The sequence below is a fragment of the Aphis gossypii genome, unplaced genomic scaffold (genome assembly GCF_020184175.1).
Source record: "Aphis gossypii isolate Hap1 unplaced genomic scaffold, ASM2018417v2 Contig00334_ERROPOS140289, whole genome shotgun sequence".
NCBI classification, from domain to species: domain Eukaryota; kingdom Metazoa; phylum Arthropoda; class Insecta; order Hemiptera; family Aphididae; genus Aphis; species Aphis gossypii.
Window position 1 is genome coordinate 1 of NW_026083071.1, and position 67,533 is coordinate 67,533.

Consider the following 67,533-nt stretch of genomic DNA (forward strand, 5'->3'; position numbering starts at 1 on the left):
TCTAGCTTTTAAGGAATATCTAAATATTATGTATGTATAGAGTATGTTATTAATTTCATTTTTTTTGTACTTCCTCTATTATGTTGAATTAATTGTCGAATGTCGATTTAATCAATTTGCTGCTGTAATTAGTAATTAATATATGTATATAATCTAAGTTGTAACATGTAACTCTCTACTACCAACTCAAGCTCTGCTTAAAGGTAGTAGATATAACAATGTTTTTTGTTTTATTTAATAAAAAAAAAAAAAAAAAAAAATTGTTTCAAACGATGAAGATCAATATGAGATAATGTTATATAATTATCATTAGAATATAAAACTATAGTTGATTGGTTTACATTAACAGAGTAGAAAAAATTATCAGCTATCTTAACACGTTTACAACGAGTATGCAAATTTTTGATAATTGTATTAAAATTGTTTTCGCACATTAACTTACACCACTGATCAAGATCTAACGTTACAACTTTTTTAGTTAATTTACATTCTAATAATATAATAATTGAAATTTGCTTATTAACTAGAAGTCCAACGGTTACACTTTTCTTACTAAAAGGACGAATATCGAACATAGATTTTGATACAACGATTGATGGATTCATATTGATAAAATAAAAAAAACAGTAAACAGTATTTTTTTTCTAGAAATATGAATATGATCACTAGACAGCTTAGCTCAAACTAACAAGTTTTGTTTATCCATACATGTTATATACTAAACAAATGTAAGGTTACAAAAGAAAAAAAAGAAAAAAAAATGTGAACGTATAGTGTCTAGTTGGATAAACAGTAAAGAGTTATTATACTTACCTACCTAATTCGATAGAACCTGAAACATTTTTTAAAAATCATTAACATATTAAATTTAAATTAGACGCGTTATCCCACTAGGCTATACGTTCACGAGGTATTAAATAAGTTATTAACACATTTAAGCTTATTAAATTCAGATTTTTTTTATTGAAATATAGAAAGTTAAATGAACTAAACAACAGTATCATATGACCTGATCCACAATCACAATCACAAATATCGATAATCTTACCATATTTTTTACTACATTTTCAACAAACTGATTTCCTTTTGATAATAATACAAAAACACATTTCGGATTCCATCTTGAATGTTCAATCCATGGATTATCTTCTTTTTCCCAACGATGCAATATAATACCGCAGCAAAAACATTCAACAATATCTTTTTTCCCTGAATATATAAAACCGGTTTCAGCTAATGAGTATTTATCTTGAGATGAAGTCAACGGAAATAAATTGAATGTTTTCAATCTTGATATAAATGTAGTGAATTCTGGATATGTAGGATATGCATTGTTTCGTACTAACGAAACAAGTGAACAAAAACTGTTGTTAATTTGTTGAAAATTCATTTTTTATAAAAAAAAAAAAAATAAAAAAAACTTAAATGAATTAAACTTGATTAAAACTAACAGAACCTGATTGAACGATGGTTGAATATTAACTGAACTGTCTGAACTGAAATTAATTCAATAAAACGACTTTTATCTATAATTTATTAAAAAAAAAAAATGAAATTATTGTGTAACCTGAATGTTTAACTTACAAGGGAAATAAATAGTGTTGAAGTGTGTATACACTGTTTAAACTTTATGTGTAACAGGGGAAAAAATAATTGGTTAAAGGCGGAAACTATATCTTAAATTTTAAAAATCTCCGCAGTCAAAAGTGCGCAGAACATAAATTATGGTTTTTGAGAATCAGTGTTTTTTACTAGTACAGCGGAGAAAAAAAAGTTTGAGGGGGAAAATCCCCCTTAAAATTTTACAATCTCCGCAGTCAAAAGTGCGCAGAACATACATTATGGTTTTTGAAAATCAGTGTTTTTTTACTGGTACAGCGGAGAAAAAAAAGTTTGAGGGGGAAAATCCACCTAAAAATTTTAAAATCACCGCAGTCTGGTAGAGCGGAGAAAAAAAAGTTTGAGGGGAAAAATCCCCCTTAAAAATTTGCAATCTCCGCAGTCAAAAGTGCGCAGAACATACAAATGTATACTACTTCCGATAATCACAAAATTGTAATTAGAGCTGATAAAACACCTGCAGGTCAACATACAAGACGTTTTAATGCACCAACTATTGATGAAGTTGCTATCGTTGTAGTTGGAGAAAACTTGGAATCCCGTGATATTGTTTTACGTCGTCGGAATGATCAATTACAACGTATAAAGGAAACACACCGCTCATATGATGCACTGCAATATCCCATTATATTTTGGCAAGGTGAAGATGGCTACGATTTCTCAATAAAAATGATAAATCCCATTGCAGGTAACTAAAATATTAGTTTAGCTATGGCGATAATATCTCAGTCATTATATTATGTATTTTAATTTTATATTTGAATGTTATTAAAACAAAATCTATTTACAGGTTCTGAAACCAACAAAAAAGTCAGTTCAATGAACTATTATTCATACCGCCTAATGATTCGGGAAAATGAAGATAATCACATATTGAAATGTCGGCGATTATATCACAAATATGTTGTTGACATGTATGTTAAAATTGAAACGGAAAGATTAACATTCATCAGGTTGAATCAAACCAAACTCCGATCTGAAGAGTATATTCACCTTCGAGATGCGATTAATACTGATGGAAATGCACAGAATGTCGGTCGGATGACTATTCTTCCAGCAACATACATCGGAAGCCCTCGGCATATGCACGAATATGCTCAAGATGCCATGTCGTATGTTCGTCATTATGGTACAGCAGATTTGTTCATCACATTTACATGCAATCCGCAATGGATAGAAATCAATCAGGAGTTATTCTCTGGGCAATCACCCATTGATCGTCATGATATTACAGCCCGAGTCTTTAGACAAAAGTTGAAATCTTTAATGGATTTCATCGTAAAACATAATGTGTTTGGTGAGACACGCTGCTGGATGTATTCTGTGGAGTGGCAGAAACGAGGATTGCCACATGCACACATTTTGATTTGGTTGGTTGAAAATATAAGGCCAAATGAAGTTGATGCAGTGATATCCCTAATTTACAAGTAGATCCTGGATTGCATGAGGTAGTTATCAAAAACATGATACATGGTCCCTGTGGAACTCTTAATCAAAATTCACCGTGTATGATGGATGGTAAATGTTCAAAACGATATCCACGGACATTAATATCGGAAACAATTACTGGTAATGACGGTTATCCATTGTATCGTCGCAGATCGACAGCAGACAATGGAAAATCAACAATTGTCAAATTAAATCAACAAGATATTGAAATAGATAATCGTTGGATTGTTCCATATTCACCCATTTTATCAAAGACATTCAAAGCACACATCAACGTTGAATCTTGCCATTCAGTGAAATCTATTAAATACATTTGCAAATATGTAACCAAAGGGAGTGATATGGCTGTGATTGGAATTGGTGCAGAAAATTGCAATGATGAAGTTACCCAATACCAAATGGGCCGCTATGTCAGTAGTAATGAAGCAGTTTGGCGAATATTTTCTTTTCCTATTCATGAGAGACACCCTTCTGTTGTTCACTTAGCTGTGCATTTAGAAAATGGACAAAGAGTGTATTTTACAGCACAGAACGCAGTACAAAGAGCTGCTCAGCCACCATCTACTACATTAACCAGTTTTTTTGAGACATGCCAAAACGATGATTTCGCACAAACATTGCTATATTCTGAAATGCCAAAATATTATACCTGGAATCAATCCTCAAGGAGATTTATACGACGGAAACAAGGAAAACCAGTTCCAGGATATACAGATGTATATTCCACCGATGCGATTGGCCGGATTTATTCAGTACATCCAAGCAATGATGAATGTTTTTACTTACGACTGCTATTAGTCAATGTACGTGGCCCAACATCATTCCAACAGTTACGAACTGTTGATGGTGAATTGTGTGTATCCTACAGAGAAGCCTGTCAACGTTTGCAATTGCTTGAAAATGACGCTCATTGGGATCAAACTCTCAATGATGCTGTAATATCATCACACGCTCATCAAATACGAACATTGTTTTCTATAATCATATCTACATGCTTCCCATCAAACCCAATTGATTTGTGGATCAAGTACAAAGATTATATGTGTGATGATATTTTGTATCAAATACAGAATAGAATGGGAAATCCAAATATACAAATCAGTGAAGAAATTTACAATGAAGCATTGATTTCAATTGAGGACATGTGCTTGATAATGTCAAACAAACTATTAATTCAATTAGGCCTGACCGCGCCCAATCGTCCAATGCATGACGCTTTTAACCAAGAGTTGCATCGAGAAAGACTGTATGATCTCAACGATTTGAAAGAATTAATTCAAACAAATCTTCCACTGTTAAATGAACAACAGAAGTATGTATTTGAAACTCTTATGAAAGTAACAAATGATGAAACTGGAGGGATTTACTTCTTAGATGCACCTGGTGGTACAGGAAAAACTTTTTTGATTTCATTAATATTAGCAACAATTCGCTCACAAAATAAAATTGCACTTGCACTCGCTTCGTCGGGAATCGCAGCAACTTTGCTTGAAGGTGGTCGAACAGCCCATTCAGCACTAAAATTGCCATTAAATATGCATAGCAATGAAACTCCAACCTGCAACGTTTCGAAGAACTCTGCAATGGCAAAGGTTTTGCAGCAATGTAAATTGATTGTTTGGGATGAATGCACGATGGCACATAAAAAATCTTTGGAGGCTTTGGACAGAACCTTAAAAGATCTACGGAGCAATAATAACCGATTTGGTGGTGCAATGATTTTATTAGCAGGAGATTTTCGTCAAACATTGCCGGTGATTCCACGATCAACGCCAGCTGATGAACTCAATGCATGTCTAAAGTCCTCCAGTTTGTGGAAACATGTCAAAGTACTTCATTTAAGCAAGAATATGCGTGTCGAGTTGCAAAATGACCAATCTGGAAACATATTCTCTAAACAACTCATTGACATTGGTAATGGCAAATTTCCTATAGACATGTTGACTGGCTGCATTAACTTTCCTCTAAGTTTTTGTCAGTTAACTCGAACAAAAGATGAACTTATTCAGAAGGTGTTTCCAGATGTTTCTCAAAATTACAGAAACCATGATTGGTTGAGCGAACGAGCTATACTGGCTGCAAAAAACATAGATGTAAATGAATTAAATTTCAAAATTCAAGAACAAATTACAGGCGAATTGAGAATATATAAATCAGTTGATTCGGCTACTAATCAAGATGATGTAGTCAACTATCCACCGGAATTTTTAAACTCGCTGGATTTGCCAGGATTGCCACCTCACAATCTTCAATTAAAGGTTGGATCGGTGGTTATAATGTTGCGAAATATCAACCAACCGCGTCTTTGCAACGGTACACGGTTAGCGATAAAAAAATTACTAAACAATGTGATAGAAGCAACTATACTCAAAGGAAAGTATAAAGGAGAAGATGTTCTCATACCGCGCATCCCAATGATTCCGACTGATGTGCCATTTGAGTTTAAACGACTACAGTTTCCAGTGCGTCTTGCTTTTGCTATGACTATAAACAAGTCCCAGGGGCAATCATTAAGTGTTTATGGTATTAATCTAGAAAACCCATGTTTCTCACATGGTCAATTGTATGTTGCCTGTTCCCGTGTTGGAAAACCATCAGATTTGTTTATCTATGCGCCAGGTAATCAAACAAAAAACATCGTATACCACAAAGCACTACAATGATAATAATAATGATTATGATTCACATGATTAACAATAAAGCGATTACTTACTTTTAAATCATTATATATGTTTTATTTAATTATTTTTTATTCACAACGCCCTATCACCAGGGTGACGGTTCTGTTCAGGAGAATTTTTTAAAATACGTAGGCACAAAAACTGCCACATTACAAATCTTTCGTCGTGAATTCGACGTAATATTAGCACTATCAATAAGATTAAATTAAAAATTAAAACACGGCATATGAAAATGCAAAAAAAAAAAATAACACACGGGCAACGCCGTGTCGGGTCAGCTAGTATTATTATATTAACGAGATCTATTGATTATTTTTTTTATATTTGTTAAAACTTATTTTATTATATGTACTTAGTATACAAACCTTATATCATTATACAAAACTAAACATGAAAATGTTAAAATTCCTTACTGATTTATTTTTATTATATTTTTAAGATAATATAAATACAATATGGACGGGGAAATGTCTTACGGGGAAGTGGTTACGGGGAAATGTCTGACGGGGAAGTGTCCATGAATCTTAGCCGGCTAGTATGGCAGCCGACAAATATTACAACCGACAGTATTTTAGCCGACAACTAGAATTTGACAGTTGGTAACATTGATTATAATCAATGGTTGGTATAACTACTCCGACCATTCGAAAATTTACATTTTTTGTTGATTCGTAAATCGTATTGCCTATATTAGCCTTTTAAAATAAAATATTTCATTGAATTTTTATTTTTTTGTAGGTTATGTAATTAATATGTATCGAATATTGATGTTAAACAAATAACAATATTAAAAGTATAGTTTATGTATGAAATAAAACAAAATCCGATGAATATACAATTTTGTAATATTATTATAATAACCTAAGTCCTAATTATTAGTAAAAAAATAATAAGAAGTATAAAATAATCTATGCGTAAAATCATACAAGATTTATTTACACTTTTCAATCTGACCTATTTTTTTTCGATTTGCTGATGCTAAAGCATCTCTAACATTTTTTATTATGTATATTTAATATTTATAAAGTATTAAAATAATTATTTCATACTTAAATTATTGTAAAATAAATACAAATAATGGTTTAAAAGGGTTTGAAGGCTAAAATCACATAATAGATAAAATTTTAAATTTCCGTCGGCGAAACGGCGGCGGCGAGATGTCCGTCGGCGAAATGGTTGGCGGCGAGTCGGGTGGCGGCGAGAATGCTCAGCGGCGAAACGGTGGCGGCGAGAAGAGCGGGTTCGGGCTAAAATATTACAAAACAAACTAGGGTCAGCAGAATTTATTCTTATTCTATGCATATGGGAACCAATTTTGGGATCACTTAAAATAGTATCTATAACTTTTTAGTCTGTTCATCTTAACTTAAACAAAGATTCAATACAGTTGTACAGTTGTAAAAGGCTACTGAAAGTATAGAAAAAATGAGACAAGAGTACGACAAAACAATTGATAACACAAGAAAATTGTGTGAAACATGGAATATACCATTTAAATTTGATAAAAATCGTCAAAGATTTGTTGTAAGGCATTTTGACGAAGTAGATGGTGATTATCGACTTACAGTAATGGAAGATAATTTTAAGATAAATGTTTTTTACCCAGTAATCAATACAACATTGATTCCGTTTAAAGAAAGGTTTAAAGGAATGCAAATGGTTTGTGAAGATTTTAGTACACTTATGTCTCAAAAATTAGTAGAAATGTCTGAAGAACTTTTAATAAAATCAGCGTATGACTTTATCATTAAATACCAAGATGATATAAGTTCAGATTTTACAAGACAAATTATTTTTTAAAAGCATATTTATCATCAACTTATCAAGAAAACTCTCTTCAAAAAATAACTGTTCAAAATTTAGGAGAAATCATTATTAAAGATGACTTTACTTCCATATTTCCAGATGTTTTTACTGGTATAATCATTTTTATGACTTTCTGCTTCAGCAGAAAGACAATTCTCGAAGTTGAAACTTATCAAAAACTATTTGCGCAACTCTATAGTCAAGACCAGTTATTTAACATCGCTATTCTGAACATCGAAAGACTTCAAGTAGAAAATATTAATGTGGACAAAATCATTGAAGACTTTGCAAATTTAAAAGCAAGAAAAAATAATTTTCTTCGATAGCTTATAATTTAGTTTTGAAAATTATATACTTGTAACATTTTTAATCATTATTATTATTTTATTCAATCACCTACATTTATGATGTTCAAATTTTAAAATATTTTTTATGACTACCTACCAAAGAGTTGTAATTCTATTATATATTTACCCACATTTATATTTAAAACTATTTCATTTGTATGCTGTTTCCTAAACTACAAGTTATACTTATTGTTAAAAAAATGTCTTATTAGGAAAATAAATATGGAGATTTTCAAATGAGTAAATTTTTTAGGATCTAAAAACACAATGTTTTAGATTTACATAATAGCTTTTGCTGTTAAAAAGAGGCCCAAAAAAGTTTTCACACACGGGCCCAATCAAATCTAGTTACGGCACTGGTTATTTACCATGGGCAGAGCCGTATAATGAAATAATTTCCCAATTAATACCATTGTTACAGACCACGTACTGTCCGTATACTGGTATTACATATATGGTGTGATGACACATTTTAACATATGATTTTAATAACAGGAATGCGAGAAGAAGAGCGTGTGGAATATCTTATTAGTAAAATAATTAAATATTTAAAGTAGAAACACACGTCTCTTTGCTAATAGTCACGAAATAGAAACTTATAGTCGAATTTCCTGTTTACCATGACACGTACGTATATTTTGGGGACTACGCCCAAAATAGTTTAATATAAAAGGGGTTGTGGAAGTATTAAGATTTAGACATAGTTAAGCCTCACTTACGCAGAGACCGATGACGTTGTTCTATACTTAACAACACATCGGGCTGGCTTTTATTATATACATTGTCTCAGTGAATAGATAACTTTTAATTCAAACTTATAAACGAGTTGTTTATTGACTTCAAATTTCCTACGCTCTCTGAAGAAGACATACGACAAAGTGAATTTCGTCGTTAAATCGTGTTGAGCCATCTACACCAAGACCGGCTCACTACAAATTTGGTGTCGGGTGTGGTGTCTTCACATCAAACGAAACATATTTTGCCGTTCTCAACCAGAGAACACATCCAAATCAGTAGTTTGAAACCCTTGGACGAATCACTGTTCCAAATCGACTTCAAGAGCATTCAATCAGCATTCAACGAGCATTCTAAGAGCATTCAACCAGCATTCAAAGAGCATTCAACCAGCATTCAAAAAGCATTCAAAACTCATTCAACCAGCAATTCAAAGAGCAACTGCCCAACGACATCTCAGACAATATGGAAAAATTGTAAGTTATTTAAATAATTATTACCGTGTCTATCTGAGAGCCTAAGAGAACTTTTTATAAATGACCAGTAGATGACTACTAGGAAAGGTACACAGTACGGAGGATTAGACGAATCAGAAGGTTCAAATTTAGGTACGTCCGTCGCTACTAACGATACGGGGGAAACCACTAATACGGACGATACTACTTATACAGGGGAAACCACTAATACAGACGAAACTACCTATACAGGGAGAAACGATAGCGACTTAATCGATTTAAATCAAACCTTTCGTACTACTGAATTACTAGAAGAAATCAAAATGGCAACAAACTTAATTTCGGGGATGCTATGAAAGCAATACCTAGTTTTGGAGGGGGATCCGAAAGTCTCCTCACCAGTTATTCTAATCGATGCGAATTTGTACTAGGGCATGTAGATGAAAAAATAAAACCTATGATACTCGACGCAATAGTTTCTCAGTTAACTGATAAAGGAAGTGACGCAGTTAGATATCGGGAAATAACGTCATGGGAGGAACTAAAAGCACATCTAACTACTATTTTTGGTAAAACCCATACCTTACAATTTTTACAAAAACAATTTAACCAAATTAAGCAATATGAAAAAGAGTGGTACAACAATACGCGTATAGAGTAGAATAAATTTCGCACAAATTAACCACCGCCCTAACTTTAAATAAAACGACAGCGGAAGCTAAAGTTCTTTCAGAAACAATCCAAACTCAAAAATTAGCCATATTTATTGCGGGCATTCAGTAAGATATCCGTCTAATTTTGAAAGCCACAAAGGTACCCACTTTTGAGCTTCCGTATTTTTGGCAGTAGAAGAAGAAAATTTTAATGGAGAAATCGTATATAAAACGGATAATCGGAATAAACACTTAAAAAAATCTAACGATAAAAGTGAAATTCAATGTCACCGTTGTAGTAAATACGGGCACTATAGTAACGAATGTAGAACTAGTGAACATAAGATAACAAGTTTAAAAAACCAGACCGAAAACAAAATTTTCAAAAATTCAGCAAATTAAGTTAAAGTTTGTCATTATTGTAAAAAAGAGAATGACGTCATTAGTGAATGTCGTAAACGAATATATAACGAGAAAAAGAAAAAAGGGCAGGGCGAACTTTCGACTAGTAAAACCAACAATGTAAATCGTACCGTAGGCGAAATCGAAAATCATGTCCGAACCATTACATATTATATGGAAAGAGAACACGTTAGATGTACTTCAGCCAGTTTTAAACCTACCACAATAAAATTATTTGTGTATACGGAAGCCGATATGAGCCTCATTAAAATATCCGCGTTAAAAAAAGAAATAGTAATAAATGAGAGTGAAAAACGCACAATTATTGGTATTACGGCTAATCCAGTAACCACCTTTGGAACACTTAAAACAATTATTAACATAGAAGGGGCGGATTTTTACGTCAAATTCGATGTTGTAGCTACCAATTTCTAAGTACTCGAATCAGGTATTATAGGCAGAGATTTTATCAAGGACAACCACATAGTGTTAGATTTTAGCCGGAACATGTTTATGATGCCGCAATGTAAACCGCCTACAGCGCAACCCATAATTATACCACTGCGTAGCAATTCTGTGTTAGCTATCTCCACGGACGAATTTATTGACCATAAATTAGTGACTATTAAAAACCATGAATTAAATCAAAACGTTCTAATCGCTAATAGCTTGAGCCCAGTATTAGACAACAAGATTATAAGTAATATAATCAATATTTCCGAAGAACCTTAAATAATCGAAGAATTAAATACTAGTAATCTAAAATGGGAACCATACCAGGAACAAGTATTAAATATTACCAATAACCAGGGGACTAGTGGGCGAGACCGCATTAGAACACTTACTGAACTTATTAAAACCGACCATTTAAACGCTGAAGAGCGTGAACAGTTAGTAAATTTATGCTTAGAATATTCTGACATATTTTTCTTAGAAGGAGATCAATTGACTGCTACCGATGTAGTTACTCATTCGATTAAAACACCTCGCTGTATCAAACCAATTAATAATCGACCTCTTACGTTTTCCCTGGGCTTATCAACAAGAAATCGAAAAACAAATTACCGAAATGAAAGACAATACAATTATACAAAATTCGGTATCATCATTTAATTTTCCGTTGGTTGTAGTGAAAAAGAAAAATTTAGACAAGAATATGTGTGGATTTTAGGAAACTTAACGAAGTAACAGAAAACGAAGCTTATGGCTTACCCAATTTAGTTGAAATCCTTGACTCTTTAGGATCTTCAAATTGCTTCTCGACACTTGATTTAGCAAGTGGATATCATCAGATCTATATTGACCCGCAGGATACACATAAAACGGCATTTTTTAGTAAATCCGGACATTTTGAATTTCTTAGGATGCCTTTTAGCCTAAGTTCAGCACCTGCAACGTTCACGCGAGCAATTCGAGCTGTACTAACAGGTTTAGAGGAAACGTGTACGGCGTATCTCGACGATATTGTAGTGCATGGATCCAGCCTGCAGGACTACCAAGAAAAACTAAAACAAGTTTTTAATCGTTTACGTTTACATAAGCTAAAATTACAGCCTAATAAATGTTCTTTCCTAAGAAAAGAAGTATTGTACCTAGGACATGTAATTAACGAGACCGGGATTTCACCTGATCCGAGCAAAATCGAATGTATCAAAAGTTTTAGGAATATTCATATAGTAATTTAAATTATTTATAGAATATTTTTTGGGTATTTAAAGTTAAATAATATATGAATAACTCATAATTATTCGTATAAATTATTACCAAAATATTACTCGATGATGAATATCATATTCTATTAATTATTAAACATATATCCATTGGTTGTGAATATATTAATTTATTTTAGATTACATAGATATACCTATAATATATATATATGGACTAGCTTATTGTAACTATATATATATGTATAAAATATATGTAACTAATTGCAAAATTATAATTGATTTATTAATCAAAAACTATCAACTGTGAATCAAATGTTTAAGAATATAAATAAATTTTATAAAATCATCGTCACCAATAATTGATAATGTTAAAACGTGTTAATGATAACTTTCATACTTAAATAAACTAAGAAAAAAATATCACCATGAATTTTTAATGTTAATAATAGTAGTCACAATCCCTAAAATTGTGTCTAGTGTGAAATTTGAAAGGTTGTTAAAATTTCTATATCACAATTTTTTTATAATAAACCTTCAAGTTTGTTAAAATAGAGGTTCTAATTTTTTAAATTTTAAAAAATGCAATTTGGATTTGATCTAAAAATCTTTTATTGATGTACAATAATAACATTAAAGAAATTAATTGTAAATGTATATTATTAATTGATACTATACATGTTTTTTTTAGATTCTGAACGAAGTGATGAATGTATTGATTTTACAATGATGTGTGTTTTTTTTTTTTGTGTCTGTGTACAACATAACTAGTCGAAATAATGCTCCAATTTCAAACTATGGGGGTGGTTTCCGATGTTAAAGTGAATATCCTTGGTGCATTATAGAGGTAAAAGTTAAAATTTTCCAACAGTTTTCAAAAAAATCGAGAAAAACAAAAAAAAAAATGACGGAAAACAGCAATTTTTACGCAAAACCAGTTTTCGACCAAATCGATTTTTTTTTATGGCTGTAATTCAAAAACTAATCACTGAAAATACTTGAAATTTTCACCAAATGTTAATGTCAGTGGTATCTGTATATAGTTAAATTTTCAAAAAATTTTGACTTTTTTTGAGTTTTTTCTAAGACCACTGAAATTTTCGATTTTTTTGAGAAATTTTTTTTAAAGTGTCGATAAAAAATTGTTGGATAACCAAAAAGTTTTGAAAATTTAGTACAAGGTTCTCCATACATTTTTCTTCAAATATCTGTAAATAAAACTACCGGATTCAGACAAAAAATTTTTATGAGTGTTTGAAATTTAAATTTTTACAAAACCACGTTAAATAACGGTTTAGCCTCAAACGATATTTGATATGTGTTACAATTCAAAAAGTATAAGTCGTAGATACTTGAAAATTTTACCAGTTATTAAGATTGGCATTTTATTAACTTGATTTAATTTTCAAAATATTTTGAGTTTTTTTGAGCTATTTATAGACAACTGAAATTTTCAATTTTTCTGAAAAATTTTTTTTGAAGGGTCGATAAAATTTTTTTGGCCCTATCAAAATACTTGAAAATTTTATACAAAGTTCCTCATATGTTATTCTTATAGTGATTAAAAAATTATAAGAATACATAGGCACAATTTTTTTTTATTAGCATTTGAAGTTCAAATTTTGACGAAAATTCGTCAAAATTATGAATATTTGCAAATTATTTTGTAGGTATAATTCATAAAAATGTTTGTATAGGTAGCTAAGAGTAGACAATTTAATACAAGATTTTTCATAAGTTTAGCTTACAATAATTATAAAAGAACTTAAATTTTGGTGTATTCAGGCCATAAACATAAACCACCTTTTTCACCAACCACTGGAAATTATATCCTAGGCTGACAAATCATCTTCGTTCAGAATCGTTTTTCGTATACAATGATACCTATCATTGCATTCAAGTTTAACCTACCCTAGTTCGAGGTCAACCCCACCCTCTAATGTACAGCAGAACGGTACCCACTTGCCCGCTTTTTTATAGTAACTTCAACTAATTCTTATAAAAATATTGTTGCAATTATAGTTATTAATATTGTACTATTAATATATAAATAAATCAATAATAATTTAATTTTGTTCAGAGTAATAAAATAATATATTTATACATATTATTATTTAATTTATATTATGTGTTATTAGTTGAAGAAGTATAATTGGTGCTAGTTTTTATAGCATTTATTTCTTATATAGATTAATTTGATTTAAAACTATTTGTGTAGAATGAACATTTGGATATTTTAAGGGCTGCAGAGTAGTAATCAATGAAATTACAAATTAAATTGAATTATGTATTTTGAAAATAAGTAAACAAATAATATACATTAAAAAATCATATTTACTTGTGAGTAATGATGCCAAAATAGTTTTATTAAATGGTTGTTTATTGTTCTTAAACTCGGTATAGCTAAATGATTTAACGTAATTATCAGTAATCAATTTTCTTAAAATGCGCCTGACAGACTCTTTGAAAGATGATCTTCCAATCAATGCTAAAGTTTTAGCCTAAATATTTAATGAATCATATTTTAAAGATATTTGATATGATACTTACTGAATTGTAATACTAAGCTTTACAAGTATAACATATATATATATATTGACATAACTTATAATTTGATCATAGAGTGAAGAATTATTATTCAAGTCATTAGTTATTTCGTTTAGTAAATTTTCATCAGTTACAGGAAATTTGGAAAAAACATTCTCTACTTCATGACGGCCATTTATTGATGTTTCATCTAGAGGATTTGTATGTTTTAATTCATCTTTGAGGTTATTTATCATAACTATAATAACATCGAGATACTTTGTATGTTCCTCAGATCTAGCGTTCAGAGAAACAAGTTGTCTCATGGCTTGCCTTTGGAAGTTTGTTAGGATTTAATAATATTAAAAAATTGTTTAATATCAATACTTAATATATAGTTAAAAATGAGTTAGGTGTTATTATATATTAATATCAACAAATGTCCCCTGAACAATTTATTATAAAAACAATTATACCTAGTGGTTATTTACTTAAGAAAAAAACTATGAAATATATACATGTTTTAAAATGAAAAAATAAGACATGTATAAACATTTTATTAAACAATGAAAAATACTAAAGAATCCAAGTGAGTGTTAAATAATGAACCATTAAAAACCAGGATTATATAATGTGAGCATTATTTATTAATAGTATGCTGTTAATAAGCTTGACAATATGATAATAAAGGTTCTTTTTAATTATGCACACAATAATTAGAATTAATAGTATTTTACCTATATTGAAACTAAACAAAATATACATTTGACATAGGTAAGTCCAAAAACTTTGCATTGAAGTATTTTAAACAAATTATATGTTACCTGAATCACTACAGTTATTTGTAGTTGATAATGATGAATTGATTATGGGTTCTTTGTTTACTTCAGGTGATAATTCAACAAGTAAGTTGGAAGATTTTTCCAAATCTGCTAAGTTGTTTTCTGTAAACCATAAATTAATAAATATCATTAAATTATAAAATAAGTTATGAATTAAATAAAACTATAATAATTTATACATAGTTAATTTAAGGTTTAAAATACTCAGTGCCCTTTGATGTAATTTTACCAATATGTAATAATTAATTTACTTTCAAACCATTATACCTATATAATAATATATAGTAGGTATATTTTAAAATGCATATAAATAGATAACACAACTTGTATATAACATGAATGTATTTTAATAAATATTAATTATATAAAGCACAAAACTTACTTAAGGATTGTTGTGTATCAGACTTATTTAATCCTTCTTCAAAAACATTAAACTCATCATCAATAAGTAATATATCATTAGTAATGCCAATTTCATCACAATAATTAATTTCATCTGTTGTTTTTTTTCTTTTACGATTGTTTCTTACCACGCATCGTTTCTTAGGGATATGGTCGAAAAATGAGCACTCTGACATATTAATATATTATTATCACACGTTCGAAAATACTTAACTCTAAAGACTGACTGATGAAGAAATGAAAATCCATGTTCCTGTAGGTATGTTGACATATAAATCCCCTCTACAACCCATCCACGGCTTATCACACAGCGACTGAGGGGGATTGGGGAATTTTTAAAATAATAATAATTTACCGAAATCGTGAGATTTGTCGGGCAAGTGTGTGTACGAGTGTGCGTGTGGTGATAAGGACGATAAGGAGTAATGATTAACTTCGCCCCATCACGTGTACATAATTTTAGCTCAAGAACGATAATATTAGTCGCAGTGAGTATAGGAACGCAGCTGTGCTTATAAGGGGTATTGTATAGTTTATTAATATTAACTCGATATAGTATGAGTAGAAATACTAGGGGTAAAGCATAACTATAATATTACTTTTTAAGGGGTTATGTATATATTATATATATATTTTACTCTATACTATACATATTACGTCGAAACACCACGATCGACATTATAACTATATGATTCATAAGAATACTGAAATGGAAATAATAATAATAATTTAAATTAACGGTGTTAATATATTTTAACATCTTACAATACAACGAATTTTTATACATTTAAATACACAATATAATAACAATAATAACAATTTAATAATTTATGCGGTGATGACCGTGTGCGTACGTGGAAATGTTATCGGGTAACACATGACGCTTATCGTCAGCCCTGTTTAAAACTAATTTCATAGTCTTAATCGTACGCAATTCGTGTTTAAACGACCGAATAGAGACATTTTGTCTATACGGTGTAAAAGGCATATAGGTATAACAATGTGACGGATGTGTGGTCGACGGTGAATTTGTTGCAGACGTTGAGGCGTTCCGATGAATTTGAGCGACAGCTTTCAGTGCGGAATCGGCTGCAATCATTTTCCCCATATTTGTGTCGAACTCATTGTCACACTCGTCGGATTCTGCATTGTCGTCCACGTCAGCGAATAAGCACCGCTTATGGTCGGCGAAAGTGAGGTGATTACGAATCATGTGCCTCATAACACCCTTCGCGTGAATGGTAATCTCTTCTTCCACGTCGTACGCATAAGACTTGGCGCGCAAAGCTACAAATTCGTAAACGGTTCTGGAGCCACACTCGAATTTAAAAAGTCCTGGAATGCGCTTCCGAGCAGCTGTATAGCACTTGTGATCGTGTGCGAAATTTGAGGTGTCCATAAACCCAAATACTATAAATGACAATACGGGACAACTAGTGTCAAAAATCGCGACATAAGTATGCCCCCTGATAAAGTAACTAACGCACTCTAGGATTGTAATTTGTTATATTTAGCTATATAGGCACAGAATAGATTAAATATGATATAGGTAACAGAAAAATTTGATCAGCTGTAAAATACTAAATACATATTACATAATATTTTTATATTTAACATTTTAACAGTTATTATAAATATAATAAAATAATATACAATAAATTTATTTACAAAAAGTATTCATACCTATTTCATACAAATACAACTATACAAGTAAAATAGGTACTTACATCGGTACTTACATTATTATAAATGCATTATTTTTTTTAATTTTTTACTTTTCACTTGTTTAAAAGTTGGTGTATTATTACATTTTTTTATAAAAGAATTGATAGTTACATTCAAAATTTTATCAATAAATAAAAATCTACAATTTTGACAAATGTTGGGACATATTTTTATGTAACAATCAATTTTAGCCAACATTCTACTCTTTATACCATGTTTGTTGTCTATCAATAAATTTTCTATATTATTATTGAAAAGACAAACTATTTTTTCAACAAATTTTGAAGTGCCCGGAAGTGGTAAAAGTAAGTTACATTCTTCGTATTCTTTCATAGTTATAAAATTGTTTTGCATCGTTATTAATTGGTCTTTATCCTTTGTAGCTAGTTCATTTACACATTCTGTGTGGCTTAATTTTGAACAAGCCCAACCAGCTATGTAAGCTATAGCATTTTCTTCATGAATACCCAACTGTATAACTTTGATGTTCATGTCACTTAAATTATCATCAAACCTGGAATCTATATCATCGGGTGAAGAAATATTTACTTCTTTTTGTTGAATTTCAAATTTAAACTTTTTTTTATTTTTAAGTAAATCAGCACAGCTAATTAAAATGCACATGCATCACCAACACAATTTCCATTGGAACGGGTTTGGCATTGAGCAATGCACATTCGTATTGCAGAATGAAACTTGGAGGAGTCTGGTGTGATGTTATTACCTCCTTTTGCACGAATCACCGAAAACAAACTTTCAAGGCAATCTTGAGTTAAGCGTCTTACTAAAAGGTACTCAAAATTAAAATTTTCATGTAAATCTTGATATAAATATTTTAAACATATTATATTTGCAATCCATCCTGTGATGCACGGAGGTTGTTTATTCATTGCATTTTTTATTTCCAAATCATTAAAAAATTGTAATGCTTCATTTAATAATTTCCAATGGATTGTATTTTCAGATAGAGGTCTGCGAAATACTTTGCATTCATCAAATGAGATGCTATTAAACACATCAAATAAATTATCTAACAGCTTGATAAATTTTGCAGTATAGACTGCTTTGGAACAAAGTTGATTATTTGATACAAGTGTTAAGATTGCAGAGCTTACAGTGTGACTAAAAGTCTGTGCTGCCAAACATACACGCATTGGAGAAAATGGAGGCAACTTGATATGTATTTCTTTAAGCTTTGGGGCTAGTCTTGGCACTTTATCTTTATCAAGATTATAAAAAGCTACAATATCTGTCCATGAGTATATTTCGTTTTGATGCTTGAAGTCATACTTTTTAAAATTATTTCTAACCGATTTTAAAAGGTGAGGTGTATCGTACATAAAGAATATTTTATTATCTTCATAAATTATCCATGGTTCATTTTTTGTCACGCCGAGTAGTTTTCTTAATTGTTGATTATTTGTTCCTTGGTCGCAAATAATGACTTTTGGAATAAGATTTATTGAATGTATTTTGTAAATTGTACTTGATATAATAGTTTTAAGTTTTACTCCTAGTATAGGTCCATTTGAAAGAAAGTAACCAATTACTTGTTTTCCATGAATGTTTTATACCTTTTAACATTATAACTAAGGCTTGATTACACTGTAAAATACTTTTTGAATCAATCAAATTTGCCAAATTGCCAAAATCTTCATAACCCGAAAACATATCGTTTTGGGAATTGTAGGATATAAATTGTTTTATTGACATTTCATCAAAAACTATTGACACAGCTCTATCTGATAGTGGTGAAGATGATAATATAAATTTAAGCACTTCTAAAATGTTTTCATTTATGCCACAAGCTACATTTAAATTTTGGAGCCATCGCCTAAGTGATCTTACTGTAGGTAAACACAAAAACTTTCTCATGAATGTGTAGCCTTTAGGAGAGTTATAATATAAACTCAAAGCAAACTTTTTTTCATCCTCTTTAAAACGCCATGATTTTTTTTTTAAACTCATAAGTCTCATCTGTGTTTTTAACAAAAAATTATTATTTGTCTTTTCTACCATAATTTTAGTTTTGTCACTATTTTTTGTTTTTAAATTTTGTATTTGTTTATTTTTAGTGTGAATCATTTTTTGGTAAACTCGTATCTTTGTTTTTAATTTGGTTATTTTTTTTTGAAGTTCTGAATTATTTTGAGTATCTGATAATAAGTTACCTGTTAACAAACATTGAAGTTTATTTGATTCAACTATCTTATAAAATATATTGATCCATTGTTTATTTTTTTAAATCAAATCAAAATTGTTATGTGATTATTTATTTGACCACTGTAGATAACCAAATAAGTTAATGATAATTTTTTTTTTTTTGTTATTCAATATAAATTAATTAATTAAAATTATTTATTTAAAAATATTTTTTGAATTGATACTAAATTCTCAAACAGAACATCTCTAAAGTAAAAAAAAGTAATTAAGAGGAAACTTACATTCAAGTAAATCTTCTTGTTTCATAGAATTTTTGTCAAAATTTAAAGAGCGTGGCATAAATGTTCTTTTATTACATTTTTTATTTACTGAAATTTTAAAAAGTTCTCTACCTGTAAAGTAAAATATTGTACAAGCTATTATAATAGTTAAAATTATTAGTATTGAAGTTAAATTAATAAATTTTACTACCATTATCATTAGGATTTGGGTTTCGAGGGCTCCACCCAGGTTCTTTCCTCTCAAATTGATTTTCAGTGTGGTCAATTTTTACATTTGAGAGACTTTCAAGGTCTATTTGTTTTTCACTGTGATCTAATGTAAATTAATATTGTATTGAATTGTTGAAAATTAAATTAAGTAAAAAAGTAATAAATCACATATGTATATTTATTTTTTAAACATTTGAATTTCTTTACCAACTAATGATTTTTCAGGTGATGCTGTAGTAGTATCAGTAGTTGATTCATTCATATCTGGCGGTTGCCACAACGTTAACACAGGCACTGCCCATTTGTTTAAAATTTTCCTAATTTTAATCAAATAAGTAAGAAATTTTTTAAAATTTTTTTTTAAATCAAATCAATATTACCGAACTCCACTTGTATAATTACAATAATCTTCCTTTTGAAAATGTTCTGAACAAATGGTATAATTTTGTATTTTTTGTTTTCCATAATTATAATATTCATTTATTATTTTTTGGTTTTTACACTGATCAAGCCATAGTATGCAACTAAAGTAATAATATTTCAAAATAAATTTTTAATTAACTTAACCTAATTAACCTAACTTAGTTTTCTGTTAACTAAATCATGTAATTATGCCATGTAGCCATTAGAGATATTTAAAAAATGCAATGTGTTTTTAAAATGTATTTTTTTACAATTCAATTAGGTATCTGATACACTCTTAATTTATTGTTTTAATAAATTATTTATTCTAATTATTCATATTACTGGTTACAGAATAAATAATATTTTTGACCAATTATTTCTATGAAAGTATGACATGTATAAAATTATAAAAATCTTAATGAACTACCACAGGTTATATAATTGTATTTGTATAGGTACAATCTGTGATACCTCCTTGAAATGGCCAAAAAATCTCCTTATAGATATTTGACTATAGTCAGTGGCGTAACTGAGGGCCCACAGACCACGCGTTGTGGGGGGCCCACAGTAATTTGGGGCCTTTGGCTTAAGGGTTATATTTGATACTACAATATATTAGGGGCCCATTTTTTTATTTTTGCGGGGGGGGCCCAAAATTTTTTGTTACGCCACTGACTATAGTACCTAAGTAATTAGAATAACTATACACTTACTAATTATCATCTGATGGAAATTTATGAAAACTTAAACCTCGATTTCGTCGGCTGTTATTTGTGCAACTCCAAAACGAACAACTTTTGTGTGAAGGCATTTTATTTTTTATTTTAAATTATTAATTAAATTCATGAAGGCGTATTACATAGAAAAGAGATATAATATGCCTTATATCACATAATTATTATAAACATTTATGTTTGTAAAAATAAATGTTTATTTTGGTTATCGAATACTATTTATAGATATTTATATTTATATTATATTTATAGATTCGTTAAAATAAAACAGAGAGCGGGTGTTTTTAGATTCTGAACTAAGTGATGAATGTATTGATTTTACAATGATGTTTTTTTTTTTGTGTGTGTATGTAAAGCATAACTTGTCGAAATAATGTTTTAATTTCAAACATCAGAGGTGGTTTCCTATAGCAAAGTGAATATCCTTGGTGCATTATAGAGGTCAAAAGTAAAAATTTTCCAGTAGTTTTCAAAAAAAAATCGGGAAAACGGAAATTTTTACGCTAAACCAGTTTTCGACAATTGATTTTTTATATAGATATAACTCAAAAACTAATCACTGTAAATACTTGATATTTTCATCAAATATTTATACTAGTGTTATCTATACACGGTTAAATTTTTAAAATATTTTGAATTTTTTTGAGCTATTTATAGATAACTGAAATTTTCGATTTTTCTGAGAATTTTTTTTTTGAAGTGTCAATAAAAAAACTTTGGATGACCAAAAAAACTTAAAAATTTAAGACAAGATTCCTTATGAGTTGTTCTTATTGTATAGTAAAAAAAATCAAAAATCGTTAGTCTCAATTTTTTTTTATAAGTGTTTATAGTTCTAATTTTTGAAGTAGATATGTCGAAACTGCAAGTAATTTTGTAGTTGAAAAATCATAAAAAATGTTGTGTTTATATTTAAGATTAAAAAATTCAACACTAAGTTTTCTGTATGTTTTCCTTCAAGTAGCTATAGAGAAAACTCGAAGAATCAGTATAGGAAAATTTTAAGTGCATTTGAGTTTCAAATTTTTGCGAAATTGCGTAACAATAACGATTTTCAATATTTGTTATTACCTATTCATAATGTATAAGTCGTAAATACATTAAAATTTCACCAGTTCTTTAAATTGGCATTTTCTTTACACAATTTAATTTTCTAAATATTTCGCTCATTTTTAGGATTTTAATAGGCAATTTAAATATTAGATTTTGTTTATAAATATCGATAAACATTTTTTGGCTAAGTCAAAATATTTGAACATTTAATACAAATTTCCTCATAAGTTAGCCTTATACTGATTCAAAAATTATAAGAATACATCATATTATGTACAATTTTATTTTATTAGAATTTGAAGTTCAAATATTGACAACAATTCGTCAAAATCATAAATATTTGCAAATTATTTTGTAGGTATAATTCATAAACAATTTTGTATAAGCACTATTACCTATATTTATTTATTTCATACGGAGTTAACTCCATTTACAAAAAAACATATCAGTATACTAAATTAAAATTAAAATAGCATTACAATTTTTAATATATAAAATAATAATTAATAGTAAACATTTTTTAAAAAATATATAAAAATAATTCGACATATAATAATTAATAACAAAAAAATTCACAATCACAACCATATCGATAGAACATAATATATAATTTAGAGACATTAAGTAGCTAAAAGTTGAAAATTTAATATAAGATTTTCCATAAGTTTGGCGTACATTGTTTACAATAATTAGGTATAATAGAACTCAAATTTTGGTGTATTCAGATTTCTTGAAATCTTAAAATTCTCACTTGAAGTTATATCCTAGGCTGGCAAATCATCTCCGTTCAGGATCGCTTTTCGTGTACAATTATGATACCTATCATTCAGTGGTGTATTTAGGGGGCGGGTGATATGGGTGTTAGAACACCCCCCATGGCCCCATCGGCCGTATGTACTATGTTGTATTAGTTGTCTTAGTATTAGTATTATTTATTTTATGTGCTTTATAATAAAAAAGTTTTCTACAACTTACACATACTTATATAATAATTTATATCAATATACCTATGATTTGTGTTGATGTATTATGGGTGTTAGGGTTCCTCCCCCACTTTCCGTGACACTATTAAGTATTAAAACACCCCCGTAAAATGAATCCTATAGATTCGCCACTGCTATTATTAGATTAAAATTTAACACTCCTATCGGGAATAATTATATTGATCCACGCAGCATCTATGTACAGCAGAAAGGTACCCACTTGACCAGGCTTTTTTTAAATTTATATTAATTTAAGGCCCGGAATTATATGCACTAAAAACGGAAAGGACAAAATATAGTAAAATGTAATAGTCCCCCAAAAATATTTGGCTATTTGCAGCGTGCCAGATCTAGAGCATTTAACGCCCGGGGCTAAGAAAAATGTAGCGCCCTTATATAGTTATATAGGGTGATTCTTTTATCCTTAAACACTCATTATTTTGTGAAGTATTAACTTTTTATCATTTTTTTTTTCAGTATATTTTGTTTCATGCTTTTCTCAAACTGTATGAAATTTTTATTTTTTTCACCCATTTATTTAATAGTGAAACCACTATCAACTTTTTATTTTCAAATAGCAACCCATATTTAAAGTGTACTAAATTAATAAGGTTATTTTTTTTAAATTTTATAGTTCGAATTATCATTTTTGTTAATTTTTAGCGAGATACCTATAGCTTTTTAAAATTGGGCGGTCTTCGTATTAGTATATTAATATGAAATTCAGTATTTGACACATAGAGCGCGTCCGAGTATTTTCAGGGGGCTATGTCGTCTACAATTATCATTGTTTGTCCCGTATTGTCATTTATAGTATTTGATAAACCGCATCAAATTAGGATTTTTTATCAGGTAAGCGAAGAAATCGTTGGTCATCCGTCATCACGCGGTAGAATAGTGAATCTGAAATATGAAATAATAATAATAATAATAATAACATATAATATCTGAATGAGTCTGCACGAGATTTATATAGACGTACCAGTATCGGTATAAAGCAGCTCGATCTTATCTCCGTAATGTCGTTTCATAACGTCATAATGAAATCCGTACATTAAAACTTTACTCAGTTCCAGTACAGCAAATCCTATGTATATCGGCTTACAAAAATCGACTTCTTTATTATGCTGCGTGACGACCGAAAGATTTTCATTGTAAGTCGTGCAGTATTTGAACGTCGGGCGGTTTATCAGTTTCCGCATTCGGACTGGACACGATACAAGCTCCAAATCAAATCGTAAACGCATATTCTCGAAAGTTTTCCCTGCATACATATACATAGTTATCATGAAGTAAAGTTGGAGCAGGTTAAAGTTCAATAAAACATGTACAATTTATAACAATAACATACCGTACACTGAATTATTTAAATCCTTAAAAAACTTTTCTTCAAATTTAATTTTCGCCTGCTTCCGCAAGTCCGTGTTGAGATTAATGTACGGAGCCAGCCATGGGGATTGTCGGAACTCTAACACCCTGTGCGTCTGGAATTAACGGGAGGGAAATTATAAGAATCGTATTCGTATTTGTCAAATAATAATAATAATCACCTTTTCGACTACGACGCCATGGGTCATGGCCTGTTTTAAATTCATATAATGCACCACGTAGTGTTCTTTCCGCAGAAATGTGACCATCAACTTTCGGACAGTCGACCCGTGCGGAATGCTGGCGTGAGGCAAAAACGGCATATCGTTGTGGGCGTCGTGTAGATCCTCCGGGTATATTATATCCACTTCGTAAAATCTACCCACATCGTCCGTCGCGCGCATCCACTCTAACTGGGCCAGAGCGACCTCGGGATTCCCCGTGTACCGTACGAAATCTCCAATCGGCATAAACTGACACATCGCGTACCCGTACAAATTGTTTGCTAAAAAAATACGGAAAAACATGAATTAATATACGTGTACATATAATTTATATTTTATAATCACCATCTAAGTATATGAGCGACGTTTTAGGTTCGTCGGCATTGTATCCAGGCGTCTCGAGATTGTTGGCGCGCGCGTGGCGCTTGCTCGCCTGCACCAGACCACCGCGTGTACCAGACTCCAAAAACAAAACTTTCTCGAAATCAGTTAAAAGTTCAAGTTGAACTTTCGTGAACTTTAACATGAAGTCAAAACTGAATCCGGGTAACGTGAAGTAATGTGCGGGGTCGAGGTGATATGTGGCCATACATATATCCCTGAAATTCTCAAACACGTCGGCGCTTAACAACACGTCGACTTTAAAGTATAAATCGCTATAAGCGCCGAGTGAGGTGCAGCCGAAATGATTCCAGACCCTGGTCGCGTGACTATAATCCTCGTCACTCACGTGCGTCTCCGTCAACGCGCTGTAGAATTGGAACTTATCCGGTAGCGACGTAGCGTCCAATTTATCCCACGAATCTGTATATTCATACGGATATACGCCTTTCCGCGTAACCAACTCCATCTCCGACGGGGCGAACACTTTCGCGACTTCACGAAACTTATCAAAGTTCGCGGAGGTGAGGTTCTCCGCTAAGTGCGCCAAGCTCGACGCCATGAATCGACACGTGTCTACAAACCTAACGGAGAACGAGTTGTTAATATACTTCGAGAACGAAATATATTTCTCCTCGGTGTTCGCTATTACCGATATTCGATTATTGTCGCCGTCGCACGCCAAATTCGTTACGATAAAATGGGCGTCGTAGTTGGACAGATTATGCAGATAGCACGGTACAAAATTCGGTGTTTTCAACTAAGGTTGCACGTATTGCATAATGTTTTTAGAAAACGTCCCGACAAGTGGTCGTGGTGTGCAGTTTTACAATTGCGTTCGCTAAACGTACAACTGCACAAGTCGCACATTGTCTTGACGTCATGCACGTGACAATCCTCAACACTCATAATAATCGGTACATTTACTTCCTTATATAATCTTGCTATCTTTTTGGTCACACCGAGTACGTCGCTGACAAAGCGTTTGGTAACATCGTCCTGAGTAGCTGAACCGCGGAAAATGACCGGAGCTCGCGGTATGTCGAACTGGTCGAGCAACTCTGTCGGCACCCCCTCCGCCGCGACAACATGGTACCCGTAGCTCATTGGATGGTGTTCGTGTATCGCAGTGGTATTTTCACCTTGTTTTCGCCCCGTTTTCAGTAGTAGGGCTTCAAAGTCAGCGTATACCACGAACGGCAGGCGACCCGTCTTACACCACGCCTTGAATTTGAGCGTGTCTCCTTCTTTCGGCATAAGAGGAACAACCGGTTTGTGTGAGCCGCACAGTAAACGGTGGTTGGCCAGTGCCCTCTCTCCGTGTAATTTATATTTTAATGGGCGGTCCTCAAAACTGGCAAAGCACCGTTTGCAGTAAAATAATCGATGTTGGTGATTATTTTTTTGCGAACTGGCTAGGCGTGAAAAATTAGAAATGATCGCGTAATGATTCTTATTATCCTTCCCGGTAATCAGTAGCAGGTCAAAATGATTCTCCTTTTCTTCATCCACGATTCGCAGAGGGTACGCGACAGATTGTGTGGACGACTTTTTATTATTTTTATTTTTATTTTTTACGCATTTTCTTACGCCGTATACATTAACGGTCGTGCCGGGATTCGACTTTTCAAATACCTTTATCTCGGACACCGGAGTGGGGGTTGATAGTGCAGAAAAGTCGTATCGGTGTTCTTCCCTCGAATAATTCGTACCTACTCTTGTGCGATCGTTAAATACATGTTTGGCGAGGATCGCCCACTTGAAACATTGCCGGTCAATATTTTGTGGGTTGACAACGGCCTTCCTATTCAAAATACTTTCCGGTAACGGTAAGTACGACGATCCCCCCATGGGTGTGTACTCGTACACACCCAAGAGCAGTCCGTCGATACACGATAAGGAAAATCCACTATACTTTCCGGCGTAACAATCCTCTTCGGCCTGGAGCGCTGCGAAATCGCGATCGACCAAACGTTCGACATTACTGTCCCCGTATAATTCACGGGCCGAAGTTTTAAATGCACGATTTTGAGCAGAATTGTCCAAGTTCGGTATTACGTATGTGGCCTCTAATTTAAGATTGTATTTAATAGGGTTAATACGCACGCACTCGCGTAATTTTGTGATTAATTCGGACTCTATCGAATTGAGGAACGCACGATAACTGGCTACGTTATCAACGTTCTTCCTAAAATACCATACGATCGCCCGTTTATGCGATGACTCGATGTCGATAAAGCCCGGCGTATTAACCTTTTGCATACTCGCCTTTTTACGTTTGATGTTTTTACTAGTTTTTCCGTATGAGACTCGCCTTCCTCGACGGACGGTGGTGAAAGTGAAAGTGGAAGTGCGGTGGTCGCGGGGGATCTTGCGACTATTCCGCCGATGATAGCCTGTGCGGGTGGTGGGGAAACGATAACCGGTGTGTGGGGGGAAGATGATGATGAGGCTTGAGGCGGGGGAATAGATGTGTCCGCACAGCGGCGGCTAGTCGAGATGTCCGTCGGAGTCGAAATATCTGGTTGAGCGTACGGGGTAGTGGCGGGGGGTGCCCAGTTTATGACTGATGCGCGACCTAACATACATTATTAATATTAAAATAGCTACATTTTATTTATTTTATGAGAAAAAATTATTTACCCATTGAACCACCTACTCGTACAGCGCTGTGAAATTCGGGAGTGTTTTTTAACGATCTCTATTTAAAAATAATTTAATTAATAACCCTGATTTAAGCGAATCATCTATGTGTATATTACGGAACACTATCGATTAATATTCAATGTACTTACTATGACAATTTTGTACGTGGATGCTGAGTTTGTCTCGCCAGGTGAATATCTTGAGGCATATTCCACATGAAATCACCGATCCATCGTGAGTTTTGACATGTCTGTTCAAACCACGCTTATGAGCGTACACTTTTCCACAGGTCGTACAGTTAAACATTTTCGAGAATGTAATACAAACAACGTTTTAAAATAATAATAATAATAAATTGTAGACGAGACAATGAATATACGCAAGAACGTCGAACGTGTTTAAACTCTGTAGGCAGTGGCGCCCAACAGGGCGTTGAAGTGGTTCAAATGAACCAGGTAAATTTAGGATGGGTACCTTATAGGTGAGTCGGTACTTGGTGCTGGTTGTTAAACATTTGATAATTTATTAGAGTAACCTCAGAGCCCAGAGGCTCAGACTTGAGACATCAGAGTGACAGAGTTGAGAGTATCAAACATAGGCTTGGTATATTATCTACATACTCGTAAATTCAACTGTGAATTGTGATTCTACTAATCAACTATAATAATATAATAATAACTGATCACTGATCAGTGAAATCTGTTTTACGTAATTATTGTAATACAGTGCCATAGCTGCAGCACTGTTTATTTCCAAATTTATTGCAGATGTTTATTACATAAAACGGTAAACTAAAAACAGTAAAAACCAATAAGTTAGTTATTTATAGATTCAGCTATGATAGCAAGCTGAGCCATAGAGTAATATATTACTATATATTAGCCATATATTACTCTATGAGCTGAGCAGCGAGCTATCAATATATTATTATTATCGATATTAGTTTTGTATTAGTAGTCGTCATTTCTCATTATTCTGTTATGTAAGCATTTGACATATATTTTATATGTTTGTTGTATTTTTGGTGTTGAGTGACAAAATATTATTGTGTATTTGTGTATATAAAGCCATAAAGGTTAATTTGTCGACATTTGTTAATTTTTAAAATGGATGATACCTGTTTGTGTGGTAAAAAACGATTGAGTTTAAACTCAACTAATTGGTCTAGACATGTTATATCTTGTAAAAAAAAAAAGATTTGCTTTGGAAATTCAAGTATAAAATCTTTTTTCAAAGTTCCTGTTGCTTTTACTCGGTCAACATCATCAAATGGTATGTATTAGTGTATTACTTTATTACCTACGTATAATATTGTTTTATTCATTTTTATCCATTGTCACCTACTAATGTACCACAGAATAGAATGTACTATAATAGTAAATATGTACCTAGTTATTAATGTGTAGCTCGACTTCTAGAGTCGAGATTCAATAGATTTGTATATTTCTTTAGAAACTAAATATGATGGTAAATTAGATTTGGACACATTTGTTTTTGGGTCATGACTCACAAATGAAATTTAATTAATATTAATAGTAGACAATTTTACAAATTCCAATTTTTTTTATACATTATACATAGGTACAAGGTACATATATATAGTATGTTTTAGGTTATTAGTTATTGTGTACATTTTTATTCTATATTTTGTAATTTTATCATAATATTGTAATTTTTCTATAAATTCTATAAATTTGTTATTAATTTATATTTAACATACCTACCTAAAATAAATTAATATTATTGATGATATTATTTAAATTTACCTAATATAATATATAGGTATTGTATGATTTATTATTAATTATTAATCAATGTTGATTTATTAGGCTAGGCACTCTGATACTCACCATTTAGTTTTAAATAACAATATAATTTTTAATTTTTTGGTTAATTAGCCCATTTTATATATTTTATTATAATTATTAGTTGAGATGAATGAATTTGAAAAACCTGATAACCTTAACACAACTATTGAAAATTCAGGTAAATATAAATAAATTTATAGTTTATTAATCAATTTTTATTTGTTTTTATACCATTTTATATATTTTATTATAATTATTAGTTGAGATGAATGAATTTGAAAAACCTGATAACCCTAACACAGCTATTGAAAATTCAGGTACCTAAATATAAATAAATTTATAGTTTATTAATTAATTTTTATTTGTTTTATACCATTTTATATATTTTATTATAATTATTAGTTGAGATGAATGAATTTGAAAAACCTGATAACCCTAACACAACTATTGAAAATTCAGGTAAATATAAATAATTTTTAAAGTGTACAGTATTTATATTTAACGTACAATGTTTTTATAATAATATAATATGCATGTTTAGTACTTACTAATTTAACATTTAACTTTTATTTTTTCATTAATAATGTTTGTTTTGTTTCCTTTAATTTATAGATAAACCTGCAGACCTAGCATTTGACCTTATTAATTCGTTTGATCCTAAATATTTGTTGAACTCTAATTTGACACCAGAAGATAAAATAGCAATTATCAATAAAGGAGCTTTTCAACCAGAGAAGAATGAACTTTCAGAAGGAAATTATCCTCAAGAGCACGGGCATCGTTTTAAAACAGAATACTACTATAGAATTCTACCTAGTGGTGAACGAATCAAACGAGAATGGTTAACATTTAATCTAAGAAATAACCGTACGTATTGCTTATACTGCCTTTTTTTCGGAAAAAATAAACAAAATGCATGGACAATAGAAGGCTTTCATGCCTGGCAAAGATTGTATGATATTGGTATACATGAAAAAACGGCAGCGCATATAAATGCTTCAATCATAGTTAAAATGAAATTCATTGTTTACCAGTCCTTCCTCAGATATACGAATGTAAAGACTACAAATAGCAGAAAACAGAGAAATTGTAAACTCTCTCATAGAAGTTACTTTATTTCTTGGTCAACATTCTCTGCCATTCCGCGGTCATCGAGAAGGTTGGGATGAAAAGAACAAAGGTAATTTTAAAGATCTTACAGTACTGTTGAGTAAGTTTTCCCCAGCTCTAGCTGTGTATATAAGTAAATTGCAAACAAAAGAAAAAGTGAAGTTAATTTTTTATCGTGGAGGAGACAGAATCAACTAATAAGTTCTATAGCAAATGTATAAAAACATCTATAAATAGTGAAATAAAAACATCAAATATTTCAGTATTTCAATTGATACTACTTTTGACTTTTCTAGCGTGAACAATTAGCTTTTATTATACGTTGTTTCATTTGAAGAACCATCTCCTCTTATAAAAGAAAGGCTGTTATCTTTAAAAGAATCTCCACAAGCTAAAGGAAGTCAATTATTTTCTTTATTTCAAGATATTTGCCTTGAAAATAATTTAAAATGGAAAACAATGCTTGTGGTCAAAGTTATGATGGTGCAAACATATGCGAGGGCAGTATCAAGGATTGCAATCATTTATAAAAGAAGTAAATCCAGCTGCTATGTACACATGGTGTTATGCTCATCGGCTAAACCTAATAGTTGTTCAAGTAACTAGCAGTTCACCTGATTCTGTTAATTTATTTGGTAATATAGAAGAGTTGTATAATTTTATTTCTTCAAGCAAAAAAAGAGTGGCATATTATGAGAATATGCAAAAGGAAAAACATCCAACTGTTAGGGTAAAAAGGTTAAAAAGAGTTAACACTACGCGTTGGATGTCCTATTCAATGGCTCTTCAAACAGTTTTATCAACGTTTGATGTTATAATAGACATTAGACACATTAGAAAATATTAAAATAACTGACTTATCAGATTTTAAGGTATGTTCCAAAGCTAATGGTCTAATTGATTTTTTACTGACAGAAAGATTTGTTGTAACAGCAGTTTGTTACAGTAAATTATTTGAAATATTAGACCCACCGACTAAAATGCTACAATCGTCTGATATAGATCTATTAGGGGCAGCAAATTGCATTCAAATGACTCTAGATAAAATAAAAAATATGAGATCAGATAATGTGTTTACCAAACTGTATGACGAAGCAGTTGATTTTGTAAGAAAATCAGAGTTTGAATTTACTCCTTTGCCTATTAAACGAAGTAGACGGAAAAAAATTATGTCGGACGAAATTAATCCTGATCATGTTATCACTGATCCTAAATTTGAATATAAGGTTAATACATATTTTTCAACAGTTGATGCCGCTATTATTGCAATTAAAGAAAGATTTCATTCAACAGGACAAAATTTACTTAGAGATATTTCGCTTTTTTCAACTTCTCGTCTCCGACAAACAAAAAAAGATAATTCTTCGTTACCTAAAGACGCCTTTGATACATTTTGTGAAATTTACTGTAATTTTATCAATAGCTCTGATTTGAAAAGGGAATACATCCAATACTCAAACTCGTTTTTTGAATTTGAAGAATCTGTAGGTTTTCACAAAATTAACATACATGAAGAAAAATATGAAAGTGAAAATAGTGAAGGCAATGAAGATGAAGACAATTCTGGAGAAGAAGAAGGAGAAACAATAGTTGGTAATAAACAATATTTACAAAATGTGGGAACATTACTTCATTTATTCCAAGTTTGTCATAAATCAGGCTTGAAAAACGTTTTTCCGTGTTTGTATGATGCGTTACATATTGCGAGTACATTACCAGTATCCAGTACAACACCGGAAAGAACATTTTCAAAACTAAAAATTATTAAAAATAGGTTGAGAACTACAATATCCCAAGAGCGCTTGGAAGATTTGATGCTCATATCTTGCGAATCTGATATAAATATCAATAATGAACATGTCATAAAATATTTTTCTGAATTTAGCACTGTTTTAAAAAAATATTTAATGTAAAATCAATATTCATCCATAAATTATTTTGTAACTTGTATATAGTACAATAATATATTGATGTGTTATTAAAGCTATAAATAAATTATATAATTTTTGTTTTACAATTTTTACCCCCGAAGTTAGATTATTATTTTGAAGTTTATCAATGCATTTTATTGAATAATTGATTAAAATGTGTGTTTAGATTAAAACACTTGAAAGATAGATTTTAAAGGTATTTTCGTGATTGAAGAAGTCATTTGCGAGCGAAGCAAGCTGTTTTGGTAGAGTTAAAAATGTTAAATTTGATTGATGAATAGGTAGGTGGGTGGTTATTGATTTAACCATTTGAACCACATACTTCATAGGTGTTGTGCGCCACTGTCTGTAGGCCGTCTGATCTGTATACGTCGGGACCGTTGGCATTTCGATTCAATAACTATTCGGGCGCTAAGAAAAACCAGCGCTATGTTTCGGGGTATATTATACGAGGAGTATGTGTTATATATATGTATATAAATTACACACGAAATATGCAAGATGTGTTAACAATGACACTGGTGGCGATATCATACCACACATCTGTATGGTCAACAACGACGCGACAGCAGCGGGGGTGGCGTCGGCGGCGGTTATCTGATAACGAGGAATAACTGCTCGACATTGAATTTGCTATTCAAATATTTTAATTCATATTATTTTTATTACTATTATTATTATTGACGCGTATACACCACGCGCGAACTATTACCATGTATACAGCCGTCAGTCGTCAGTTACTGTGAGACCTTTACACTGGCCGCAAGTGTCTTATTCGCGATCAGACAACTAAAACGAATTGCATGCGATTTTAAAACAAATATTTTTATACGTTGTATTAAAATGAATTTATTAAAATGTTCGACTGATTGCCGATCACTAGTGCGTTTGGTACACGAGAAATCGGATCCGGAATATCCCCAGTATACAAGCTTTTTATCGAGGCTGAAAACATTCGATTCACACCCGCCTCGATCGTATCAAGATAAATATTCACTGGCTGAATGCGAATTCATTTATTCCGGAACTAAGGATTTGGTACAATGTTACTACTGCGGCCTATTGCTGGTGAATTGGGGGGAAAATGATGAAGTTTGGCAGCAGCACGCCGTGCATAACCCTAAATGCGTATATGTGTTATTATATAAAGGCGCTCAATTTATTACGAATGTTAAAAATGAATTTAATGATATTCGTAATAATCGTGGTAATAGTAATGACCTAGTCCATATATGTAAAACGGAATCGTATGATGTCGTCGGATAATATGCAGTTTATTCATGTCGGATATAACACGATAACCTGTATAATATATTTTTATTGAATAAACATCTAATTATACTAAACAATTCAATCGCTTTAGTATTTGACTCCGTATCCTGCTAAAAGTATGCATGTATATATATGTTTTACACATTTATGTATATGTTTTTATACGTATATGTATATGTTTTATACGTGAATGTATATGTCTTACACATTTATGTATATGTTTTATACGCGAATGTATATGTTTTACACATTTATGTATATGTTTTTATACGTATATGTATATGTTTTATACGTGAATGTATATGTCTTACACATTTATGTATATGTTTTATACGCGAATGTATGTGTTTTACACATTTATGTATATGTTTTATTCATGTATGTATATGTTTTACATTTTTATGTGTATGTTTTTATACGTATATGTATATGTTTTATACGTGTGTGTACTCACGGCGCTCGTGGTAAAAGTGGCGGGGTTTTAGCGTGATAACATGGAGATATCGCACGGATGCGAGGCGAAAAAACCGCGTCAGTCCCATGTACGGATAGATGGCGCCACCGTCGAAGATAAGAATGATAGCGTGATAACACATATCGTATTTAGCAGCAGCTGATACGGCTGATACTTGTATTGATTAATATTTATTAAATAAGTATAATAATTGTAGGTACAGAGTTTGGAGTTTGGACTTTTAATATAAAATAAAATATATAATAAAATTCCCCATTTAGTAATGATTGAATACAATAAGACTTACAGTATATCTATGTTCAGTTTGAATTGAATCTTATAGTAGGTACATACTATAGAAATAAGTCATTATTTAATAATTAAAATAAGGCATCCCATTTGGAAATTGTTAATTTTAAAAAGAATGGTTATAAGATATAAAAAAATTTGCTTAAATAATTAAAAAATGTATTTGTTTTTATGCATTTTAAAGAAAAAATGAAAAAATCTATTATGGTATCTAGATAAAAATATTTTCATCTTTATCTTTATCTAGATAAAAGTAAAAATCATAATCTGAATCTGAATCTAGATAATTGTTTACGAAATTATCTTTATCTTATCTAGATATTATTTTTGTTATCTGGGCTCAACACTGAATATAAACATAATGTAATCCAGAGCAAAATACTATTTTATAATTACTGTAGTAATCAATAAGTATAGTCGCATAGATCAATAATATTAAAAATAAAAACTTAACAGTATTAGGACATACCTAAAGGTATTTCACGTTGACGAATGTCATATAAATTCAAATAAACAATAAAACGACATTCGAATAAAAATTTAAATTAACACTGTAATTATACAACTTGAAAATAACAAAATTGTTAAACGTTGTGCATAATGCATGTAATAACAAATTATGCCAAATGCCAATAAAACTCAAAAAGTTATGTAACGATTGTTACATATTTATTTATAAACATAATAATATTATACAACCGTAGGTACATATTATATACTTACACATATTATATATTATATAGTATACGTGCATATATGTATATAGGTATATATATGTATGTGTATCGTAGACCAAAACATGTAAAATATATTATGATGAATGTACATTATGCCCCTCCTGTGCTGTCTCATATTTAACTATTGTAAAGCTACGGCTAAATAATAATATATATAAGAGACAGCCAGTTCCCCGCGTTAACACCAGCGAACACGAACTCCAAGCCAGCCCTACGACTTGTAAATGTTTTATTTAGGTAAGAATAAACTTGATGATATATTTATAAGTATTTGGATCAATCCACATTTATTTGTACCCTGAGTACCATTTGCTCCCTAGCTACGGTTAACTTATATTCAAAGGAAACCAACTTCTTCCCTGAATATCACATATTTAACGGGTCATCCCCGACCACGTTACAGTTAAAAGTGATGATATTGATACACACACATACGTCACCGAGTATACCCATAGATTAAACATACATAGATAGCCAACGCCGTGTGATCGTTTGGAAATAAATATTTCATCGGAAATGTACCCAAGAATATTTAGTTTGTACCCGACTCGTTAGAAGCGCTAGTTTATTACCAGCTAAATCGGGTACGACGGCTGGTCGCGTCCGTCGTCCGACACTCCGGCGGCCGGTGCGTACAGCGTAATGCTTAAGAGGATTTTCCAATATTAAAATATTATGTTTAATCCAATACCATAATGAATAACAAACACATTCATTTATATGTGATTATATATGATTATATATGGAATATATTTCAAAAATAGAATTACGTATAATTATTTCATATTACCTACGTCAAAACATTCAGCATTGTATGTGTTGAGCTTAATATTGTCATGCCTTTAAGAATAATATTATGACTCAATCTACAAATTAAAATATAGTGTACTTTTACGACTAGTGGTAATTTGTACTCCAATACGTATTTTTTAATTTATACATCATTATTAATAATATTAATGGCTAGGAGAAATAAATGTGTATTCTTTAACTGCTCTAAAAGTAAAATTGAAGAACCTGGTTTAACTTTATTTCATTTTCCCAAAAATGATCCTATTCGAGCACAAGAATGGGTTAAAAAATCAGGTCAGTAGTGTATTAGTATAATAACTATAATTCAATATTAAAATAACTTTGCTTTATTCAGTTGATTTATTTAAAATAATAAAGTTTATATTTGTTAAATTATTAGTTGAGATATTATGTACACCAAATTTGAATAATGATGTACTTAAATTGCGATAGGTAGGTATCTATATACGCCTTAGTGTACATTATAATTAGGGTTGTGAATTTAATGCACTAAAAAACCTTAAAAAATGTCCAAAAAATGCAATAAAATATGTAGGTAGGTACTTAAAATGCAAAAATGCAGTATAAATTGCCAACAATTATAGTATAAAATACACCAAAAATGGTTTTTAATTTAATTTTTATATTTATATTGATATTATGGGATATTACACATTAGTTTATTAGATTTTACATGCATAAAAATGTGTTTATTCAATAAAAAAAATAAAAATGTTGATTGAATTTGAATTTCATGTGAAAATTTTTTAAAAAATTTTAAAATTGTGTAAAACAAAAAAAAAAATTTCAAAGATGTTATGATTGGCAGAATTTAATTAAAACTACCGGAAAATTAACTAAAAAAGGAAAAAATTACCTAAACAATAAAAAAAAAAATGCAAAATAATAACTCCATAAATCGATTAGTTATTACATAATTCAAATTATGTACTTACTTCCAAAGCTACGTTTCACAATCACAAAAAATGCACCTTCTTACAAACTCGCAGCCCTAATTATAATGAAAGTTCAGTACAAATTGCTTTAGGTGATTCATGTACGAATCAAAAATGTAGTATAATTCTTTTTAAACTGGGTAAAGTTAATGTTATTTCCATATTAACTATATAACTTGAGTTAATTATATTATTAACTTGGCTGCATTTGATGTATGATGTATACAATGCATATTTTAATAAGTTTATAGAACCTAGCTATATCATAGATTTATATTTATTCAATGCATATTATATATATTATATAATTTTATTTTATTTTTATTTTCTAATTAAATTTTTTGTGGTTTTGTTTCCTAAGGAAATATTGATTTAACTATTTTAACTCATGAAGAACTTTCTGCAAAATATGTTTGTGCTCACCATTTTTCTAAATGTGACATTAGATGGGCAGGCAATCGTTTCATATTGATAAAGACAGCTATCCCCAAAAAATATAATATTGACAATTCTTCTTATGAACTGCATCAATCTATATCATCAACACCATCACAAACAGATCCTTTATCAGAAAATATTCTAGACACTGATGACAAAATAGATTTACTTGTTTTAAAACCGACACACGCATATTTTAAAAAATCACCAAAAACACCAACAATTTATTTTTCTCAAAAAAATTCAAATAAAACTTTAGAGGAAGAGATTAATCTTCAAACTCCAATAAATGCCCATAATAAAAAATCAGCAACACCTAATTTAACACCTTCTTCAAGATTATTTATACAGGATATTATAAATATGCCAACTCCAAAAAAGTGCCAAAATTCTCAGCTTACAAGTTTCCCCAGTCATGAAAATTCTGATAATACTGTTGTTGATACACCAACTAAAAGGAAAATGAGAAATGTGATAGAAATTAAAAAAAAAATAATAAAATATAAATCATCAACAGTATGCAAACTACAAACAAAACTGTTTAATGCGAGAAATAAATTAAAAATTGCTAACAAATTAAAAATAAAATAAATTATAAGAGTACTAATTCTAGAATACTTTCTGAAATGCAAATGTTTCGTGCAAATAAATCTAGACGACCATGGTCAGTTGAAGAAAAGCAATTTGCGATTTCCCTTTTTTATAATTCACCTGGAACATATAGATTTTTAAGAAATGTACAAAACATAAATTTACCTGGTTTAAGTACTATTAAAGGATGGATCGGTAGTTCAAAGTTTTCACCTGGTTTTGTAAATAGTTATATGGAACAAATAAAAATTAAAGTTAACGCGATGGACAATGAACAAAAATATTGCGTCATTGCTTTTGATGAGATGTCCATAAAAAAATATTTGGAATATTCTAAATACTTGGATGTAGTTGAAGGTTACGAGGATTTTGGACATAAAGGAAGAAAAGACAAATTAGCCTCTCAAGCGCTATTATTTATTGCCCGAGGTTTAAACTCAAAATGGAAATTACCCCTTGCATATTTTTTATCTGCTTCATCAACTAGAGGTCTTAAATTGAAGAATTTGATATATGATGTAATTGAAAAAGCTTTAGAGTTAGGGTTAATTGTTACTGCTGTAATATGTGTCCAAGGTAGTAATAACTGTGCTGCTCTAAAACAATTAGGATGCAACAAGGAATCTCCTTATTTTAAAGTAAATGGTAAAAGAATATTTTCCATACTTGATATAACTCACATTTTTAAAAACTACAGAAATAATTTTTTTAAAAATAATTTAGTGGTTGATGACTATGAAATATCATTTAGTGACATAAAGACAGCTTATGAAATAGATAAAATGAGTGGAACAAGTAGAGCATTGCTAAAAATAACAGACAGTCATATTAACCCAGGTCCTTTCCAAAAAATGAAGTGCAAACTCGCTCTTCAACTTTTTAGTAACACCGTAACCGCTGTTATCAAAACATGTGTAACTACAGGACAGATTAAGTCAAAGACAGGTGCAAATACAGCTAATTTTTTAAAGCATATGAATGATTTGTTTGATTGCTTAAATAGCAAATGTTTGTATAGCTCCAATCCTAAAATGTGTGCATTATCTGAAGAACGATCTAGCCAATTCCAATTTTTAAATGAAGCAAAAACAATACATGAAAATATAAGATTAGTTAAACCTAATACAAAATATGGGTATCGTCTACCGTGTTTTGATGGTTTAGTGTGGTAAATTAATAGTATAACAATGTTATATTTACAACAAAAAAACTTGCAGTTCAGTTACTTCCTAACATCTAGACTCAACCAAGACTTTTTAGAAAATACTTTTGCAGTCTTTCGACAACGTGGAGGATACAACCCTAATCCTACAGCTCGGATTTTTAGATCTACGTTTAGTATTCAAGCAAAAAACAATTTATTTAAAGCATCAGAATTATCGAACTGTGAATCAGATATGGATTCAAATTTATTAGCTCCTACTTCTGATTCTGATTCACTTTTAAGTAATGTAAATAAAAGTGATTCAGATTCAGATTCCAGTAGTACTTTAGATGATGATGAGTCATTCACTAATACTAATGATAATCTAGGAGAAAATTGTGAGATATCATTAGAAATGTGTTCGAATGCTTATTTTGCTGGTTATCTGGGAAAATCTTGTTTTGATCATTTTAAGTGCTTCAAATGTGTTGATAAATTTTTAAAAAAAGATGAAAACTTAAATTTATTTGACCAACATGTATTTTTAATTTTTTATAAAAATTATGAGTCAAAAGAAATAGATTCAAATTCATGTTTTTTAAAGAAGACTACAGAAACTTTAATAAATTTTGTTAAGAATGCACAAATAATATTGAAAAAACTGGTTGAACAAAACCACACAGAAAAATATTGCACGCTTCATAAATAAGCAAATAAGTAATAAGTATTTATTGTCCTTTAATTTAGATAAAAGCTCTATTGAACATTTTGATTATTTATTAACTAAATTAATCCATGCCAAACTGTTAAAAGATTTTAATTGGAAATCGAAGCATTTGAAACAAATTAAAAATACATCCATCAATACATCAAGAAAATTAAAAATTTTAAAAAACCTTTAAAATCTATAACACTATCTACATATCAGTTTGAAGTATCCATTTATTTTTTATTTATATTAAATATTTTTTTGCTTTAGTTGAATCTGCAGTTTATTTGAATCAAGTTAAATCTTATTAGGTAGGTATAATTAGTATTCATTATGAATATTATATTAGGTATATTATTAATAATATGAAGATATATAATTTGTTGATTATTAATTTATATATTACATTACATTAAATATTGCTTACCTATAAATTATATAATCTAATATTTACATTAATAAAGTTCATTACATATTGTTCCATTTTTCTTTTGTTGATTTTAGTTCATTTCAGATTCTAAGCCTAGTGATGAATGTATTGATTTTATTACATGTGTGAAGTTGGGTGACCAAAGCTAGGTGACTGTTTTTCAGACGAATAGTGATAAGAAACCTTGTATGTGTTGCTGCATTATGTTTAATTCCAGGCGCCAAACATTTATATTACCATTTCTAAGTTACTTCACCGTTATAAAACACAAGATGTCGCACTATGTCATGTAATAATTATCTGTTTTAAAAGTATATTATAAATAAATATTACCACGATAATTATACGCTAGATTTTATATGTTCTTTGATAGACTGAAATCTACTGTACATCATAGACTTATTTGTGTCGAATTCGCATAGAAATTTATTTATTTCATCTGAATAATATTTGCCTTCTTTGTTTGATTCATTCAACAGTTGGTGGTTAACATTACACTTGTCTCTCATTGTATTAATAGCATTTTTAGTTTCTCCTGTACTACATGGAGACAACAATATTAATGAAAATATTTTAAACCAATTTTCAATATCCTCCAAACTCTTTGCATTAAACAGTAAACATATCCATCGATAACATTATTTCTTTTCATCTTTTCTACAGTCTTATTGTGATTTGTCTCAGATTGAAAGTATGTATATACATGGTTTACTATGATTTTTGTGTAATGATTTACACAGATGTTAATGATAGTAACATTAGACCCATCAAAATTTTCAACCAATACTCTGTAACACCAGTTAAGATAATCAAATATGGAATTAAAACCATTCCATCCTATACACAATGCATTCATTTGTGCATAACTGAAATCTGTCACTATGTTTGTGAATACAGGCCAAGGTAGTTTGTGTTTCAAAACAAATGCTTTGAAAGCGTTTAACCATTGTGAAATTGCAACTATATCGTGTGCTGAACTAATCATCTCTACAACGGCACACGTTACACTCGAATTCCTAGGTAAAGGTACATTTACCACTAGAACATAGTAAAGTACTCTTTTGGTGTTCTTGTCAATTTTCCTGACCAATGTACCAGTTGCATCCAAAAACCAGTTACTGATTTTTGATTTTTAATTAGTTTTTTTAGTATGTCCAACTGTTCTTTACTATAGCAGTGTACAGACGGTATACCTACATGCTGTACAAAGTTGCTTTCTTTATCGTTACACATCAATAGAATATCATGAAAATCATCTTTATCATAATCATCAGCAGTCAAGGCCTCTGATCTGATTTTTCTAATGACATCATCTGATTTAATACCTTGCAAATTGCCACAACTCAATTGAGTGGGTGATGCCAAGTCAACAGTTCTAATGCGCTTTCTGAACATAATAGGATATTTTGTTTTGTCCAAACGGGTTTGACTTTTGAAGTTTGTATAGTTCATAAGGGACCATTCTTCAAATGAAAATTTGAAAGATCCTTCAAAAAACACAAAATCATGGTTTTCATACTGTTTAGGAAATTGATTTTTTGTTTTTAGAGGTAGAACAATGCCAGACTTTACAGGTGTTTTCTTATAATAAGCATTCCTGAGGGGGCTTGGTACATGTTTTCCGTTTGTTATTTTACTTGGGGTAACAAACACAGATTCATCATTCATGTTTTCTGGTAAAATTGGAGTACTACTAGGTATTAATGGATCTCTCTTAGTTTGAATGAAATCAATTTCTGCCGATGAATTTGTATATTCAAATGATATATCATTGTCATTATGCCAAAGTTCAGACTCTGTGTGCACAGTATAAGAAGTACAATTTTTAAAAATATCAGAGTTTTCATTAAAACAAAAACTATTTGTATCAATTATATTGTCTGTGTTATCCATTTGTAAACACGATGATGACAGATTGAAATACTTTTTACATTGTTTGTACACTTTATATCTGTTAACTTTATTTATTGTAACTTTAATGTGTCTACATATGTTGGATAGAGTTGTGTAATTATAATTTACAAAATCGTTAGCTGTGTAATTACAATACTCAATACATTTTATTATTTTATTATTATTAAATTCTGATTTATTAGCTATAACATCACAGTTCATAGTTTCAATACACTTTCGAAAAGATGAATTTTTTCTTTTAATAGCATTCACTATAGATTTTTTCAAATTGTGATCATTACCTTTCTTAAAAATGGTCATGCAAATATTACTTACACAACTATCTGAAACCGAGACATTCTCAAAATTTAATTCTGGATATTCGGTGTTAATATAATGAGCTACCTCTTTCAATTTATCTTTTAAACTCATTTTTAACCTTATAAATTATTACTTACAGTGTCTGAAACAGTAATTCTTAGACACTTTTGATTGTCTGAAACAGTAATTCTTAGACACGTTTGATTGTCTGAAACAGTAATTCTTAGACACTTTTGATTGTCTGAAACAGTAATTCTTAGACACTTTTAATTGTCTGAAACAGTAATTCGTCGACACTTAAAGCTGTCAGAGTCTATACTCCTTGGACAGCTACAACAAACTACAACTAAAACTAAAAAATTAAAATTAAACGAAATAAAAAAATTAAAATTAAATGAAATAAAAAAATTAAAATTAAATGAAATAAAAACAATGTTAAAAATAAAACACAATAAAAAATTAACATTATTATATATTTATAACAATTAAATGTTTATAATGAACACTGTATAATAACAAAATTGAAAACACGAGGAATAATTCGAATATTAAATATTTTTAACAATTAAATGTTTAGAATTAACACTTGAAGAATACCGTAGAAACACCGAAGTGAATTCGCAAGGAAAAAACTGCGGAAAACCAAATTGAAAGCGCGAGGAAAAAATCGGAGAAATACAGAATAGAAAACTTGAATAAAAACCTGGATCACTTGCGCCTGAAAATACATACATTTTAATTAATGTAATTAACAATAAATATTACTGCATACAATAATATTTTACACTTTAAGAAATCATCATTAAACTTGTGACAATGCGACACTGACACACATGTACAAATACAACACAATGTTATAAAAATACAAACATATTAAAAACATCATTATTTTAAATTGAAAAAAAGTATGAATCGTTAACAAATTATTATTACTAGGAAAACAAACACTAATTTTAATAAAAATCTTCATATTGTACAAATATTGTAATACATGTGCTGACGATTGTCACTTTTTCAAATATTGAATATTTAAACAAAAAATATTAGACAGGTATGATTTTAATAATTAAAATAAGGATTTAAGCCTAAAAAGGATCCAATAACACTGAGTGATGATAAATTAAATATTGCTATCTTGTGTATAATAGTGAATGTAGACAGTAGACTGCATGCCACCTGAAAACAGATGAGAAAAATAAATATATTGAGAAATTATATTCTAAGAGAACAGATTATATTTACTTGTTTCTAGACCCTTCATAAATGGAAATCTTGTCATTCAACTTATTTTGCAACAGCTTGTTGATTGAAATACTCAAAACATAAACACTCCTTCAATGATTAGAACTGTGACTAGATATTATGATTCATACCTATCAAATAATAAACTTTATATAAATATTTTTGTCATTACTTCTGGTACTCGGCAGTACCAATTTTTTTTACAATAACAAAGGTATTTCAAATATAAACAATCATACGTCTGGATATGACGACATACACTTAAGCATTAATTATATTATATTATATAAAAATTTATCAGCACCTACAATAATGTTTATATGTATAAAATATTAATTTTATTATTTCTATAGCTATTTATTGACAGAGAAATACATAAGTACTTTTATATGAGATGTTAATATTGAAGCCAATTAAAATCCAGAATCAATCTTAATAATTAAATGCATTAACTATTTAAATAATGTAGGTATTGATTTTAAAAATAATTTATTATAATATTTTTAATTGTTTGAGTGTATCTAATATAATTAGTAATTAATATTGAAAAATATAAATCAAATACAATATTACCTTAAAACATAAAGAAACAGTTTCTGTTATTTTTAAACCTGTTAAAATCATTAAGATTATTTTTTTAAGTTTATAGAATATAACTTGAATATGTAATACATTAGTTTTCTAAGCTCAAAATGTCCATCCATCTTCTTAATGTGCCTACAATATATCTAATAACTACATAGATCTCTGTAAAATATTGAGGGAGGCTCAAATAATTGGTATCAAACAGATAATGTAGTTGTGGATATTTTTCGTTTGCATTAACAATCATTATGTGGATAGTTAAACGAAATATTACAATGCACTTAAATAAAATACAACTAGATAATTAAATAACTAAGAAAATACTTACATTTCCAAATAATGGTTATACCACAGTATCTTTAAACTTTTAAACAACATGTCAACGTATATTTGTTAGAACTTAGTACGTGTATTATATTATGGACTATGGAGAGATTAATAAGTTATAACCTAACTTTCTAGTTTCTATTATTATTGGTTTGTTACAAATCATAATGGTATGATGACAATATCATATAAATCATAATAAGATAAATAATGATAATGACAAATTTCTGGTACAGTATTGTCTTAATCACTCGAATCTCAAAGGAAATAAAAATGTATTTTTTGAGTATTATACGACACAATTATTATACACAGAATATAATATAAATAATATTATATAAACTTCAAAGGGTAAACAAAAATTTCAGTATTCAGTTATCGAGATTTGACTGCACTAGAAAAGGCTATAACAGATAGCGTAATAAGTAATATTATACGCGTTAAGAAAAAAAAACATGGTTTTGTCAAAAACTCAATTTGTTATTACAACATTTTAAATTGGTTCTGAGATTTAATGTGGAAAAAGTGTTTGTCCCTGTGCCTTATTTATAGTCATTGCAAATGTTAATTTAACGGGAAATTGAATACGTTTAAACTTAAAAGGTAAATCTGAGGGTATAATTGGTATTCTTGGTATTAAAACAGTTTTTCCATTACCACAGCCTGTTAATATTATGCACTCTAGAATAGTACATTTGTGATTGAGCGTCAAACCTAGATAGAATCAAATCATTTATTTTGTCGACTTGCTCATTTGTTGGTGAAAATAAAAATAAAATAGCCCTTTCTTGAAACCATTTCAATGATTTAGAAGATATATTTTGAATGTTTGGGTACACGTTTTGAATCAATTTTGTTATAGTGGGTACTGAATTACAGAAACTTTTAATATTTATTTTATCATTCGTTGCTTGAAATTCTCCTTTGCCTATTTAATCAATTAAATAAATAGTAAATAATTTAATAAATAGTACAATCAATTACGGCTTTAAATGATTAACTTCTATTAACAATTGAAAAAGTACATAGGTAACATAAAACGATAAAGTTTCAAAACAAAATGAATAATGTGCCAACTATTATATTTGTTTACTCTAAAGTTCTCAGTATCTATAATAAAAAATGTATATCAACCAGAGTATAAAAATATATTTTTTTTCGATTTTTATCAATATTAATCGATTTCGAGCCCTGCTATTATCGATATTTGTATTATTATTTATATTATATTTTTATTTTTATTTTTATCTGCTAGAGGGCGCCACCGATGTAACTCAGTTTTTGTCTCTAAATCTATAACTCACAGGAGTTAGGTCCATAATTTATGCTATAAACCCGCTCCCCGACATTCTCTTTAATTTAAAAAAAAATAAGTAAATAAGTAGTTTCGGAGATTAGCCCGGACAAAAAAAAGCGACTTAATTTTATAAAGTATATATATATATTATACATATGAAACCACAAAATAAATATAGAATTGAAACATTTCTTTTTGTTTACATTTAAGTCATTTAACACAAAACAATAAATTACCAATTCACTTCACTACATATTACCTATTAACCTATTTGAACCTAACGTGTGTTAATAATAGTGGCAGCGTGACTTGAATCTTTAGTTTTTTAATATTTTAGCAATTTTTTTTTCTACAATGTCAAAACATCTTAGTGGTTCAGCAAAAAGAAAAATAAAGCTACAAAAGGAGGAAGAAATAAAGAAGTTACGAGGTTCATTAAATATGTTTGTAATAAAGAAAAATGTGGATAATGCTGGTAAATATCTATTATAAAATACTGGATGGTTATTCAGTTATTAGTTATTTTTTTTCTTAATTTAAAATCTTAAGAACTATTTTATTATTTTTATATTTACCTAGTTATTGTATTATTACATTCTGCATACAACTGTAAATAATATTATGTTATTTTTTTTTTTTATATTTTAGTTAATAATTGTCAGTGGCGTGGCGTGGGTTGTGAATGAGTGTAAGCAGTAGTATATTTTAATTACTCCCCCCCCCCCCACAGACACAATCACTGATACATACAAATTATAAGTTAATTTAGTTATACATTTTACAATTTTATTTAAAAAAAACACATCATAAATAATAAAAACATTTTATTTATATATCAAATCGATTCTTCTTGTTTTTTTTAGTGAAATCATCAATTACATTATCATAAAATGAATTTTGATTTTGAATTGTGGTTAACAATCGCTTTTCAATTGTCAAAAGAGACAGATCTGAAAGTCTATTTTGGGACTGGGAGTTTCTGAGATGTGTCTTTATTCTTTTTAAACAGGAAAACGAGCGTTCAGCTCCTGCACTTGTGGCTGGAATAGTTACAATCAATGATGCTAATTTTGTAACCTGTGGTAGGCTATTTGATAAGCCAGTAGATTTGAGATACAACCAAAGTTCATGAATGTTACTTTATGAAATTCAGTTGATGAGTATATAATAGATAGTTCACTTCGTAGAATTGCAAAATCAAAATATTCACCATATTTATCTTTTAACGAGTTCATTGCATTTGTAAGAAATTTGTTGATATACTGTTCAAAATTTGAAAAATCTAATAAAGAAAAAAAAGTCAATTGAGTTATCTCTGTAAATCTTTCATTAGTTTTGAAATTAATACGTCGATGATTTCAAAATAGAGCCTTCGGTAATTTGTTTTCTATCTACAGATACTTCAGCCACTCTTTGCTTTTTGATCTTAACGGTAAATCTGTATGATACTGTTCCGATTTCAACCAAACGCGTTCAAAATCATTTTTCATATTTTTTAATGGTTTTTAAAAAATCAAATTTTTTTTATTACAATAAGTCACATCAAATATTTTTTTTTGTATTATATTAAAAAGTATTGTTGCTTGAGGTAAAATATTTCCAAATATTATAAGGAAAAATTGAAGTCAAAATCTTGAATTGTTTGACAAAATCCTTTAGCGCACAATAATGTTTCACTATCCCATTAAGTCTACTATTATAATTCTATCGTGTTGGAGCCACAGACGGAAATCTCTTTTTGACTTCTTGATCAAGTGCATGAATTCTTTTTGTTGATTTTGAAAAAAATGATGAAAGACCAGAGAGCGTGGTGAAAAATATTTTACATTCCTTTATATAATCAACAGATTGTTTTAATATTAAATTTAATTTATGATCATAACAATGTACAAATATCGCGTTTTTACATTTTGAGCGAACTAATATCTGTAAACCGTTATGTTGTCCTGACATGACGGCAGCTCCGTCATATGTCTGTGCAACTAATTTATCTATGCATTTATATTCATTTAATAAACGAAAAACATGCTCAGCTAAACACTTAGCAGAGCGATCATGACTGACATCTACAAATCCCAAAAATCTTTCTTCTACCCCTTCATTAGTCACATATCGTAAAATTGTAGATAACTGAGATTTGGACATAATATCTGTTGTTTCATCCATAATTATAGAAACAAAATTTGTATGTTCAATTTCGTTTTTTATAGTTTTTAATAAAACATTAGAAATCGATTGAATGAGATCATTTTGTATGTCCCCGGAAAGTCAAGAAAAAACCGTAGATGTCGATAGATGTCCACTTAATTTTGGATCGAGTGTACCCATTAAGTGTATTAATTCGACATAATTTCCCCTGTTGATAGATATAACTTGTTCGTCATGTCCACAAAATGAGAGCTCTTGTTTTGCCAAAAAACATGTTGCATCAATTAATCGATTTAAGACGTACCTATTATTTTTAACAGACTCATTATGTTTTTCGATACTTTGTTTATATGCATCACTAAGACATGTTTCTATTCTAATATTACCAAATTTCTTTAAAGTAATTAGTGATTCAATATGAGAACGATTTATTTCGTGGCGATATTTTAAATTATGATAGTTGTTTAAATCACTACAGCCATACTTAGACCAAGTATTTGATTCATGCGAAAATAAAATACACGGCCAGCAATATAATTTTTGCGTTTTTTGACAACCAGACAACCATTTGTTAGTATTATAATGAGAAGGATTAAAGTAACGAAAATTGTTTTTACATTTTTACCCTGTTTATATGCATCCATTAATTCGAATTTACTTGATACGTATTGAATCAATTCGTATTAGGATACAAGTATACATGCACATCTAAAACTGTATTAATATAATACACTTCCACCAAACCAGTTTACGTTGCATCGTTTACATACACAGTTTAAACCGATTTACCTCAATTCGAATTAATAATCTAATTATTTCTTTACCATGAAAATATTATTTATTCTATTCCATTGACGGCATGGCGGACCAATTATAATTTATATATCAGCTGATAATTCATAATTTTGATTATGCGATAACAAGGTATTTATTATAATTTATACTATTTATAGCTATTTAATATTATATTATTATATAGAAGCAATAGAACTTTGTTGATTGTTCAGTATTGAATGTTATATTGTTATTACTACCTATTTTGTTAATTATTTTATAAAACAATTAACAAGTCATGTATTCTTCAAACTATTTGCAATTATTACAAATAGTGGAATTACTGCGACTGAATTTAAAAGGACAAAATAAAAGACGTAACAGACTGAGACGCTTAATTATAAAAAAGCGAAAAGATTTTAAAATCAAGTTTTGTGATGACTTGAAAAAAATGAATATGCAGTATTGTCAACAATTACTTGATAGCTCTAGGTTAAGTATTGGACCATTATTAAATGGACCACGAATAAGAACGTTATGGATGAAAAAACGTTCTAATGACTGGTGGCTGGAAATTGTTAATGTACAGTTTATAAAAGAAGACTGGATTGAAAATTTTCGGATGACAAAAGAAACATTTGAAAAAATTGTTCAGTATGTTTTTATTTAATAAATAAAGGTCTAAATCAATATATTATGCAGTATAAATTTGTGATTTATAATGTTGTTATACATTTAGAGAACTAACAATTTATCTTCAACCAAATAGTTTGCCTGTTAGAACGCCTGTTGCAATTGACAAAAAAATTGCAATGACTATATACAAATTGGCAAGTTGTTGTGAGTACAGGGTGGTAGGAAATGCTTTTGGAGTGCACAAAAGCACAGTTAAAAAATGTTTTTATCAAGTGGTAAAAGCTATAAATACTGTACTTTTATCCAAGTATGTGAAATTTCCTGATGAAAAAGAAGCTTTACGTATAGCAAATGCCGTAGAAAAAAAAACTGGGATGGTACAGGTAGGTACAGGTATTAGATATAGGTACCTAAATAATAAATCATAGAGACAACTATATTGTACCCCTGATAATTTATACTAAGTATAAATTTGCTAATTTTTATTTAAACTTAAGGTTATTGGTATGATAGATGGAACACACATTCCTATATTAGCTCCAGTTAATGGTAGATTAGACTACATTAATAGGAAGGGTTGGACCTCACTCATTTGCCAAGCAGTGGTAGATCATGAATACAAGTAATTAAAAATAATACTAATATATTATAGTAATAGAAATTGTATGTAAGATATATATATATTATAATATATATATTAGATAATATATAACCTAACATTTAGGTGTATCTATAATTATTTTATTTAACAATAGGTTTACTGATATATGTTGCAAATTTCCGGGAAGTGTACATGATGCAGCTGTTTTAAAAAATTCAAATTTATATAACTCCTCTCATCTAAAAATTCCTCAAATTACAAAAAATATTGATGGTATAGATGTACCTTATTTTTTGCTCGGTGATCCAGCATATCCACTCCTTACATGGTTAATGAAAGGTAACAGAAATACTTAAAATTTGTTATAACATTTTCTAACACTAAAAATTGACTTAATTTTTTTAAGGATATACTGGTAGTGTTAGCATTGAGGAGGATAATTTCAACACATATTTAAGTTCGGCACGTATGGCAGTTGAAAATGCTTTTGGAAGCTTAAAAGGTAGATGGAGATGCCTACAAAAAAGGATTGATATTCACCATAGTTTTGTTCCATCTGTTGTATCTTGTTGTGTTACACTACACAACATTATTGAATTGCAACATGATCATTTTAATACATCATGGTTAAGAAATGTCGAAGATTCAGATGTAGTTTACCCTCAACCCACAACCCACACAACAAATCATAGAGACATAAGTTTAAATGTTGATGATATGAAGAAGATTAGAGAACATTTAAAAATATATATGGTAAACAATTACCCATTAAGAAGTTCTTCAGTCAGGATATTATAATTTCTATTTTTTTTTTTTTTGTATACTTATAATATGATATATTTCTAACTTTAAATAAATTATGAATACTATTAGATATGCATATTCTTTTTTATTTAAGTACAATTTATTCTATTCAATCTCAATGGAAATAACTTGACTTTAAATGTACAAAATACTTAAAACATTAATTCTAAATCAGTTCGTGTTTGACTCCCGACCGAGCAACACGTGTGTATAGCATTATCGGCTTATCGCAACCCGCATTTTTATCTTCCGATAGAAGTGACCCAACTCTACACTAAATCGGTAATATGCATTCACTTATTAATAAGACAGATAATTTTTATATCTAATACAAACTAAATACGTATATTATTCGGCTTTCATGCGCAATGAACAATTCTCAGCCTAGCACATCGCGTTTAGATTCGCAAACCCTCACTAATAAACTATCTCTAAATGATAAATTATTAGCTTCTAATAAACAACTAACACAAAACAACAAATCTAATTCTACCACTCTATCTCAAGCCATCTCTCAACCCATCTCATCGTATTCTCCAATAAACAACTTCCAAGGTAAAAGCTTCGCAGAAACAACTGCAAATTCCTACACGCCAAAAATGGAACAAGCCATAGTAATGAACTCTGTAGAAGGAATTAAACAAATCCAATATATAATTGAGCTCAATAAAATTACTGATGCCTCCACCATAATATCTGCATCACGCATATCTAATAACCGGTTCTGTGTATTTCTTAAAAGTCAACAAATAGCTAATGATATAATAAACAAACATTCGGCCATATATATGGACAGTATCGAAATACCGATACGGAAACTAATAAACCCATCTAAACGCATTATATTATCAAATGTATATCCCGCCATTCCTAATAATATTATCATTGAAGCACTTGTGAACCTCGACATAAAAATAACATCTCCGATCACCGCGCTCAAGGCAGGCTTTCAATTAGATCAATTCGCACACATCACAAGTTTCCGAAGACAACTCTACATAAGCCCCGAAGATTTCTCTAAACTCCCCGGATCGATCGCTATTACCTCAGATAATACCACCTACCGTATATTTATTACCGACGACACTGTTACTTGCTTCCTATGCAAAAGAACAGGCCACGTATCATCGTCATGTAAGATGTCATGTACCAGCTCAACCTTACCCGAGAACACGGGCACCTCAAACAAACTAACAATCACAGATAACATTACCCTACATACTACTGTAAAACCCCCGGATACCAATGAGAAACCTAATGAAAGTCAGACGTCATGCACTAATTCATCCCTACCTAAAAATATGAACACCCTAAATGATGACTCAAACATACTCTCCACATACCACTCAACTTCCGAGATAACTCCTATTACAAAGGAGACGCTAAGTCAAGATAATGACACAAACATGCTAGACATAAATTATACAAACACATCGGAAACACAAAATCACCAAGTCAATAATAAAAGACCTGCCCCCGAATCCACATGTCCCTCATCCCCACTATCACCTCTATCCTCTTCTTTTATATGGAAACACATGATATCACACAAGAAAAAAATAAATCTACTAAAGAAAAAAAAATAATAATTAAAAAATCAAAAACCGATCTAGATCTACTTCATCCACACGTAGCAATACAGATAAATTAGACGAACAACTTGAACTAGCATCTGAAATTTTTCTTATAAATAAAGTTTCATCTATCAACAAAGATTCTCTCAAATACATACTTGAAATTTCTCAAACAAAAACATAAATATCCATGACTTATGCAACCAAGTCGGATCAAATGCAACCAATATACAGAACTTAATCGAACAAATTAGACCCTTATTAACAGACCGCAGCATAAAAACTAAAATAACGAAACTATCAAACCTCCTTTTCCAAAGCATTCCTCCTCCCGAATAATATTAAAAAAAAAAAAAAAACTACTCCTCTCTCTATGACCTTATTTATACAATGGAACATCAACGGTTTTTATAAACGTTCTGCCGGCATCAATCGCATTATATACGATTTTCAACCCTCAATACTATGTCTCCAGGAAACCAACCTTAAGAGTAGTCACTCAGCAAGTATCAAAAATTACACCGGCTATTTTAAAAACAGAACCGACGCTCTCAGGGCAAGTGGTGGGGTAGCTACCTTCATCATAGACACCATCGATTCTGAAAATATACCAATTATCTCTGATCTCGAAGCCATCGCAACTTTAGTCAAATTTAAAAAACCTTTATGTATATGCAACTTATACATCCCTGATAGCAAATTTTATCTAAGCAACAATTAAAGAATATTATTAAGCAGCTCCCTAAACCATTCGTCCTTTTGGGTGACTTCAATAGCCGCAATACCTCATGGGATGCAACTACACTGATCATAGAGGCCATATGGTCGAAGAATTTTTAGAAGAAGAAACACTCATCCTACTTAACAACAATGAACCTACTAGACACAATATCTCAAATGGAACCTTTTCTGCAATAGATCTGACAATCACTAGTACCAACTCCACTACTTTATTTGACTGGCAAGTTCTTCCAGCCTACAGCGACAGCGATCACTGGCCCATTGGAATCCAGTATCAAAACCACTTCGAGGGGAAAAAATGCTACACAAAATGGAACCTTAAAAATCCTAACTGGGAACTCTTCTCTGAAAAAATTGAATTCGAATTAAATCAAAACTCATTGGACTTTAACTCATACGGCAATCAACTACAAATGGACTCAATAGTTAAACAATTTACTGACATTATTATAGAAGCAGCTAACTTATCAATTGGACTAAAAACATATAAAAACATCAAAAAATCTGTTCCGTGGTGGAACAAAGAATGTCAAGATGCTATTAAAAATTATAAAAAAAGCCTTAACCGATATAAAAAAACTAAATCAATCATTGATCACATCCAGCTTAAAAAAAACAGAGCTATAGCGCGCTTTACCTCAAAAAAAAGTAAAACATTATCTTGGCAAAATTTTACGTCATCTATAAAGCACAAAATTCCTTCAAACATCATCTGGAATAAAATCAACTCCATCAGAGGCAATAAATTCAACACCATCCCTGATATCCTCCTGTATAATCAAGAAAAAATAACATCCTCACAAAATGCCTCTGAAGCCTTCGCAAATTTTTTCCATAAAAACAATAGCGATGAGAATTACAATTCTGACTTTATAACCCTCAGAAACTCTTTTCCAGATATTCCCATATCTTCAATGGACCAAAACAATGAACACTTCAACAAACCCATAGATATCTCAGAACTACTTGCTGCACTTCAAAGCTGTAAAAGCAAAAGCCCCGGCCCTGATAATATTCCGTACTCTTTTATTAAAAATCTTCCATTAATAGGAATTAAAACATCCTTCAAATATATAACAGCATATGGTCCCAGGGTTTTTTCCCTAACCAATGGCGCCATGCTTATGTAGTTCCCATCCAAAACCTAACAAAAGTAAATTCGACATCGAAAACTATAGACCTATATCATGATCAAACAACTAAGTAAACTATTAGAAAAAATAATAAATAAACGACTTATCTGGATACTAGAATCAACCAAACTACTTACCAAAGAACAATGCGGCTTCAGAAGAAAACACTCTACATTAGATGCATTAACTTCATTACACACTGATATTTGCTCAGCGTTCAGACGTAATCATCACTCATCACGATAGCCTTGGACATAACAAAAGCATACGACACGGTATGGAAAAAAAGAGTTCTGACAATTCTCCATTATGGAAAATAAACGGCAACCTCCTCAAATTCATAAAAAAACTTCTAGCAGAACCGTACATTAGCGTCAAAGTCAACGATAAAATCTCATCACCTCACACCATTGAAACGGATTACTCAAGGGTCGTACTTAGTGTCACTCTCTCTTGTGCAATAAACAACAAGAGTAGGATATAAATAGCGGTTCTGCTGCCCCCGCGCACCACCCCCCCGCCCTCGTCTCGTCCCTGTCTCGTCCTTCCCCCCCCCCACCCCGCCCACGTCTCGTCCTTCTACTACGTCATGTCTCGTCCTCCCCCCCCCCTACCCGCCCACGTCTCGTCCTTCTACTACGTCATGTCTCGTCCTCCCCCCCCCACCCCGCCCACGTCTCGTCCTTCTACTACGTCATGTCTCGTCCTTCCCCCCTCCCACCACCCCGCCCTCGTCTCGTCCTTCTACTACGTCATGTCTCGTCCTTCTGCCCCGTCGCCGTATGGATCGTCCCCCCCCACGCACATCTCCACCCTCACCACCACCTGTTGTCATATATATTATTGTACATGGCATATTATTGTACACAGCATATTATTGTACACTCCATATTATTGTATACATATATGATTTTTACATGCAATCTGTATATATTAAAGCCCTTATCCCTACTTAATAATTTTCACCCCCACCTAATAATGTCTCGAATTTAACAAACACTTGCCCCTGCACCTGCAGACCATCATTCAGTCTATCTTCAGCCTTATACTATTTAACACTTGCACTTCGCGACCGTCCTCTAAGTCTTTTTTCAGTGTTTATTATTTTTATAAGTGATTTAATATGGCTGGCTCAATCGCTGATAACACTTCCTTCTACAAAAAGAAGACATATACTTATGTACCACCGTCACCACCAGCTGAACTCATTGATTCTTTAAGCTATACAATCGACTTTGCAGCCCGTAAGTTTTTACAAATCGGTATTGATCCTAGTGAAAAATTTCAAGTCGTTGTTCATGTGTTAACTTCTTCTCGGTATGTGCTTATTACTGTTGATCTTATGAAAAAAATATTCTCATATATGGGAAATATATTATCGTTCATATTAGCCACACCACATAAGTATAAGCGAATAATATTTTATGAAGATGAAAAAAATAAACTATCGAGTATGATGTACAGCGGAGAAAATGTACTAGTTATGGAAGCAAAAAATCGTGAGGGCTGCAGAGTGTTGTTGAATCGGGCGGATCTTATGCGTCTTCAATATCTTGAAAAATGTATATTCGAGACCATCGTGCGAAAAGAAGTATTTTCCGTTCCGTTAGTTATGAAACAATATCATGAGATTGTTCAGTACATAGACAAGAAATGCGCTCAACAAAAATCATCGCCGAATAATGTTCATGATATGGTAATTTTCATTAAGAATATACAAGTCGATGGAGTAGTTAAATCTATACCAAACTTCAGTAATCAAATACAGATGTGTGCAGCTGAACAATTATCCGAATCTTTGCTGAACCAGAGAGCGAACAACTCACAAGAGGTAATTAAAAAAAATATATTATACCTTAAATAACAATATTTAATAATTTTTTTTTTTTTTTTAGTTTTTTAATAAAACGAGGATTATTTCACCTATCTCATCGCCTACACCTATGTCGCCACCTGTTTTGTTGTCACCACCGCCATCACCGATTTATGCAATAAAATCATCAGTTGATGAAAACGATGGACCGTCATTTTTCAATATGCAACCATTATCGGAAACGGGTGACTTCGATTCCGCCGTATCGGAATTGCATTTAGTAAGACGTAAACTATTTTAATTTTGTGTTATTTTGTGTAAAATAAAAAAACATTATATATATATATATAAAAAAGTTTTTTCATTATTAAGTTTACAATAAAATAAAATAAAAATAAAATAATTATTAATATTAAGTTTCGCAATAAATATTTACAAGGTTCTTTAATATTTATAATAAAAAAAAAAAAAATATTTACAAAAATAATATTTACAAGGTTCTCACTTCACCATTAAATGGATTATAAGTTATAATTTGGTCATGTAATATTAAACAATAAGCTGAAGTGGAAGCAGGAAACGGTGTATCGGTTTCAATTTCAATCCTGAGGTCGACAGTTGGCGTTTTTACGTTATCGTTCTGTCTGCTCATGTCAACAATTATAATCGGAGATAGATTTTTGAAATCAGATCTGGACAACAGAGGTGTAACATTATCATGTCCATAGTAAGATTTTTGAAACTCGGTGTATGCGTGGTATAATGTACCGATCTTATTCTTGGTAAAGTCGCATTGGAAATCTTCATAGGGAAATACTTCAGCGTTTAAATAAACTTTCAAGTTTTTAATTTTACAATGGTCAAAAAATGACATTGATTTATTTGAGCTATTTTTCCTATCAGTTTGAAATCCAATGATGACATATCGCGGTTTTTCCAATTTGTTAGATGTTTTTACTTTCCAAGAATGCGATGTGTTTTGAGGTAGAAACGGATACTCACACAACTCCCACGATCTAAACGCACAAGTTAGGGGCTTTTGATTGTTTACAACTTTCAACAATTTAATTTTTTCTTTATCACTGACTTTTACAATAGGCATTCTCCACAATATTTTTGTTATGTTTATTTTAACGTCTTTTAGTTTAGATGCGTCTGTGACAACTTTATTGTTTTTGTACTGCTTGATAGCATTTATATCTATCGAAGCTCTATTTAATATAAGTTGTTGATTGCAGTTTATTAAAATACGTTTATAATCTTCGCAAAAACCAAACAAATCTTTAAGAGCAATACAACCGTTAAACATATCACCTTCAATAAAATCTTTATTAACATTTTCAATGTCATTATCCCAAGCAGCGTTATGATGTGATGTAATATTCGATTTATTATAAGAGCAATATCCTTTTAATGTGGTTGTTATACCTGGATTAGCGAGTTTTTGAATTTGAATACCGTTTATTTCGTATTTCATTTCGGAGAAAAGAAATGCAAGTCCGTTGTTTATAAATCGAATGTCGTCAGTTATTTCTGCAGGTTTGGTTATTGTTCCTTCGATGTAAATATAACTCTCACACGGTAGAGTATAAGACTCTGTGTTATGTAAAGCGATACGCACTTCATCGTTATTGGAGAGGGCTGACGTAGAATAAGGTAAAAACGAGTGATATTCAATTTGAGTTATTCTGCAATCATCGGTGTATCCAGCCGTGACATCTAAATACACATCGTCCATATTAAATAGCGTTTAACGAACGTAAAAAAGCTAAATTTTTTGCTGTTAGACAATGTCGAAGCCCTCTCTGTTTCGAATTTTTCTTTAGAGTTGTTGTCTTGTTAGTGTTATTAACACGACTAACGGGTTTTACATATGTAGTCCTATATATATTATGAAATTGTATCGCCATTTTATCACAAGTCTTGAATTAATAACCGTATCGATATCGGTTCTCCTCGTAGATCGACTAACTCGTTGTTTTGATTTTTTAAAGTTATACTCGCATGTGTTATAGATGTAGAATTAAGAGGATAAAATACCAAATGTGTTGGAACCTCTATTATTTTATATCCCGGAGGTACATTTGGATAAAACTCGTGTATTGTATGGCACTGCTTTCCGTTGTTGAATGAACCCATAACTAGGTTTGATTCGATATATATACAATTTGTCTTTGTAATATTTACCAGCGTATCCGATTCGTGATGAACGTTAGCATTATATATACGATTTTTGAAACCCAACAATTGTCCTATATTGTTAGGCATGGTAAAATCCACAGTTTCGTTACAAATCATTGAACATTTTAATGTATTATTATCTGCTCTAAGCTCGAATAATGTATCCGTATTATGTAATAATTGTTTTATTACCATTTCAATTTCTGACAACTCATAAGAGCCTGTAGGTATTGTATAGCTAACAAGTGCACCATTATAAATAAAACCTATTTTATTACACTTTTCGTTTACATTAGGAATAGAATTATTTGTTTGAAACCCCAACACACAAATCTTAGCATTTTTACTGACTTCTATAGGGGGGAAAAAGTCGCAAGACAATTCACTCGAGTTTCCGGTTAAAGTTATGGTGTACATGATAAAAATTGTAGGCACAAGTGTCCGCAGTTTGTCGTATTGTATTTTTGATGTCTGTCGTAATTATATTCAATATTACACCCGTTGAAATATTTTTGTAGTTCTAACGGCGGCGGCAAATTTCCAAAACTATCATAATATTTAACTTGTTGTCCATTTTTTTTATACGCTACCCAATGCGTACCTGTACCGATTTCGAGATCTAAATTAACTACGGCCGACTCACGATGCTTAATTTTCAGAGGCAACTTGTCCCTGGAAAATACACCAATGAAATGAGGTATTTTCATCATGTCAGCGTATTTTATAATCTCATAATCATACAACGCTCTATCGGGTAACGTAAAAATTAGTTTTTTTGTCGTTTTTCTAGCTTTCTTTACTGACACCCCTTTGTAAGGTGCCAAGTATAAACCTTTACCTTTGACAATTTTATAAGATCGCCCGTTGTGTGGCGTAAGATATAAACCTTTTCCTAAATGAATAGGTGTGTTTTTACCGGAATTTAAATCATTTACGACTTTTACTATGTTACCGACGCCGCCGGTAAGCGCGCCTAATGCCGATAAACCGGCAAAAATAGGTATTAAAGGTAAAACACCGCCCTTTTTAGGTATAGGTATAATTCTTGGAGTTTTAGTTTTCTTTTTTTCTTTTTTTTGGCAGCTGTCAGACATGTTTTTATTAATTTAGTTATATTTTTTTCATTAATTTTATTTTTGATCGATTTTTTAGCCGCCAAAACCACTTGTTTAAAACCGCAACCACCGCCAATCTTCCGTTTAGCCTTCATAGCTGTAGTAACCAACCAGGACGCAGCTTTTTCTTTAATACCAGTGTCTTTAGATTTAAACACTTCCCAAGCTTGATTTTCTAATATTTTATCAGCTTTATGTCTATCGTTCAGCGAATTACTTTTATCGTAAGCTATATCATGAGCTCTTGCCAACTCGTCTAATTTGTTAATACCTCGTTCACCACGTGCTAATCTTTCTTTTAATTTAGTACCAGGACCAGCAAATCTGTAAAAAAAAAATAATAAATAAAAATATTTATAATATATGATTTAATTATATAGCGACTTACCTATATCCGGGTAGATGTAATTCCACAGGCAAATGATTTATAACCGAGTTAATGAGACCGGAACCTTTATTGCTGTTTCGCTTACGAACGCGAGACATCGTGTGACGCTTTCAAGTTCATAGCACAGGTATTTATAGTGAAAAATGCGATTTATCGAACAAGAGAAAAAATTATGTATTTATAATATTGATACTCCGGATACAATACAGTTTAGGCATGGTGAGCTATTTCCAAACACTATACGTTCGTTGGTGTTGGGCAGTTCTGGTTGCGGTAAAACAAATTTGATATATTTTTTACTCGTTGACGAAAACGGGTTACGATTTGAAAACGTTTACATATACTCTAAAACGTTAGAACAACCAAAATATAAATATTGAAACGTATAATCGATGATATTGACGGTGTTAACATTTTTACATTTTTCGAGAATGATAAGGTTATTTCACCTGAAAAAGTTTTACCAAACTCTATATTCATAATGGACGATGTTTTGGGAGAAAATCAGCAAGTTATACGGGAATTTTTCGCACGCGGACGTCATAATAAAATAGATATATTTTATCTGGCTCAGAGTTATTCAAAAGTACCTAAACAGTTGATCCGAGATAATGCTAATTTAATAGTATTATTCAAACAAGACGAAACTAATTTAAAACATGTATACAATGAACATTGTTCGGGTGATATGACATATACACAATTTAAGCATTTTTGCGTTACATGCTGGAATCGTGATAGATTTGCATTCGTCGTTATTTGTAAAGATAGTGACCGTGATAACGGACGTTATCGTTTTGGATTTGATATGTACGTCGTCGTTATATAATGTGATACAAATAGAAAATATTAACATTTCAAACGCAGTCATGAAGGATGAAGGTAGTATATTAGATGAGTTAGTTAAAGCTAAAGAAAATATTAAACGTAAATATATCGAATTAAAAACTGGTGAGGCAAATGTTCAACAATTATTGTCACAAACTTTTAAGCCTATCATCGACCCCTTAACTAAAATATCAGATACAAACCATTCGACATCAATCGAGAAAAATAACAACGAATCGAATTTTAATGAGAACTATCAACAAGAAATTGAAAATTGGTTTCACTCTGCTGATTTAGATAAAACCTATGGCCCGAAAAAACTTTCAGATGGAAATATTATTTTAGGCGAAAAAGAAGTTAAATTTATCGAACAATCTATTGTAATTGATGGTAATAATTATCCATCAACGCCGGGCCTAATCCAGTTATTATTTTTGAAAAACCCACTTATTTATTCCGATAACGATCTAGAAGTATATAAATCTATATTAATACAAACATCGGCACATTTGACTTTAAAAAGTAAAAAAATCAAAAAAACTGGTTCTAAATATAAGGATATAATACGTAAATTATTCCCCTCTGGCGGTCATCTATCTATGAAATTACAAAAAAATAACTTAGTGTATTGGGATAATCCGAATGAGTTAGTCGACCGGCTAAGATTACTTTTAGCTTCGAAAGCTGCTGGTAATACAGGTGTCTCCAATGAAATAATATCGATTTTTGAAGAATTATATGAAGCTGGGATAATAAAACGAATACCTAATGTCTAAACGTGAAATCGCTATTGAACTACACAAACCGTCACGGAAAAATTTCGTTAGACGCAGAGTTAACGTACATGGAAAAAATGATTTATGGCAGGCTGACTTGGTGGAAATGATACCGTATTCAAAGAAAAATAAAGGTTACAAGTATATTTTATGCGTTATAGATTGTTTTACTAAATTTGCGTGGGCTATAGCATTAAAATCGAAAACTGGGAAAGAAGTCACAAACGCAATGTCTAAAATATTAATAGATAGAGCACCGAAACTTTTACAACTCGATAACGGAAAAGAATTTTACAACACTAATTTCGATAATCTGATGGCCAAATATAACATACACAAATATTCTACATTTAGCATCATGAAAGCATGTATTGTTGAACGATTTAATCGTACACTAAAAGAAAAAATGTTTAGAGAGTTTACGGCACGTGGCTCACATGAATGGATTTCAATTTTACCAAAACTGCTTAATGAATATAATAATTCAAAACACAGAACTATAGGAATGACACCAGTGCAAGCAGATTTAAATCCTGCGTCAGTGACTATAAAACAACGTGAAATTAATAATGAAAAAATTAAATCAAAGTTGGTGATAACGTTCGTATCAGTACACAAAAAGGTGTGTTTACAAAAGGTTATTTGCCCAACTGGTCAACTGAAATATTTGAAATTATTAAAATAAATAAAACATTACCTGTCACTTATCAGTTACAAGATTATACGGGTAAACCGATTGCCGGTTGTTTTTACTCGGCGGAAATACATAAAACCGAACACCCGAACGAATATCTGATCGAAAAAATTATACGAAAAAAACAAAATAAAATGCTTGTCAAGTGGCTTGGATTTGATAACACACATAATAGTTGGATAAATACACGTGATGTTAAAATATAGTGTCAGTCGTATTGTAGCTATGAACGTGTTTGGAGGTTCTCAAGCTGGTGAAACTAAAAAAATTATATCAGATATTCAGTCAAGTAATAAAACATTACAAAATGAAATAAATAATCAGCAGCAGAAAGAAATTCGTAACATAAAAATTAATATTGCTCATCTGCTATCGCTGGAAAATCGCATGTCGGAGCTGTTTAATAATTATATAGAAACAAATACATCAATTTCTTTTATACTTTCTTCTATAGACAGTGTAAATGCCGAAATAAAACGCATAACGGGTATATTTGATGAAAATTCTTTACCGAATCATGGATCATATATTTCAGATTTAAACACTCGTTTGAAAATCATCGAAGAAAATTATATTAAGAAAAATTAATTTTTTTTTTTACATAATATACTTTTTAAAAATAATTTTAGTCATGAATGTGTTTGGTAGTTCACAAGCTGGTGAAACTAAAAAAACTATTTCTAAACTCGATGACTCTATAAAAATAATTAGATTTGAATTAAATCAAAAAATGAGTCAACTTGAAAATAACACTAAGATTATTGAACTAAAATTATCAAATATCGAACAATTAACCGAAAATTTAAAATTTAAAGTATCTGATCTCGAAGATAATGTGGACTACATGAAATCTCAAATATCTGACCTTGTAGAAAATGATGCAGAAAATATGGCTGAAATTAAGAAACCTAAGGAGTGAACATAAAAATATTATATTTTAACACTTATTATTGTAACATAATATTTTAACATTTTATTATTGTAACATAATTTTTTTAACATAATATTTTAACATTTTATTTTTTTAACATAATTTTTTAACAAATATAATAATATTTACATTTTAACATTGTTTTATATTTACATTCATTTTATCCGAAACATACTACAACATAATTAATTATATATATACATTATACATCAAACAAATAACATGGTTTTATAAATAAACAGTTTACAAAAATGGAGGGTATAACTATTCCTTTAAACATTGTACAAGCAATTTATATAATTCTTTATCTGAATCTGTCCATGACTGTCCATCAGGATACAACAGCAAATCGAGTCCAGGCCAATACTCAGATTCATCATTTCTATAAAATTATAAGTAAAATTAGTAAAATTATTTTTAAATATAATTATGATAACTTACTCTATACAATAGTGTCCATGAGCTAGTGTGTTTATTTTATCATCTAGCACAACCCGCTTATCATCATTATAACTGTTGTACGTCAATTTATTTGTTTTGATTGTCAACAGCTTGTGCTTAAATGATCTAATAGACACATTTTCTGTGGTCCTCTAAAGTCATGTGATTCTTAAAAACATGACGTCGGACCCCCTTAGCTTTAATACTCTCCCTTCCTGCAGTATCGGACGTATTTGATGAGTGAATCTTATAGGCATAAGATTTCGCCCTCAACGCACAAAACTCTGATATAATATCACCCTTTGACTCGTCAGAAAAAAAACCTGGCACCTTTTTACGTGCTGTTGTATAGCACGGATGGTTAGATGGCAAGTCTGCCGTGTCTAACCTATCCATCAAGTTTGGATTTTCCAACAAGTCAGAGTAAAAATCATCAGTCATAATGTGATACACTAGTGAATCTGTAATAATGATATTAATTAATAAATACACAAGAGAATAGTTTTAATATACATTTACCTGTGTCAGTATACATAAGCGTAATGTCTTCACCATAGTGCTTCTGCATCACATTATAATGATAATCATACATCAAAGTTTTGCTAATGTCCAATACCGCGAATCCTATAGAAAATAAAAATAAAAAATTTATTGATCAATGTATAATATAAAATATAAAATATAAAATATAAAGTAAATTTTTACCTATATATATAGGTTTATCAAATTTGATTATTTTATTTGCTAAAGTAACAGCGCTAAGGGTATCGCTATATCTTGTACAATGTTTAAATGTAGTTTTATTTATCAGTTTTTGGAGTCGGCGCTCGCATGATACCAACTCCATTTTTATTTCCTTGCGTTTAGATTGCATCGTTTTCCCTGTAAAAAAAAAAAAAAGTTGAAAAAAAAGTTGAAAAAAGTTTAACAGTAGTTACCAAAAATAGCATTATTCATGAGCTTGAAAAAATCTTTTTCGAAATCATTTCTGGCCTTCTTTCTCATATTGGTATTTAACTGAATATACTTAGCCAGCCAATCCGACTGGCTAAACTCCAAGACTCTATGTACCTATAAAAAAAAAAGTTAAAAGTTAAAACATTTATTTTAAAATAAAGTAAAATTAAATGTTTACCTTTTCAACTATCAACCCGTTATCGATTGCCTGCTGCAGATTCCTATAATGCACAATATAGTTTACCTTAGGCTCAAACGTCGCCATAAGTTTCCGCACTTTTGAGCCTTGTGGTATACTATTTTGTGGTAGGAATGGCAGATCATTATGCTTATCGTGCAAGTGTTTCGGGTATGATATATCTACTTCGTATACACGGCCTCTAGCCGATTTGGGAGTTAAATCGCTCAAACCGTCTAAATTTGGCTCAACCCAGTTAAAATTACCATACGGCATGTACTCCGACATTGCATAACCGTACAAGTTGTTACCTATTAAAGTTTAAAAAATTGTTAAAAAAATGTATAAAAATGTATATAAAATTATACTTACAATCTTGATACACCAACCAAGATTTCTCCTTCGTTTCGTCATAATTCGGGGACTTTAAATTATTGGCTTTTGCATATCGCATGCTCGCTTGAACCAGACCACCACGAATACCTAAAAATTAATTATATAAATTATTATAAAAACATTTTTTACAAAAATAATATTGATGTACTGACCATTCTCAAACATCAGCAACATATCGTAATCAGACAAAAGTTCTAATTTTTGACCTGTATACTTTAACATCGCGTCAAAGCTCAGGCCTGGTGCTGTGTAATAGTGGGCTGCGTCCAAATTATACGTGGACATGCAAACGTCACGGAAGTTTTCAAAAACGTCGGCCAGCAACAAAACATCGATTTTTAAATATAAATCGCTGTACTCGCCCAACGTCTTGCACTTGAAGTTGTCCCAGACCGCCTTCGCGTGCTTGAAATCTTCCTCATTAATCCCCGACTCGGTTAGTGTACTATAAAAATCATCCTCCCCCGGTAAACATGACTCATCCAACTTGTCCCAACTATCTGTGTACTCGTACGGGTAAACACCTTTCCGAGTAACAAGAGGCATATCTTCGCGGACAAAATGTTTAGCTGTCTCACGGAAGTTTTCGAAATTTTGTGTAATTAAGTTTTCAGCCAGAGACGATAAACTAGACGCCATAAATCTGAACGTATCGATAAACCGAATAGTGAACTTACTACTTATATGTTTTGTAAAAGATATAAATTTCTCTTCACTATTCGGAATAACGGATATGCTTTCAGTATCAAATCCAAGTTCAGTGACTATGAAATGCGAGTCATAGTTGGAAAGATTATGAAAAAATACCGGTACAAATTTAGGCTGTTGTAACTCTAAGTTACACTTTGAACACAAAGTTTGCCTAAATTTGCCGTTCAGATGATTATGATCTCTAACTTTTTCGCCACTGACTAAAATACATTTACACAAATTACACGTATTACACTCTTGATGTGTTTTTTCTTCCTCTGCGGTCATGGTCAAAGGAATGTTAGTTTTCATTAACTTTTCAATTTTCCAACTGACCGCAACTATAGCCTCAACAAAACATTTTGCTACGTCCTCATGTTGTTCATCGCCTCTGTATACTACCGGCACTGTAGGTATTTCATATTCTTCGATGAGCTCCGTCGGCACGTCATCGCTTGCCTTAACCAAAAATCCGTAGCTCATCGCCTCATGTTTCTGAATAATTTTTGTATTTCCACCCTTTACCTCGTCCGTTTTCACTAATAAGGCCTCGAAATCAGCGTAAATAACAAATGGTTGTCTAACGGTATTTTTCCATTTTTTAAAATTTGTACATTCCCCCTCTTTTGGCATTTCCGGAAAAATAGGCTTATGTACCCCACAGAATAATTTGTGCTCTTCCAACGCCTCACGTCCATTAGACTTGAACTTTAGTAGTCTATTATCAAAAGTACAAAAACATCGCTTACAAAAATATACCGAATGTTCATATCTAGTTTTTTGCGACCGTACGAGTCGCGACAAACTAGTTATATACGTGTAGTGCGAGTTGTCATCACTCGTTGTAAAAAGCAAGTCAAAATGGTCCGACTTCTCCTCATCAACTACACGAATTGGGTATACATTGTAAGTCGGATATTTTTTTGTCGGAATAAATTTTTTTCAAGGCCGTAAACATTTATGGACACGCGTGTATTATTTTTTTCGAATTTTTTTATATCAGATAAAGGCGTTGGAAAGGAAATGCCTTCGAAATTATACTTGCCTTCATGTTGTCTATAATTGTCACCGACACGACATGCCACCGGCCCCGTTACATATCTCGCGAGAATCGCCCACTTGAAACATTGCTGGTCTACATTTTGAGGGTTAATAGTGGCCCGTTTCCTATCAATAAACGCAGGCAACTGTATGTATGACGATCCTCCCATCGGCATATATTTATATATAGTCAACATTAACCCGTCTATGCTTTCTAATGTAAACCCGCTCCCTCTACTTGCGTATGTTTCGTTTTCACTTAACAATTTATCATACGCCCCCTGTATTATTGTCGAAATATCGCTCTCTACAAAAATCTCGACCGCAGATGTTTTAAATGCCCTATTCTCCATTGAATTAGGCACTGATGGAATACTATAGCTGGCCTCAAGCTTTAAATTGAACTTAATAGGATGCTCCTGTACTCGTGTTTTTAACAACTGCTTTAATTCGGATTCGAGAGAGCGGAGAAAGTCAGTATAATTTTGGATACCCCCCGTATTTTTAGCATAGTACCACACAACTGTTCGGGCTTTAGAGGCTGAGATTTCTACAAAACCGGGGGATTGTACAAAATTTATACGCTTTT

General features: G+C 30.9%; 6 protein-coding genes and 1 long non-coding RNA gene across 7 annotated transcripts; 5 read left to right on the top strand and 2 right to left on the bottom strand.

Moving 5' to 3' along the window:
* The first annotated feature begins 2,068 nt into the window (after positions 1-2,068).
* On the top strand, positions 2,069-3,051 carry LOC126553808 (uncharacterized). Its single transcript, XM_050208921.1, has 2 exons — positions 2,069-2,308; positions 2,411-3,051. Exons 1-2 carry the CDS (start codon positions 2,290-2,292, stop codon positions 3,049-3,051), a joined length of 660 nt encoding a protein of 219 aa, XP_050064878.1. The 5' UTR covers positions 2,069-2,289.
* Positions 3,052-3,083: 32 nt separating this feature from the next.
* Positions 3,084-5,732, top strand: LOC126553809 (uncharacterized). The gene has a single exon (XM_050208922.1). The coding sequence runs from the start codon at positions 3,084-3,086 to the stop codon at positions 5,730-5,732; it is 2,649 nt and encodes an 882-aa protein (XP_050064879.1).
* Positions 5,733-17,972: 12,240 nt separating this feature from the next.
* On the top strand, positions 17,973-20,145 carry LOC126553821 (uncharacterized). Its single transcript, XR_007606583.1, has 2 exons — positions 17,973-18,101; positions 18,275-20,145. It is a non-coding gene; the product is annotated as an uncharacterized LOC126553821 (long non-coding RNA).
* Positions 20,146-24,107: 3,962 nt separating this feature from the next.
* On the bottom strand, positions 24,108-24,919 carry LOC126553823 (uncharacterized). Its single transcript, XM_050208934.1, has 3 exons — positions 24,690-24,919; positions 24,491-24,623; positions 24,108-24,403 (listed from the first exon to the last, which is right to left on the bottom strand). Exons 1-3 carry the CDS (start codon positions 24,909-24,911, stop codon positions 24,108-24,110), a joined length of 651 nt encoding a protein of 216 aa, XP_050064891.1. The 5' UTR covers positions 24,912-24,919.
* Positions 24,920-25,434: 515 nt separating this feature from the next.
* On the bottom strand, positions 25,435-27,759 carry LOC126553810 (uncharacterized). The gene is made up of 2 exons (XM_050208923.1): positions 27,756-27,759; positions 25,435-27,508 (listed from the first exon to the last, which is right to left on the bottom strand). The coding sequence occupies exons 1-2, from the start codon at positions 27,757-27,759 to the stop codon at positions 25,869-25,871; spliced, it is 1,644 nt and encodes a 547-aa protein (XP_050064880.1). The 3' UTR covers positions 25,435-25,868.
* A 21,724-nt stretch (positions 27,760-49,483) lies between these two features.
* On the top strand, positions 49,484-51,061 carry LOC126553811 (uncharacterized). The gene is made up of 5 exons (XM_050208924.1): positions 49,484-49,680; positions 49,766-50,045; positions 50,160-50,284; positions 50,418-50,602; positions 50,670-51,061. The coding sequence occupies exons 1-5, from the start codon at positions 49,484-49,486 to the stop codon at positions 51,059-51,061; spliced, it is 1,179 nt and encodes a 392-aa protein (XP_050064881.1).
* Positions 51,062-55,481: 4,420 nt separating this feature from the next.
* LOC126553812 (uncharacterized) lies at positions 55,482-56,629 on the top strand. Its single transcript, XM_050208925.1, has 2 exons — positions 55,482-56,346; positions 56,411-56,629. The coding sequence occupies exons 1-2, from the start codon at positions 55,639-55,641 to the stop codon at positions 56,627-56,629; spliced, it is 927 nt and encodes a 308-aa protein (XP_050064882.1). The 5' UTR covers positions 55,482-55,638.
* Positions 56,630-67,533: the final 10,904 nt, after the last annotated feature.

What these genes read in the sequence shown, in the direction of transcription:
- LOC126553809 (XM_050208922.1), top strand. Translation starts at nt 3,084, where the DNA reads ATGATACATGGTCCCTGTGGAACTCTTAATCAAAATTCACCGTGTATG.
- LOC126553812 (XM_050208925.1), top strand. Translation starts at nt 55,639, where the DNA reads ATGGCTGGCTCAATCGCTGATAACACTTCCTTCTACAAAAAGAAGACA. An exon ending in GAGCGAACAACTCACAAGAG is followed by an intron (nt 56,347 to 56,410) that starts GTAATTAAAAAA and finishes TTTTTTTTTTAG; the next exon opens with TTTTTTAATAAAACGAGGAT.
- LOC126553823 (XM_050208934.1), bottom strand. Translation starts at nt 24,911, where the DNA reads ATGCGCGCGACGGACGATGTGGGTAGATTTTACGAAGTGGATATAATA. An exon ending in ATGGCGTCGTAGTCGAAAAG is followed by an intron (nt 24,624 to 24,689) that starts GTGATTATTATT and finishes CGTTAATTCCAG; the next exon opens with ACGCACAGGGTGTTAGAGTT. An exon ending in TTTAAATAATTCAGTGTACG is followed by an intron (nt 24,404 to 24,490) that starts GTATGTTATTGT and finishes ATATGTATGCAG; the next exon opens with GGAAAACTTTCGAGAATATG.
- LOC126553811 (XM_050208924.1), top strand. Translation starts at nt 49,484, where the DNA reads ATGCAGTATTGTCAACAATTACTTGATAGCTCTAGGTTAAGTATTGGA. An exon ending in AAAAAACTGGGATGGTACAG is followed by an intron (nt 50,046 to 50,159) that starts GTAGGTACAGGT and finishes TTTAAACTTAAG; the next exon opens with GTTATTGGTATGATAGATGG. An exon ending in GTGGTAGATCATGAATACAA is followed by an intron (nt 50,285 to 50,417) that starts GTAATTAAAAAT and finishes ATTTAACAATAG; the next exon opens with GTTTACTGATATATGTTGCA.